This window comes from Corapipo altera, unplaced genomic scaffold, assembly GCF_003945725.1.
Source record: "Corapipo altera isolate COAL_440 unplaced genomic scaffold, ASM394572v1 61411, whole genome shotgun sequence".
Taxonomy (NCBI): domain Eukaryota; kingdom Metazoa; phylum Chordata; class Aves; order Passeriformes; family Pipridae; genus Corapipo; species Corapipo altera.
In genome coordinates this window covers 23,493,130-23,554,077 of record NW_020884875.1, presented here as the reverse complement: position 1 = coordinate 23,554,077, position 60,948 = coordinate 23,493,130, and the positions used below count along the sequence as shown (strand labels likewise).

General features: G+C 41.5%; 2 protein-coding genes, 1 long non-coding RNA gene and 1 other non-coding gene across 6 annotated transcripts; all 4 read left to right on the top strand.

Moving 5' to 3' along the window:
* Positions 1-7,662: 7,662 nt before the first annotated feature.
* PLIN2 (perilipin 2) lies at positions 7,663-22,043 on the top strand. Of its 3 annotated transcripts, none has more exons than XM_027634785.1 (9): positions 7,663-7,781; positions 9,800-9,856; positions 9,933-10,128; positions 10,787-10,869; positions 11,390-11,675; positions 11,990-12,174; positions 12,921-13,055; positions 13,739-14,029; positions 20,799-22,043. In XM_027634785.1, exons 2-9 carry the CDS (start codon positions 9,827-9,829, stop codon positions 20,931-20,933), a joined length of 1,341 nt encoding a protein of 446 aa, XP_027490586.1. In that variant the 5' UTR covers positions 7,663-7,781; positions 9,800-9,826; the 3' UTR covers positions 20,934-22,043. The 3 variants fall into 3 exon arrangements, with proteins under 3 accessions (XP_027490586.1, XP_027490588.1, XP_027490587.1); XM_027634786.1 differs by lacking the exon at positions 7,663-7,781 and adding an exon at positions 8,018-8,135; XM_027634787.1 differs by lacking the exon at positions 20,799-22,043 and having other exon boundaries at positions 13,739-15,056.
* Positions 22,044-22,255: 212 nt separating this feature from the next.
* Positions 22,256-34,877, top strand: LOC113943178 (HAUS augmin-like complex subunit 6). The gene is made up of 12 exons (XM_027634589.1): positions 22,256-22,415; positions 23,505-23,600; positions 24,320-24,392; positions 25,385-25,517; positions 26,082-26,229; positions 29,628-29,693; positions 29,813-29,864; positions 30,067-30,234; positions 30,802-30,983; positions 32,308-32,437; positions 32,968-33,061; positions 34,777-34,877. Exons 1-12 carry the CDS (start codon positions 22,321-22,323, stop codon positions 34,875-34,877), a joined length of 1,338 nt encoding a protein of 445 aa, XP_027490390.1. The 5' UTR covers positions 22,256-22,320.
* Positions 34,878-37,337: 2,460 nt separating this feature from the next.
* Positions 37,338-37,468, top strand: LOC113943538. The gene has a single exon (XR_003526374.1).
* A 6,128-nt stretch (positions 37,469-43,596) lies between these two features.
* Positions 43,597-46,766, top strand: LOC113943478. The gene is made up of 2 exons (XR_003526337.1): positions 43,597-43,787; positions 46,164-46,766. It is a non-coding gene; the product is annotated as an uncharacterized LOC113943478 (long non-coding RNA).
* Positions 46,767-60,948: the final 14,182 nt, after the last annotated feature.

Below are 60,948 nucleotides of genomic sequence, written 5' to 3'. Positions count from 1 at the left end.
TTCTCCTCTACTAAGATAAGAGTTACAAGAGTTTCAGATCTAGAAACTGAGTTTCTTGTGTGAATTATTCATTCATTATCCCTCACTGTTTAAACTATCTGAAATAACCGAGTTTAATTTGATGGACATGGGTTGGGGAGTATTACACAATTGTCTCCTTTGGTAGATCTGAGAGGGTGTTGACACCTCCCCAAGCACAGAGCAGTAGATAGCTGGGAGTATATTAGAGTAGCAATTTCTTCTCAATTTCTTTGTATGATTTTGTCTTTGCATTTAATCTGTGGAGGCATCAGAGAAATATGAACTTAGTGGTTTCGTTGACTAAAATGCCTTTCAGTTCCTCTTCAGCGAACTTTGTACAGGCTTCAGAATACTGTGTCATCATACCCTGAAACAAATGTGGTTTCTCCCCTCCATAACAAATGAGGGATTAATATCCCTTAATTGTGAACCTGATACAAGTGGATACATTTAGATGGGTAATTGCTGAGCTATCCAAGGTAATTCTGATGGTTCATGCCTGATGGACTCCTGCCCTGGTGGGCATATGAGAAAGAAGACTAGATTCTTTAAACTTTTGGAATATACTTAACAAAATATAGTGTAAGTGCTGAACTTCTTTCACTTTCAGAAATTCAACTAAGGCTAATAGTATCTGGAGATACTCCTTTTTGTTCTTCTGCAAGTGCTTTTCTTCTCCTTCTGGACTCCATTTTGGTGGCTGTTACAGATTTGGACTGTCATGGACTTACTGATGTCTGTACTCCTGTTGTTTTAAGTGGAAACAGGAGCAGGCAAAGAAAAACCTTCAGTGTCTGTCTGTTTTACTAGCTTTCCTTGAACTTGGGAGGATAAAACATTGAGAAACATCCTCCCACGTCCTCATGTGAGTTGCTTGTTTTCTGCCTTGAACCTGTCTAAGCGAGCTGATCTCGCAAGAAGTAAATTAAGAAACTCTCCCAAGAAGTCATTTGCCAGTAGATCTAAGGACAAAGTAACTTCGCGCAGCAAAAGGAAGAAAAACAGCTTGCGAAAGTAACCTTTTCCACATGAAGTGGTGGAAAGTCTCTCAGCCTGCTCTTAAAAAAAAAAAATCTTAAATTAGCCCTCTGAATGTACAATCAGTGAAGGTTTAGGTTTCACACAAGCTTACAGAATAAATACCAGGCTTCCTACACTATCCCACTGATACAAAACCTACGAACACTTTTCCTTCATTAGGATTTTTAGTTAGTTCAGATGAAGAATACTTTCTTACTCAGATTAAGAAAACTTTTCCCCTTCCTGTATTAAGACAAAGCTGTGAGTGCTAGATTAGATACAGATCATAAAACCACAGAATCATAGAATGGTTTGGGTCGGAAGGGATCTTAAAGATCACTTAGTTTGAACCTCCGTACCGTGGGCAGACATCTTTTACTAGACTAGGTTGCTCAAAGCTCCATCCAATCTGGCCCTGAAGACCTCCAGGGACTGGGCATTCCCACTTTCTCTGGACAACCTGTTCTGGTGCCTCACCACCCTCAAAGTAAAGAATTTCTTCCTAATTTAGGAAGAATTACCAGGTTTCAGTATGAAGCCATTCCCCCTTGTCCTATCACTACATGTCTATGTAATAAGTCTCCAGCTCTCTTATAGCCCCCTTTAGGTACTGGAAGGTGCTATAACATCTCTCCAGAGCCTTCTCTTCTCCAGACTGAACAGCTCAAACTCTCCTCAGCCTTTCCTCATAGTAGAGGTGCTCCAGCCATCTGATAATCTTCATGGCCCTCCTCTGGATTACCTTCAATAAGTCTGTGTTCTTTTTATGTTCAGGACCCCAGAGCTGGACACAGAACTTAAGGTGGAGTCTCACAAGACCAGAGTAGAGGGCCGCTAGTCCTGCCTCTTTTGATGCAGCCCAGGATGCTGTTTGCTCTCTGGGCAGTTCATGTCAATCTTCTCGTCCACCAACATCCCCAAGTCCTTCCAGGCAGGGTTACTCTCAATTCGTTCTTCTACCAGCCTGTACTTGTACTTGGGATTGCCCTGATCCAGGTGCAGGACCTTGCCCTCAGCCTTGTTGAATGTCATGAGGTTCACACAGGCCCATCTTTCAAGCCTGTCAAAGATGACATACCTTCCCTTCAGCGTGTTTACCACACCACTCAGCTTGGTGTCATCAGCAAACTTGCTGAGAGTACACTTGATACCACTGTTCATCTTGAATTTGAATGTCTGACTTGGATATGCCTTTCAGACGCACTGAGTATGTGGAAACTCCAGTTAGAGCTGAGGAGAAGTTTGCCCTTGTGCAAAGCCACATTAGCTACCTACCTGGACTTGCTGATTTGAAAGAAAATGCTACTACATTATAAAGCACAGTAAGATATTAATCTGAAACCAGATTATTATTAGCATTATTGGTTTATTAAGTTGAATTTACTGCTGTTTCTGAGAACTGTGGGTGAGTGGCTCTGTTTCTGAACATGGGAAAAGCATTCAGAAGCAAACAAGCAATTAAACCTCACAGCATCCCTGTGAAGTATTTTTAGAGAAAATATGGAGAAATGACGTAACTAATTCCAAATTCTGTAAGTTGGGGTAGGTCAACACGGATAAACTCCAGTTTCCCAGCCTTATGCTCCAGTCTGACTGGAAGACAAATATATGCAGTCTGGAAGCTCTGCATCATTATCAATAAAAGGGGATACCTAGACTCCACCTCTCATTGTAGCTGGTGAATTTGAAAGGAATGGCATGCTAACACAGCAATAAAAGCTTCTGATTCACCAGTTTTGTGCTTAGCCAGTATGAATTCTAGGGCAGACCCTCTGCTTTATCAGTGGATTTTGAACCTTGATCTGCTGATTTTCATTCCCCTGTATCACTGACCAGAATACGTAATCCTGTGTACACGTGGAATAATTCTGGCATCTTATGCCTGCATTGCTCAGTACAGTTAAGAAACGATCTAATAGTCTGATTTAAAAGTAGTGTTTGATTTAGCAGGTTGGTGAACTCTGCATTGCAATAAAAGATTAGTCATTTTTATAGACTGGGAAAGCAGCCAAGTGGAGTTTAACCAGAGTTTGTTAACACTTCATGCATTAGTTGCATATCAGTAGTACATATTCAAAGCAAGTATCTTGTCAAGAGGGCAATTTCCAGTGCTATCCATGGACTCTAAAATGCTTCTAAGAGAAAGAAATTTAGCCTTGTTCAAGAAAAAAAGCCACAAAGGTGGGCAACTTTCAGAAAACTCAGAGTATCAGGGAAGGACAAATGTGGAAGAGTAAGAGCAAGGCTGCCATGGAGGCCTCTTTGCATTCCAAAAGAAGAATGTCTTCCACACTGTCAGACTTGAGGCTTGATTCTGTCTCCAAAGGCTTTTGCAGCAAGATCTTTCGCAGCTGAGTCAGCATAGAACCCACGAAGTCAGTGATGTGAGAATGATTTCCAGTAGCTGTCTGCCTGTCCCTCTTTTCTCTTTTTGTATCAAGTAAAAGGAAATGTAAGTAGAGAAAGCCTGGATGTTTTGTAAGGCACACCTCTTAGATTTCTACGTAACATAAAAGAGTAAACACATTTCAGGTAAGGAACTGTTTTGAACTTAATAAAGGAAACTCTCAGACTAAGATGAAAAAGGAATAGTTAGTTGCTATTAAGTAGCTGGTTGCTAAAACATAAAAAAGAATATTGTTTAGGTGGAGAATTACATGAAGTATCTTAGATTTTCTGGTGGGAAGGTCTTATATGACAGCTATATTTTACTAGCTATATTAATAGTTCGAGAAGTACTCCCTAGTTCTAGAACAGGGCCTAGATATTTCTGTGCCGTGTTTGTGTTGTATCTACTATAACAAAATCTTCATCCATAGCTGCATCTCCTGGGTGTTAATACAATAAGATTAAACAATTACAGGATCGTGTTAGTATCAATACAATACTTGCTGTATTGCTTAACTGATGGTACCTAGATAATTGTCAAATACCTAGGACATTTTTCTTTCTGCTGGTATCTTATTATGAAGTAATTCGTCTTTTAAAATAGACTGTCTTATTGAAAACTTCTGTCATGGCCTCATCTGGTGTGTTTGACTATGTAAAGAGTGAAAACTAAAGGGCTACATGTAGGCTGATAGATGTTACATGTCACATGAGACATGAAGGCCTGTTGTTATCTTTCTGAAGGTGCAGCATAACAACAAGTTGCTGCCTAGCCTTCTGAGTGCATCTGGCAGGGTTATAGACAAAATATAGCCAAATGAAAAATAACTCCTGTACAGTATATAGATATGTGCCCCTTGATAGAGACTCTCTGCCTCTATCAAGCATGAGTTGATTCCGTTCCCTCTTCTTCTTTCTTGATTAAACATGTCATATCTGTTGTAGGGGTGGGTTCATATTCACTACCTGGGCTATAGTACCTGACTGCCTGTAACTGATGGTACTGTTGCTTGCCTTTGCCTTTCTTCGTGGAGAACTAGCTTTGACCCAGTTAGTCTCTTTTGAATCAAATGTCAGGTTAACTCAGTTACAGCTGAAGAGCTTTGGACAGCTAACTAAAGATAAGTCACATTGCCAGATAACTACATTCCAGAGAAAATAGAGAAAACCTGCAGATCTTGCTGCTCAGAAGCAAAGGGTGGGAGTGTTTTACTTTTGGGCAGAGCAGAATAAGGATGCTATTCTTTCTAAGTACAATTAGTGTGGACTTACAAAAGGAGGATCAGGCCTGAAAAATCTGATATCCTTTTCTGGAGAGGGGAAAACAAAGTGAGTCACAGCAGGGACACTATTGACATGACTATCCAAGATCAGGGAAAAGCTTTTCATACAGTAGCATAAAAAAGGCTTAATCCCAAAACCAAGGAGTGAGGTAGATAGACAGTTTAAGTGGATAAGAAGTTAGTTGCAAATCCAAAGACAAACTGGTACAAGGTAGAATTAAAAAGCCAAGAAATGGATTTCTGTGGGACTGGAAAGAAAAAGGAGCAGTGAGAGAGCTAAGGGAAGACTGCCTTTGATGATTGTGTTTTTTCACAGATAACAGTGTCAGGGTGTTCAACACAAGTCTATAGATTCCCAGTTCAAGAGAATCATTTGCATCTCTCATGACAAAGCAATATCTATAAACAAGTAAATTCAATATTAGGTATCTTTAAGGTCAGATGCACTGGTGTAACCAATTGAATTGATTATTTATGTTATGAGCCCCAAACCATCTATTCTTCACAGGTGAGAACACATTCTAAGGTTGGGGGTTCGATCCCTGTATGGGCAATTCACTTAAGAGTTGGACTTGATAGTATCTGGAGATACTATTGGTGGGTCCTTTCCAACTCAGAATATTCTGTGATTCTGTGATTCTTTTCCTTTGTGTCCCTGTGGCAATCCTGATTGCTGAGAACTACTTCAGTGGTAGTTTGCTGCTAAGACCTTGAAGCACAGAAGGCATGTCAGAGTTTTCCTGTGCTTCTACTCCCTACAGTCAGACTCGAACTGTGGCTAGAGGCGGTCCTTTAAAGCCTGCCGGCTTCCTAAGGCTGTGTCTAGACATATTTTGTTGGCAACTCCAGGTGGCCACCCTTCTGTGCTCTCTGTTTTGCAGGACAAGGGCATGGATAGTTTCTCATATGAGTTATGAGTTATGAGTATGTCACCACTTCACTGCTTTGAATATTCATCTTAGAGGCTGAGTAAAGACTCTGGTTAGCTATCTTGACGTACAAGCATGACTACTTTTTAGTAAAGTAGCTTTAATCTGTTGTGAGAGCTCTCACTGCCCCATTTTTGAGTTCCCAGGGTATCACTCCATCTACCAGCTGTGAGGCCAAGTGAAGATCCCTGTATCAGATCTGGGTAATACACTAGCACTCTGTCAGTCAGCCCTAGCTCAGCATATTAAACTATATCCGTTCCTAAAGGAATAGTAGCAGACTACTCAGCACCCTACAGACTTACTCCCCTTTGGCCTTTCTGTCACTTGTTGGGGAACAGCGGATAACCTGGTCTCGTGAGGTTCACAGCTGAAGTGAAAATACCTGTCTCCAGCTGGAACTGTTGGCCAGGCCTTGATGGCACTAACAGAGCTTACTGGCCCTGCCCAGCCTTCCCCAGACCCTCCTGCATCCTGCCACATCAGCTCCGCAGGACTGCCAGCCCCTGCCCCAGTGAGGCCACAGCAAGGTCATGCTCTGGCTCCCCTCAACCCTGCTGAGCCCTGGGGTTGTTGTCCCAGCAACTCCTCCATTTGGGTGTACTAAAGTTGTAAGAAAAGCTGAAGGACCCATATTCTATCTATCACTGCTATCTCTGGCAGAACTGTGCTACAGAGCTTGTGAGGCTCAAATCCTCCTTATCACGGAGGATATTATAATGAGTTTAAAAGAGATGCACTGGAGGATAGACAAGTTCATTGTCTTATCCATTATCTCATATCTTTTAATTATTTTTTTTCTGAGGTTAAGGATAGGTAGGTTGACTTATGTTCTACAATAGTAATTGTAGAATTGAAGGAATGAAAATTCTTTCATTAGATGTATTACATGACTGTAAACATCTCCCTTTGCCTCACGGAGAAGAAGAGTAGGGTCTACTATTATTGCCTTCCTCCTTTAGCAAGGGCTGGTGCTGCATGTTTTTGCATTATCTGTTACTACTGCTTTACTTGATGCTGTCGAGCCTTCCTCTTCTTCAGTCTTGGCTGGGACCACACCTACTTCTGTTCTAAGATATTTGAGGAATTTGGTCCATCCAAGGGGTAACATCATCCTCTTTCTCCCCCAGCTTTCCCCTCAGCCATAACTCAGGCCATGATCTCAAGAACCAAGTTCCTAGATTTCGAGGAATTCGGATAAGCCTCTCTGAGTTCATCAAATACAGAAGGACACCTAGTTGTGAAGAAAAACATGTCCAGAATATAAATACTTAGCCTGCCAAGGACTGTTGAGGAGTTGATACTGTCTCTAATTACTACATTCTGGCAGAGTGTGTCCCTGGGCTATGGAAGTTGCAGGTGTTCCTGTACTGCAAATAGAGGTGATATACATTAGTAAATAAATCCCTGGAATACTCAAGAATTCTCAATAGAGACACTTCTGAGAAAAGGGGTTAATTTATTCTGTGGTTGTCATGGGTACACTGAGAAGCCACATGACTGTGACTGAGAATCAAAGGGAAGTCTCAGATGACAACAATGGAATCAAAGGAGTGAGGTGCCTGTAAATGTTTGGTGTGTATCCTAGCAGAAGTGTAATAAATCAGTTCAGAGAAGTGAAAATTTCTGTTTTATTCCAGTTACTCTGCTCTGCATGAAGTTGTGCCAGGGAGGGTTTAGGTTAGATATTAGAAAAATGGTTGGGCACTGGAACAAGCTCCCCATGGAAGTGGTCACACTACCAAGCCTGACAGAGTCCAAGATGCATTTAAACAATGCTGTCATGTTGTGACTCTTGGGGCTGTCCTGCGCAAGGCCAGGAGCTGGACTCGATGACCTTTGTGAGTCCCTTCCAGCTCAGCATATTCTGTGATTCCGTGACGTGTCCTTCTGCAAGCCCAGTCGCACAGGACTCTCCTCTCTGGGACTCCGCAGCAGTGCCCTCCCGCTGACCGCCGCGGGGTCACTACGTGTGGGCCCCGCCCCGCGACGGCGGTGACGCGCGACGGCGGTAACGCCCCAGAAATAGCGGGGCGAGGCCGGGGTTCCCCAGTCGGCGGCAGCGGCGCCCGTGACCCTGACCCTGCCCGTGCTCCAGGCGGCAGTGGCGGCGGCGGCGGCTCCTCCTTCCTCCTCCCGGGTGAGTACGGCAGCCCCGGTGCTCCGGCCCGGCTCTCGCCGGCCACAAGAGCCATCGGCGCCCGCCCGCCCCGCGGCGCTAACTCCGCAATATGGTGGAGCCTCGGGCGGAGCGGGCGGGGGCTGCGGCTCCGGGTGCGGCGCTCGCCATGGGGCCGCCCCTGCTGCCTCCGCCCTCGCGGGCCCCTCGCCCCGCGTCCCAGTGGGTTTTGGTAGGCTGGCAGAAGTTCTTTCGGGACCAGAAAGTGTCGAGATCCTCAAGCGCCCTCGAGAGTGGCGTTGAAAAGCCTCGTCCCGGAAGCGGCCCGTGGTGGCACTTGGGAAACTGGGGTGCCTTCCTGCCTGGGGTAGAGCGGTGAGCCGGGGCGGGCGCCGTGGCGGTTCTGCATGGCTGTCGTGCTGCTTGCTGGTCTTTCACTTCTTCCCATAGCGAGGGGAGAAAGTAGAAATTAAATTTGTGACGTAGCTCAGTGTGCTTTCCTGTTTAGAATCTTTCGCTGTCTCTGAAATATGCTTGGACTTCGATTCCAGGCATCTTACCTGCTCCAGAGAAGCGGATCTGACTTTTGCCAGGGCTAAACATCTTCAAGGGATCTCTGAAACCGTGCAAGATCCTAGTTATCTTCATCTTCTTTAAGAGCAGGAATAATTTCAGGGGCTAACTGTTATGGTTTAGTGACTAGTGTGTGGACGGATCTTGTGGGACACATTGCAGATATTGAGTAATCTTTTAAGTAAGGGCCCTTCCTCATTCTCCATTCCAGATTCTGTGCTGCTAACCTCTTCTGTTATGCAGCATGCTTTGCACTTCATAGTGCAATTCAGTTGTACTCCAGGCAATCTGACTTGTAATGCTGTGTGAGAAACAGAACATGTTTTTGGGGTATTTCAGTTCTTGATAGATAAATGGAAGGAAAACTTCTCTGTTACTGCTGTAACCCTTGTCTGTCACCTCCTTGTGTGTTCCATGTACAGTGGTTAATCTCATTACAGGCATTACTGTATGGCACATATATGTTAATATGTGCAAATATACCTATAAAATATTAACAGCATGCCTTTGTCCTTGTTCCCCATTATGTAATGGGGAAAAGTTTTACTTTACCTCAGGGGGAATATTAACCCACTCCTTTTGATGCTGTCATATGTATGAGACAGAAAACTGCTGTTGGCTCTTTGACAAACCTAGCAGAAGGCCTTGTAAACCACCGTCCTTTTGAGAATGGCCTCTTAGTTTGCCTTTTTGTTGCCTTCATTTATACAGGTTCTTCTGGAACCTAAATGTCATGTGAAATTGTCAATGCAAAAAGTGCTTCTTGCACATTTAGTTCACCCTACATGTGTATGATGTACACATGACAATGTGCTTCTGTGTTCTCTTGTTATGTGGTACTGCAATACCACTTCTTTTGTAGGGTTCATGTGGGGAAAGCTGTTAGTATTTTCTCCATGGGAATACATGTTGAGTAATGTAGACTTGCTGAATAACCAATGTTTGCAACCTGCTTCAGTGGGGGATGGGTAATATTTTAGCCTAATTTAGCATGCTCTGTGGGTTATAGGAATGCTAACGTTTAAGCAAGCTGAACAAGTGTGAGCCCTAGGTGGGCTCCCTACAGAAGATGTAATCTGATTAAAGATGTTGCTAGTGGATACTTTGTCTGACTTGGACATTTTAAACTAGATTTTAGTGCCTTGTGGCCTGGCTCAACAGATAAACCCAGTTGTATCTTAATTCTTCTAGAAAAATAAAGGAATCCACCAGCTGGTAACTCCGGTTATTCAGCAATGAACTGCTGTATCTCAGAGCCTGTCTTGTGTATGTGCCATGATTGTGTTGCCTAAACCAAGTTTTGGATTTCTAAATTGTTACAATAAAATCTAATTCCTGTATGCAAGAAGTGAACATTCTGATCCCATTAAATGGAGTGGATCACAAGAAGGTTGTTGGTTTCAAAGTTTGGTGCTTAGATAAAGCGGATATGAGAACACTATGTCTCGAATATGCTTCTTTCACAGACTGTGTAAAGTTCAAGACCTGAAAAAATGGCATTGGCAGCAATTGATCCGCAGCAGGTATGTCTTAGTCCCGTATTTTTTTTGTCTAGATCAGAAAAATAGGAGTCAGCTAACGCCTTTCTCTTTTAAACAGAATATTGTATTGAGGGTTGTCAACCTTCCTTTGGTGAGCTCCACCTATGATATGGTCTCTACAGCTTACATCACCACTAAGGATAACCATCCTTATTTGAAGTCAGTATGTGAGGTAGCAGAGAAAGGAGTGAAGACAATTACATCGGTAGCTGTGACAAGTGCTATGCCTATCGTCCAGAAGCTGGAACCGCAAAGTAAGGCAAAGATGAAGCTGTTGATAACTTCAGTTCAGCTGATTGTTTTATATATGCAGATGCACTTATATTTTAACATGGTCATGCAGGTCTGGAGTGCTGTCTCGGGGGTAGCTGACTAAACCTGTTGCCTAGCCTAAGTATAACTGATTATAGATGAGTATTAAAAACAAAAATAGTGCAGAGCGAAAGCAGATTCCATCTTTTGTAGTACTAAACTGATTGACTCCTTTTGTTACACAGGTTGATTAAGTAATCTCTTGCTCAACACCTTTCTTGCCTTTCACCTAGTTTCAAATGCTACCGTTTCACTTCCTCACACTGAGGACTGGTTACTTTGGAAACTGTGTCACAAGGCTGTCCTAACCCGGAGCCTGGTTTCATGATATGGCAATGGGCAAGGTGTTTCAGCTTTTTCTATAGTTGCTTGTAAATTATCGAATGGATTTTCTCTGCCTACAAGTGATTTTTTTTTTTTTTTATGGCACTGTAAATCTGCCTTGTTCTTGGGCTTTGTTGCCTCAAATCTCACTGAAGGGGGAAGGAAACTACTTTTAAGACTGTTGCATGAGTTCTGTTTCAAGGGGAATTTTCAATTTGAGTTATTTATACCAGGGGAAAAAACAATTAAAGCCAACTCTTGTAATTTCTTTTATAGTTGTAGTTGCCAACAACTATGCGTGTATAGGTCTAGACAAAATTGAAGAGAGGCTGCCTATACTGAATCAACCCACTGATAAGGTAAGTCCTTTCCATGTAAATATGCTAAGGTGAAGAACCATACACCTTTCTTTTTTCTATCACTGAAAACCAGGGAGACAGATTTCAAAAAGCCATGCTTGAGCCACAGCTTTAAAGCAATGAGGAAGTCACAGGTGTAGCTGTCAAACTGTTTGATGCCTTTGTGAGGCCATTAAGCATTTTTTACTTTAAATTTTTCCATCGTTTGACACCTCTGTCTATAGATGCAGTTCACTGGCGGGTGTAATTTTTTTACACTCAGGTCTTTGTCTCTTTCCTGCTCAGTGTGAATAAAATAGTGATTGGATTACAATCCCTGAAGTGTTTTGAGCTGAAGGCTGCCTGGCAGTCATATCTTGTTGTGTCTTGTACATATGTTTTCAGGACGTATGTTTTCAGGGCAGAATTTTTCCTAGATAACCTATGCTTTTACAAACTTTAACATAAATTTATTATTTCCTGGATTATGTAGCTCTCACCAATAAATATTTTTAGTCAATCAATGTATTTCCTACGGCAGGTTGTTGCCAATGCCAAGGATGTAGTTGTTGGAGCCAGAGAAGCTGTAACAACCACTGTGACTGGTGCCAAGGAAACTGTTGCTCACACGATCACTGGAGTTGTGGGCAAGACTAAAGAAGCAATGCAAGACAGCTTAGAAATGACAAAGTCAGTTGTGAATGGGAGCATTAACGCTGTCCTGAGAAGTCGTGTGGTGCAAATGGTGAGCAGTGGAGTGGACAGTGCTCTCACTAAATCAGAGACCCTTGTAGACCAGTATTTCCCACTTACAGAAGCGGAACTAGGTAAGACCAATTGAAGCTTTGATTTTGTTGGAATGCTTGTATTAGTGAGAAAGAAGCAATCATCCATTTATTGCTTATTTACAGTGGGGAGGGAGCATGTGCTTCCTAAGCTGCCTTTTGCCTTGCTGGGTGTAATGACATCTTTACAGGGGAAACATAATGAAAGTAAGGATTTCCATGTAAGATGATCTATCTTGTTGCTAAAGGACTACTCAGCAACTTTAGTATTCAGCTGTTACTAGGCAGATAAAATTGTCTCAGACTTCTTTAAGTTTTCCTCCAGTGATCAATTTGCTTCCTTTCAACATACGTAGAGAAAGAAGCTGCAAACGTTGAAGGTTTTGAAGTTGGAGTTCAAAAGCCAAGCTACTATGTTAGATTAGGATCCCTGTCTTCAAAACTCCGCACACGTGCCTACCAACAAGCCTTAAACAAAGTTAAAGATGCTAAACAGAAAAGCCAGGAGACAATCTCTCAGCTCCACCACACTGTTAGTCTGGTAAGTTTTGAGCTTTCACTTGAGGTATAAAAAGCAAATTTTGGCATAGTTTTAGAGTGAAGAAAACAGCCAAAAGAGCAATAGGAAGACTGGAATTGCTGCCTCACACTAAATGCATTTTCTAAATACAAAGCATATGCCATTAAGAGATTTTCATCACAATTCAGGAGATGTCCTAAATCAGGCTGAGTTGCGATTTTGCAGCTGCTTGTAACTGTAAGCACTGCAGAAATAAAAGTGACATATTTAAAATTGTATTCATGTTTTTTAGTTCTGGGTTTGACACTTGATTCAGTGACAAAAGTGTTTTGCAGTTTAGACACACTTCAGTTCTTTAGGTCCTTTATGTTAACAAAATGTCAGATTCCTTTGGGGTTTGTTGCTCTTGCTGGTTCTGTCTCTGGGCATTTCTGGGTACTTCAGTAATCTTATCCTAACAATGTACCTCTATGTACAGGACAAACAGCACATAGTCATGGCCACCTGTACACTTTCAGTTCCTTCTGTAGGATGCCAGTGGGAGACGCAGAAATGGTTGAGGCAGAGGGGAACACTACATAACGTCTCAAAACTGCTCCCAGTGTTCAATTCTTTGAAGACAAGAAACACATTCTTATTCTCCCAAAGTCCTTTATACTGAACTTCTGATGTATTTAAAAAGAAGATTACAAAACAGTCAAGGTAGGGTAGCCTTAAAGGAACTGCTTGGACTCTTTGCTCTACTTCCTTATTTGGCTGTCTTTCAGATCGAGTATGCCAGAAAGAACATGAATAGTGCCAATAAGAAACTTCTTGGTGCTCAGGAAAAGCTTTATCAATCCTGGGTAGAATGGAAGAAAAATACAGGCCAAAATGACGGTGGTGAACTGCGTAGTGCTGAGGTAAACAGATGTAAATGTACACTAGAGATAAATGGATTGTATACTGTGAAGGTAATGGAAAACTAACAGTCCGTGAAGTGTGCATCAGAGAAGCTTATGTGCAAACATGAAATCGGGATGCTGAAGCTCAGGGCAGTTGACTAGTGAAAGGTAGGGGACCCAAGCTCTTAAATGAGCCTACTTCCTGCAAACATTCTAGGGTTCATTCTCCTCTCATGAGAATGCTCATCCTGTTTGGTATGTGAACCCGTGTTGGGATGTCCATATGTAAATCAGCTAGAACTCACTTATCTGATGTGTCCAGACCAGAAATAACAATTTGTCAGCATAAAGCAATCTTAGGCACAGGCTCAGGTAGTCCTACATGTAGCTTTAAACAGTGGTTCATTGATTAGAATATACTTACCTGCTGTGACTTGTTATCCAGAGCTGAAACAAGAGTCTGCTTGTCTGTCACTGGGCAGAAGCCATCAATGTTTCTGTTCACAAAGTACTTGAGTGCTGAAGAGATATCAAGAACTTTTAAGTCTCTGACTCTTCAGACTTAAGGCCCATTTTATTATCTGCTATAGCGTTATTTCACTTATATCCCCTTTACTTTGCTTCTTCATGTATCTTGAGCAACATAAAGTTGCTACAGTCATAAAACGACACTAATACGCTGTTATACTTTTTCTTTCTAGTACATTGAGTCAAGAACTCTAGCTATTGCACAGAGCCTCACTCAGCAACTTCAGACCACTTGCCTCACACTGGTCTCAAGCCTACAGGGGCTACCGCAGAATGTGCAGGATCAGGTTTACAGTGTTGGGTCAATGGCAGGTGATGTCTACCAGAGCTTTCGGTCTGCATCCTCCTTCCAAGAATTATCAGACAGCTTTCTTACAGCTAGTAAAGGACAGCTGAAGAAAATGAAGGAGTCTCTGGATGATGTGATGGATTATCTTGTTAACAACACGCCTCTCAACTTGCTGGTAGGTCCCTTTTACCCACAATTGCCTGGCATTCAGCATGCTGAGAGCAAAGGTGAAGGGGAGAAAAATTCCAGCCAGAAAGACAAACAGCCTGAACACACTACTGAATAAACTGCATAGCATGCATGTACTCTGCTGACTACAAAATGAGTGGCCTTACCAAGTGTCAAAAAGCCTTGGTGAAAAATCCATAAATATAGGAGTAGGGGAATCTACAGACACAGGACACACTTACATATAAGCTGTGTATTGTCCTGTGTAGTTAAGCCACTCTAAAAACTCAAACTGTCTCAAGTGCCTAAGTATTGTCAGCTTACAGTTGTCAAGATGCCTTGTTTGTCTGTCGAGAAACCTCACTATGCTTATCTGTGGTATTAATACCATTAGTATAAATGAAACCTACCCTAGCTAAAAGCTTTCGTTTTGTTCCTTGATCTCTACCAGAAGGCTATAAAAGCCTTAATACTATGAAATGCATTTAAAAGCCCTGCAGTCTAGATACGCTTTCAGTCTATGTTTGCTGCAGATCACACTTTTGATAATTATGGATCTGTCTCAGACTCTATTCCTTCACAATTCATGACAAAAGTTCTGTGAGCACAGGATGCCAAAGCTGAAAGTGGGGTTTCTGAACGGGTCAGTTGGAGTTAAATGCTGTGACAGTGTTAACATTAATATAAACCTAACTATTGTTTAACACAGTAACTTGACCACAGAATCATAGAATATGTCAAGCTGGAAGGGACCCATAAGCATCATCAAGTCCAACCTCCTGCTCCTCGCAGGATTACCTAAAACTAAACCATATGATTAAGAGTGTCGTCCAGATGCTCCTTGAATGTTTCCTTGGGGACCCTGCTCCAGTGATGGACCAAATAATTATCAATACATTTTTTTTCATATGCAGTATAAAGGTATTCATTCATGCTGTTTGTACCCAGATGCCTGCTGTTGTCCATGTGTGTTTTTTGTAGGCATCCTTTTGTAATTCATGTTGTATGTTAGTAATAAATGCTTTAGTAGCCAATGTCTGTCTCCATTTCAGTGGTGTTTTAAAATAGAGTAACTTGCTCTTCTGTGACTCCTTCAAACCAGGTCTAGCAGAAAGCAAGCTTGACATGCAAATGAGATAGATGTGCATTGAAAATGTGTTTGTGTATCTATAGATAGATAAGATATTGCTGCAGCATTTCCTTCCTCCCTTAGAGTCTGTGTGCATCCCTCCACTGAATCTTAGCTTTACTGCTGCTTTTTTTGGTCCTTACTGTTATCCACCTTTAATGATGACCTAAGCTGTGGGCTACTGGATGTTTTAATATTGAAAAAAGAGGGATATGCACGAAAGAACCCTCTCCTCCCTTCACAGTAGGTGTTTGGTGTGCATGAAACTGCTGGCTGTCTGTTGGCTCCCTATAAACAGTATACACTTCTCAGCTGCAAAATCAGTTTAAACTTGTTTAACTTTATCTAACCTCCTTTGAACTTGAGTGACAAATGTACATTAACACTCAGCTACTTGGGTACAGTTTTTCCTGAGTAAATACTGTGAATCCCTCCACTGGAAAAGAATTACTGTCACTAGGAAATAAGCTTTCTTGGTTTGGGGCTGTCCAGGTAAGTTGTATCTGTGTTCCTAGTGCATACCCTGTACAACTTTTGAGTTGCAATCATTTAGCGTAGCAATGCTGGCCACCATTTTCAAAGAGGTCACCAAATAGTGTGAAGGAAGTGGAGTTCAAAGGAAGCTTATCACATAGTGGCACATTGCTTCATGGAACAATACCTCCGTCTGGCACAATGTGGGCACTAAAGCAAATTACCTGTTATCTAGCCATCTACTGTGAGAGGGATTGCTTAGCTGTTAAGTCAGGTTTGGCCTAGAAGTGTGAAGAAGGCGTTTTAAGCACAATATTAAACAAATAGTAACAACATAATTAAAGAAGTGTTATCTATAATCCTCCCTGCTTTAAATATTTACTTTATACAGGGGAGTTGTTTAGCATAGAATTAACATGAGAGGATGAGATACTCTCTTCCAATTAGTGCCTGAGTTAAGACTTCTGGAGTGCTTTCAAAAATTAACTTCTTTTAAAGTTTACTTTAACTATTGCATGAGCCAACCAGAGACTATCCTTCTTTATCTCCATTTATAATAAAATTTTAGAGTGCATCCACTGTTGTAGATGTGTTCAGCAACAGAATGGAACTAATTAGGTCTGGGAGCAGCTGGCTGTTTAAAGAAGGGAATTCCCATTCTTCTATACATTTTAAAATCTAATTGCTCTGGGACTTCATCTTGAGCTGATCAATCAAATAAAATTCCGGAACTTTTCACTGTTTTTTTTTAAGGATTGAGAAATAAACACCATCATCTGCTATTAGTGAACAAGCAGTACATCTCTGTTCTGCCTCAGGTTGTGCTACTGGTTCGTACCCTTACATGGCTGTCCAGCTTTACTAAGCCTCAGCAAGCAGATGAAATAGAAAGCAAGGGAAACTGATACCAGCCTAGTGAGCATGGTGAGGCGCTTCTCCCTCACCATGCGCTATTGTGTTGCTTCTGTGTAAAGTTCATTGACTTCTGACAGCTGACCTATGACTGGTGGCTGCAAACAGCAGTGCCTGGTTAAATGCTGGGCTTATAGGCTGTTAGTCTAAAATGCTATATGTAGGTTCCTGTGCTGTGCTATTGTGATAAGTGGTAGTTTTGTTGGATGCTGCCCAGCCACTGAGTGCTTTAAGTTTTATCCACCCCCCATCCCCTAAATAGAATTAGGAACCCTTTCCTAGTGGAAGAAAGGACTGACTAACAGCAAATAAGTATATTCCTGATTCATTATATAGAATAAAGTTCTCTGGATTGAGATTATTATACTCTGCTAATACAGACAGCACTGAATGTTTAAATTGAATTGCAGCTGGAGCTTGTGTGGGTATCTTCTTGCAGGTAATTTAGCACAGCATATCCCCACACTCTAGTCTTACTGCAGCTGTACAGACAGAACTTATTTTTCTCTAGTGCAGCAAGAGAGAGCAACTATTAAAATGCCCACTGGAGGCAAGAATGATGCAGACACCTTCCAAAGTCATCTTTCTCTTTTTGCCACTGTTGTTTTTGACTGAAGCTGAGGTGCTTCCTTTCAAATAAAGGAAGGAAACCAGAGCAGAGTTTGCTCATGAATTTTCCTGCCATTCTACCTGTTTCTCTGTAATTGCATGTATGAAACAATTCAGGTGCACTGCACAGAAACTTGCAGTGATCCAAAATCACTTTTGAGGATATAACTTGGGCTAGAAAGCTGTGAAGTTTCTCTAAGATGTGAAGTTACCTTCTAAAAAAGGTAAGACCATATATGTTGAAAATGATAGGAAATAAGTTCAACTCTTTGCAGCAAGGCAGATAAACCAGATGAAATGGAAACGTGTCAAAGGCTGATAGCCATACAAAACCTGGGAAGATAAAGGTTAAAATAGTAACATAATAGTAACCTAGGCTATTTAGTGTTTATTTAGAATTCAGATACTGTTTCTCTTTAAGAGATCACTCAAAAATTGTTCATGCTAGTTGACACTTTCTCCTTTTAGGTGCAGTCAACAGAGAACTGTTATTCTATCATTGCAAATAATCCTTTTCTACAAGAGCTCTAAATATAAGCATTTGTAAATAGCTCCGTATGGTATGCAGGTTTTGCAAACGTCATATTTATAACAGTGGCCAAAGCCAAATTACAAGATTTATATAAGAACTGGAGTTGCAGCTGGTTTGTCTCAAACTAAAAAAAGGTGGAAAACTTTTGAAATGTCATCTGTTCTTCAAGATTAATTTTTTTGCATTAGTATTTTCCGGAATTCAAGTTAGAATAATATTTTATAGTTAGTAAAATAGGTGAAAGGGTTTGGGAACAACTGATGAATTATTTTTTTTTATTTTAAAAAAACACATAACTACCAAGGAAAAACTTACTTAAACCATCTAATTAAAAAGAGGAAACAGAACTAAACATTTTAAAGCATGATCTGTTAGTAATTTGCATGATCAGAAAGTTTTACATGCCACAGCTTGCTGGAGGTGTTGCATAGTGTTTTGTTAAATTTATTTGTGTTCATATTAAGGTGGCAATTTCACTTCTTTTGGATAATACAGTCTCTGATGGCTAAAAATAGGTGCTTTGTTTTGAAAATGCACAAAATGGGAGTGATCTGTGGCTCAGTTCTGAAAACATATTTAGCAAGAAAAAATTGATCAAAGTTGTTAGTATTGATGTTACTGTTTGTGTATGAAGACAGCAAAACACTGAAGTATGTTCTGTACTATTCCATGTAAGGTTTTTGCAAGTTTTGCACTTTTCTGTATAAATTATTTAACTGCATCTTATGGAGAAATAGCATGAAGAAGGGTTGTATCTTATCCTTCTTGCAAGAATTGATAGGAAGTTGAAACAAAGCAGTAAGTCAACTGTGAAAAGTGATATGGGAGTGAAGGTCCTTTACCTAAGCAATCCCATAATGCCAAGAGCTTTGCATTGATTTAGTTAAGACTGGTGCAGATGTTAGAATGTGCAATTCTAATACAATTTAGCATGTTCAAAACTGACATAAATCATACTGACATCCACTCTGTTTTACTCTGATGCTGACATACACTTCAATATGAAATTCTTTCATGGCTATGAAAATCTTACTGTTACATTAAAGGAGTCAGGTGCTTTTACTGCATGCATTAAGAAGATGAGGAAAGCACAAACTTAAATTTCAGTGATTATTCTGTTATCAGTAAGAACAACGCGGATAAGAGTAAAAGCCTCTTAAATGTAGGATATGGTAAAAATTTTCACTGGTCAGACACAGTTACTGAACATGATTATGTGTCCTGCTCAGTGTAAATAAAGAATAAACCAACTCATTTAAACAATTCATTTGGGCACATTTTTAAATGGTTTTGTGTATGGACTACTTAGCCTTAGTCTTGTTAAGATACCCTGATTTATACTACAGTATGGAATACAGGGTCATATACTGATAGTGGGAAAACTTGTTGATTTCTCTAAGTTCAGTAATTAGAGTTTTAGGTAAATTGCCGTAAGCAGAAAGATGCAAGATAATTGTTCCTGGTAGAAAGATGTGTTTCCCTCATTCTTAGTGCCTTTTGATTTTGATTTTTTTGAGACAAAAATTACAGATCTCATTTTGATCAAGCTTAGGTTGTCAACAGTTGTGCCTGGAAAGTCACACACTGCTTAAGTTCTTCTAAAACTGAGTTTTAATTAATAATTAATATTTCTAAGTCCCTGGTGCCCTATGACTACCAACTCTGTAAGAAACTGAGTGATTCGCATGCAGCGATTCCGTGCTGTGTACAGCCTGGTAGCTGAAACAGTAATCCCCTTATAATTTGATATATTCTCTGCCCTTCTGACATGTCTTCAAAGCAGGCACAGCATAGCTTTTTTCTTGCCTACTGTCTTTCATAAAAGTAAGTCATAAGGTGTTTTGCAGTTAGGGAATGGATTAAAACTGCTTCTCCAGTCAGCACTGAGATTAAGTTACAGAAATGCATAGAAACCTCTGCAAACTGTTGCTGCTTTTAACATGCAGAACCGAAGTCATTTCAGCATGCAACAGTTGTTATTTGCTGATACTGTATCTGGCTCCAAGTATGTCTCATCACCAACATTAAAAGTAACTACTAGTCAAACTACAGATGTAAGCATTTTTCACTTGGTGTAAAAAATTTATGGTTATGAGTAAATTGCTTAATTATATCCCATTTTTCAGAAGTGCCTAAGTAATCTAAGTCCTACTAAAGGGACTTAAGGGTTGGGACTTAAGCTCCTAAGTGTCTTAGCCAACATTTTTAGAAGTCTGTAACATCCATGTATCCACTAATGTCTCTAGCAATTCCTGAAACCTAGCGCTGCTTAACAGTACAGAATACTACACATGTAGTTAAAACAGAGACAAAAGTGAGATTGCAGTTCCAGATATTTGTTTCCTCAGGAAAGGTTTAATTCAGTAGGCAGGCAGGGCAGTATGGAGCAATCCGTATCAATCTCCTCAGGGCAGATTACTTAATATAGTCCATTGCCTTTATGGAAAGAAGAAAGGCAAAGTAATTTTAAAATCCTCGTTTCTTAATTTTCCAGTCACCACTTTTACCAGTTTCACCAAATTTAGTCCACTGAGTTTATCCCTGTTCCATCTCTAATGTGAGGGTCAAAATCACACAGGTACCCCCAAAATACCAGACAGTGGAAGGATTTAGGAGAATTTATTTTCGGAGTCAAGAACACTTAACATATCAGCACAAAACTGCACCAGGCCTAGGAAAAGAAGATATGCCTGCTGTTCTTGGGGCTTTTATCGTCCCAGGCCCTCCTGGCCTTCAAACATGTCCATAGGAACTTATCTTTTCTCATGCCAGGAAGAGCTTCTCTGGAATGAGAAAATATCTAAAACTGTCTCTGGCCAAAGAGGAAAGCTTTCTTAAGTGAAAATCCCTAATCACCTCACAGTAAAATCTTCCGGAAGGGCCTTCTACACTTATATCTACTATAAAATCCTGTCTTCTAACCAACTGATCTATATCTTGCATAGTATTTGGTCTGTCTTAATGCTATGTGTTTCATATGTGACTGAGCATATTTCACTCTGTATTCAGTATATTGGGTCTGATTTCTAGAGATGCTATGCATCTTTGTGTCATGACTTCAGAAGGGAGTACTGCACAAATTTGTTTAGTTAAATTGATTGAAATTTCATTCTGACACAGGTTCCAGATTTCACTATTACAGACCTGTCTTCAGAGTCAGATGATATCCCAGACATTTTGGATTTGGATGAAGAGGATCAACAAGACTTTTCACGCACAAATGGCCCTTACACTACAGGGCAAAGAGCTGAATAGAGAAGGATAAAAATCTATTTTGATACAATTTACCTTTGCCATGTTTAATTTAGATTTCTCCTTTTTAAAGGTGAACCTGCCTAGTTTAGGGATTATGGGGATATTTTTTTAAAAATCACTGCTGTTTCATTTAGCTGCATCAAAAATCTGGGTTTTTTTTCTACATAAGGAATGCACACTACATTAATTCATTAGCATAGGTGTCAAGCTCCCATTCTATAAGACAGGCATAGCCTATCCAACTGATCTGATCTTTGTTAATGATTTGTTCTCCTGCTGATAGCGGCCATGAGAACAACCCAGTGCTTTGCATAAAGGGCTGCCAACAAAAGGAGTTGATGAGGATTTGCCCACAAAATTTCCCCTTTCAGTCTACCTGAAAAGCAGTTCTGTATCTACCTCTGCTGCTGGAAGGGGTAAGAGACTTCGTCTATCTCAGATTTTCTCAAGTTCTTTTTGTTAGGCTCTGCACCTACAGAGCTTAGAAGCTTAGAGCTTTCCTTTGGCAAGAGTGCTTTATGCACAGAAGGACTCCCTTTCTTTCCACATACCTTCTGTGTGCAAATATTTTGGCCATTGTGATGCTATCAGTTGTGGCGCCTAAGACTAGAAGAGGGTAAATGCTTAAAAATTAAAGTTTTCCAGGAATAAGGGTAGCAGTTAGAAAAGGTAAGAGACTGTAAGAAGAGAGGGAAAAGGGAGGATGAAGAGATACAGATGTGGGACAAAAGAAAATTGAAAAGAAAAAAAGAGGGAATTGAACGTGAGGATACTTCTGGTAACAGTGTGGGGACTTTTTCTGTTTAAATAAAATGTCGGTTACTTTTTGAGGAATGTTGAGGCCGCGTTTGCTTGCACACAGTAAGTTCTGTAGGAGCTGGGGGGAGTGAGAACGGGGCTGGAGGCGGGCTTGTTAACTTCTGTTTTTAAGGACCAGACCGAGCTGCTTCGCCGGGGCGATGCAGCCCGTCGGGAGCCGTGTTACAGCGCTGATCCGTCCAGCGCCGCCCGCACCGCATCGCCCTACTGCGCGGCACCCTGGGAGACTCTGCTTGTGAGCACTTGCAAGTCTAGTCACTGAAATGCCTTGAAATAAAAATTTGAACCGCACAGCCCGCTTGCCGGTGTGGTTGTGGTGTGGGTTTTTTTTCAGTTTGTTTGTTTATTCCGTGTTAAATTTCGCCGTCCGATCACAAACCCATTTCAACGGGAAGGCCCCGCTGGCGGTTTCCTCGGCCCCCGGACTACACCTCCCGTGAGGCAGCGCGGCCGCCCCGCCTCGCTTTGGGGAGAGCGGTCTCGCGAGGGCGGGCCGGTGCGGGGCTGTTTTTGGCGGGCTGCGGCGCGAGGCGCGGGTGCCCGCGCGGTCCGAGCGCCCGGGGCAGCCATGACCCACGTCTGGGAGAAGGATCACCTCTGGCTCTACTTGCTGGCCCTGGGCTTCGACCCGAACAAATGCCCCAAGGACGTGAACGTGGGACGGTCAGTGCGAAGGAACACCGGGGGAGGGCGAGGCGGGGGGGGGGGGGGGGGGGGGGGGGGGGGGGGGGGTGGGGAGCGGTGGCTCTTCCACCCGGGAGCGCTCGGCTGGAGCGGAGCGGGGGCGTTTCGCCGTAGCCACCGAGGGTCCCGATGCCCCTGGTAATATGTAGCGCAGGGTAAAAGCCCGCAGTGCCACCGCGGTCCGTGTTACCTCTGTCCGAAGAAATGAACTCCAGGAATGATAAGAGCTGCTCCCCGGCACAGTCCCGTAGGGAAGGCGAGGCGAGCGGCTCCCTAGCGCGTGTTTTCAAAACTGGCCTTGAAAGATAACGCTCTCACCGGAATTATTTCATAGAATAATAGCACGTCAAGGAGTTGGAAGATCACCCCCTCGCTCACGGACAGGGGGACACCTCCCAGTAGACCAGATTGTTCAAGGCCTTGAACGCCGCCGGGGATGGGGCATCCACAGCCTCCCTGGGCCACCTGCTCTGGTGCCTCACCACCCACACAATAAAGAATTTCTTTTTAATATTGTACATAAATTTCCTCTCTTTCAAGTTTTACCCGTTACTCCTTGTCCTGCTACTGCAGTTCCTTATGAAGAGTCCCTCTCTGGCTTTCCCGTAGGACCGCTCCAGATACTGTAAGGTTGCTGTGAGATCTCCACAGAACCTCCTCTTCTCCAGGCTGAACAGCCCAACTCTCTCTGCCTTCATAGGGGAAGTGCTCCGGTTCCCTTATCAACTTCATGGCCCTAGTCTGGACTTGTTCCAACAGTTCCGTGTCCTTCTTATGTTGGGGGCAGCAAAATTGAATGCAGTACTCCAGGTGGAGTCTCAGAAGAGCAAAGGAGGAGAATCACCTCCTTCGGCTTGCTGGCCATGCTTTTGATGCAGCCTTGGATTTCACCTGTGTTAAATGGGCTGGACGATGTATACTTTTACACACAAGTAACAAAGTATTCAATGTATACTTTGTAATGCTTTAATATAACCTAATGTTTTGTAATCTTTAGTGGCCAGTAAAAATGCTCTCTTAATTTGTCACCATAACTACTTCTGATGGTGCTGTTTATTTGTGTACTAGGAACATGTTTGATAAACCAAACCCCAAAGCATTTGCTGTCGTTGCCCTCTTCTTGTTTACTAAGCTGGATAAGGACCGTGCACAAGAAACTTTTCGGTAAGTGTTTGGCTTGTGCGGTTATTTACTACTCTGCCCTTAATTAAGAATATGTCTATACACCTGCTGGAGGGAGGGAAGTGGTCACTTGGGGAATACTGTGGAAGAAGAGCATAGAGTCAGAATATTTGTTTCCTTTTCATTGCTACTCTGTATCACAACATCAGAATAATTAAAGTTGTGTCTGATAGTATCTGTAACTTGGTGACAAAGTTTATAACTTTGATATAAACTTAATAGCTGCAAAGTAATCTATCTTTTCCATTCATATTGCTGACCAAACAAAGAGTAACATTTCCCATTTATGGATTGCTGCCAGGATCTTCAGCATTATGTTCATTAAATGGTTTTCCTCTTATAGCTGAGCTGTTTTAGCTTATGCATCTGAAGACATGGCAGGAGGAAGACTAGTGATATGAAAGTGGTCAGTTATGACCCCTTTTTTGTTCTTCTTCTTCCCTTATCCTAAGTTAGAAAGAGCTGCAGACAAATCTGTCTCTGAAAGAGTCTGTAGTTAACTTATGGAAAGAAAACATTGTCATTTAACAAACTTTTAGCTATCCTTGGATATATGTCCCTCATTTGCTGGCTCCTCCAGTAGGCATAAAAAGAAATCTTTGTCTTAGTCTTGTTTTTATAGTGGTTAATTAGGTATCTGGATATTTGAACATGTTTTGAATTTTTTTTCTTTTTTTCACTCATCCTTTTTAAATGGAAAGGAATTATGTGTTGGGAATGGAAGCCAATCTTCAATTTAGGAAGCAGTGCTGTAACTGGCTAGGAGAAATTTCAGTAAGTATCATGAAGAGTGGAAGTTGATGTTATGCTGGTTTCTGTGACCTATTTTTTTTTTTTTGAGAAAACTCCTTTAAATCAGAGTTTTAAATAAGGATTTTTATAAAATAATTCAGTTTTACTTTGTGTGTTCTTTCATATAGTTTATTTTGGACTTCTTTGAAGAAAAGACTGTGGCATTGTGGAATTTAGATGACAGGGACCTAATCTTAGGTGTTAAAGCTTCTGTGGCTTGCTTCTGGGTAATGGTATTTAATTAAACATAAGTCTAGAGAGTTCCTTAGCTCTGGGTGAGAATAACTTCCTTCAGCTTGAGAGGTGTTTGTTTAAGTTGCCTGGGAATGTGTTTATCGTTGTGAAAGCTGTTTCACATGCATGAAAAACTTTAATATTAGTCTTTCCTTGTATATAGGAAAAGGGACTAAAATTTAAGGCAAGCTTTTTAAAAAGATAAATCAAAACTGATTGCTTCAGGTATCATTGGTTATTATGTTACCTTCTTATGCTGCCTTTGTTTTAATAATTGTTCTAGAAATTACATCTTTATATACTGCAAAACTTTTGATTTTTTAGTAATAATGGACAAAGCGTAAGCCAGCAATGCAGTATCTTTGAATATGGTAAAACTGCATTAATTAATTACTTGAGTGGAAAATACAAAAGAAAACTTTATTGTATTTTCAAAGATAGGGATTACCAATCAGGAAGACACCGATTTCTCACATTTATCCAACACTAATTTCAGTCTTTGCATCGAAGCTGTCTTGTGTACGGAACTAGGGGTGGTGGTAGGAATATTGAAAAAAGCTTTGTTCTCTTCTGCTGACTAGAGAAAGTGTCAGCTGTGGTAGCAAAGTCATTTAGCTTTGGATCAGGCTTGCTAGCAAGTAGTCTGTAGTGTTTTGGTACTCAGCTACGTGTTTGATAGCTGTTGTTTATGCTTTATTTCTTAGATTACATCTGTGTTTAAAACAATTTAACTTTTCTAGCATCCAGGGCAAAGCCGTCTTCCAAAGATTACGCCTTCATCACTGCTTTCTCCTGCTGGTCCTAAATTTGTTCACTTAGTCTACTCGTTTGCAAGATATGTGATGATTGAGGACGTGAAAAAGTTCTCTGTAGGTAAGTTGTAATGAAAGAATAAAAATGCTTTGTTTGTTGTTTGCACATCTGTCGGTCTTTAATGTATGACAAGAGCTGTAAGTAGTTCTGAGTTGGCTGCTCAGTTCAGTCTTTCACAGCGTCCTGTGCACTTGTGTAGAGCTACTGCTGATAGAACAATGCTGATTGCTTTGCTCTCTGTTGTTTTATGGGTCTTGTTCCAAGGCTCATCTATGCAATGCTCTACACCACTGGCTACACAAGCAATGATTTGGTCCAAAAGTATTGGCTCGCTATACCATGTTCTTCCTCAGAACTTGATGAATTCTGAAGCATCAGACCTGTCTATTCTAGGCATCTTGTATTGTTTTGATAACCTAAAGAAAAAAGAAAGAGAACGAGGGAATGAAGATATATACAACAGAAAAAAAGATGGCAAAAAAGGCAGTACATTGCATGCTCTATTTCAGTCCAGGTAAAACAAGCATCTTGATTTGTGAACATTTCAGTTCAAACTAGGTAGATTAAGAAGCTATCCGTTTGCTAAAAGTGAATGATGTCATCCAAACATTAACTTCTGTTTAGGCACTTGTATACCTTTTGCTGAAGCTGTAACGTTGAGACCTGAGGACATGTACATTGCAAAAGCAAGACATAGAGTTGGATATAATAAACTGCTGCAAATTCTTCAAAAGGAAGACATTGTTATTCGAGAATATGGGAAAAAAGCACAGTAAGTAATGAATTTAAAGAAATTTAGTCTTTTCATAAAAGCTGACTTATGCATGTGTGTTTCTGAAGGGATTTGAGGAGGCTACATCTGCTTTACCTCACAAGTTCTGCCATATTTTCTCCCTTCACATCTTCTAATTGACAGCTCTACTGTTTGTAGATCTTTTGTGAAGTATAGTAGTCTAAAAGAAATTAGTTCTTCATTTAGGAGATGCTGTGTTTTGGAAGATACGAATAGTAGGGTATTAAAATTATCAGGGAATTCTGCATGTATAGCACACTATGATTTCTTAACTTTTGAAGGGTCATATCTTTAAAATATAACTGTCTCAGGATGAAACATTTGGCTTTGCTTAGTCATTGTGAGACATATTTTGTTTACAGGAACCTTAATTATTTCACCAAAAGTATGCTATTTATTACTCTTTTTTTATGGAAGACCTGGAACTTTCTGTGCAGGCACAGACTTAAGTATCAGTGGAATTTAAAGGATCCGTGTGGGATAGTTTGTGACTGGAGCACTGTCATGGACAGTTGCGAGCTGTTCAGTAAGTGGCAGCAAAGGGTGATGAGCTGCACTATAGGTAAAAGAGCAGTGACAGTGCATGTAGCATAGCTCCACATAAGAGGACTAATCATGTTTCATGGCTTTGGATCAAGACCTGAGGGTTTAGCATCCAGGCAGACCTCATGGTGGGTATCAGCTGGCCTTGATTCTTACAGAGGACTTCAGCTTACCCTGGTAATGCTGGGAAAGCATTTCAGTGATGCATTAGCAATGTGCAAAGTGGGAGTGCCTAGAGGATGACTTTGTAATGCAATCAAAGTGTTCCATGTAGGATTGGTGCTCTTATGAACCCACTGCATATAAGTAAGAGAAACTTCTCTGGAGACATTACAGGACTTTTATGGTTACTGTAGCTAAGACTGTAGAACTTAAGATCCTAAGGAAAGTGAGGAAGTTGAGTGGAAAACTAATAACAATGGATTTATAATTTGAGTGAATTTCCACTAGCCCAGGGAACTGCTAGAAGGCATCTTGTGGAAAGCAGAAAGGCTCAAGAGTGATATTTTCAGAGATCCTTGATGAAGTATACGCGTGGTCCCTCACCTTAAGTAGAAAAAGAAGCAGGTGTAACAAGGAACCAATCAGATTAGGGCAGTGAGCCTGTGATAGAGTTCAGAAACCAGAGTAGCAGGATATGGAATATAGAAAAGGGAACTGACTCCCAGACACGAATACGGAGGTATTTCTCAAGTGTGCAGTGAGGTACCTATGAGAGCCAAAGTTCACCTAAAGCTTCAAGAACCCGATAAAAGCCTGAAAAAAGAATCATGTAGGTATGTTATTAGGAATTGGAAGTATATGGTGGATTTAGGTCTGCCTCTGAACGAAATGATAAGTTAAAAGTTTTACAGGCTAAAATAGTGTGTGCTTTACCTCGGTGTGCATGGCTAAGGTCAGTAGCCCAGTTTCTATTCCAAGAAGCAATGGTGAAAGAAGCAACGAAACACTGATAGAAGAAGAGGATGCAGCGAAGGTTTCACTGCTACCTGATGGAATGCATCCAAGCGTGCAGGGATACTTACCTGGCATCATTTCAGAACAGCTAAAGGCATGAGCCCAAAGGGTGATAGTGCCTCAAAGTTGTAACTGGTGTAGCTGTCCTTGAGTGGAGTTCTTCTATGGCTAATACTGTGTCTTCCTAAGGGATATGGATGACAAGATTGAATGCAAACTGGTCAAACTTGCAGAAGGTGCCAAACTGTGAGAAAAGGAGATACATTGCAATGAGGAGGCATTACATAGAGAGACTTTGCTGCGTTTGTAGACCTGCACAACAGAAATTGTGCAGAGATTTAACAGAGGCTAGTGTGACCTCCTGCACCTGGGATGAAGCAGTTCCCAACAGCAGCACAGGCTTGTGGATGATTGTCTGGGAAGTAGCTCTGCTAAGAAGAGCTGGAGGTGAGAGTAGTGTGGGGCCATAAGTTGAGCATGAGTCAGCAGAGTGCCCTGGTTAGCCAAGAAGATCAGCAGCGTGCTATGTTGTATGGAAAAGAGCACTGGTCAGGACGTGGTGAAAATTGTATTGTGCATCACTTGTTTTTCTTGTTTTATTCCTCTCTCTCTTTCTGCTTTACATCTCTGTTGTTACAATATTTTACTTTATTTCAGTTATTAAACTGTTCTTAGCTCACAAGTTTTACCATTTTTTAGATGCTCCTTATCCTGCTGGGACTGGGGAAGTGGGGAGGGAGTGAGCAGCTGTGTGATAACTAGTTGCTGGCTGGAGTTGGCAATTCTAACGCCACACCTGGAATACTATGTTGAGTTTTGATTGCCCGATTGAGGGGAGAGTGAAAGATGGGAGAGATACTAGCAGAGGACCACAGTGTTTAGAGGGTTGGAGAACTTGACACGAGTAAAAGCTGCAGAAGCTTGGTTTGTTTAGCCTGAAAAAGGCAATGCTCAAGGAGATTAATCACAATTTCAGTATCTAAAAAATAGTTGTAAAGAAGATGGAGGTACTCTCTTAACAAGGATGTATGGTGACAGGACAAGGCAACAGGCACAAGGTACACAGGGGAAAACTCCATCTGGATTTAAAAAAAGTCTCATATGAGAACAATTAAACATTGAAAAAAGTTGCCCAGAGAAATGGAATCTCCATTCCTGGAAATATTCAAGACTTGGCTTGACAAGACCATAAGTAACATAACTAAAGACTCTGCTTTTAATGGAAGGGTCAGCAGTACAATTTCCAGAGGTCAAACTCTCATGAACTTGTCTGATTTCTATAATTCTGTATTTCCTGCGACCTTGCTTAGGAAACATTACTGCTATTGCATAATGATATCCTTCAAAAATGCAGTTCTCTATAGTTCATTCTTGGCAAGGGATCACAACTCTGAAGATCCTTGCGAATTCAGCATGATTAGGCACCCAATGTTTCTGAAAATCAGACCACTGTTTTTCCATGCTTAAAAAGTCGATAAAAGCGCTTCAGCAAAAGAACTTAAGTGGTCCAGCTGCTTGTACTTCCATATTCTGTTCTCTGGTCTTGAAACTGAGGTATGTGGTACAGCTGATGAATATGTTTGGAGGTTTATGTTGATAATGTACATTTCTAGTAATTTCATTATCGTTGTTGGGTCTAATAGAAACCATTCTATTGAGACAGCTTGATTGTTTAATTTATATATATCTTAGTGGCTTTCCTGACACTAATTCTACACGAAGTCATGGTAAGGAAGTTTTATTAACCTTTTCTGGTTTTTTTTTTTACATTATTCCACAACTATCTCAGTATGCAGATTTTGAAAGAATGAGCAAGATTAGTTAGTGGCTGCAAGTAATTCTGATAAACCTGAGGTAACTGTTAACTTTTTTCCTAGGGTTTTAGTTAAAGAAATAGAAGAGACAGAGTCTGAATATGCAGTTATGCAGATACAGTCTTTGAGGTAAATATTTTTCCTTGTAAGTTAGGATATATAAAATTGTTTAGTTGCTCAGTTTTATGAAATAGGAACTGTAATTTCATTACGGTCCACTTGAACTTTTGTTTTGCATGTGCATATAGGGTGAAACAAAATGACCAAAACAAAAGTGACACAGTTGAGAGAATTGAAAAGGTGAGGATTTTGTTTCTGCTGTGACTGTGTATTGTATTTCTTCTAATGTTTCTGCAACACCTGCTCTCAGATACTTTTATTTCCCCTTGTCTACTTCTGATTATGCTGGCCCCTTCATCTGCCTTTAAGCTGTTTTGATACTCTGTCATTATAGATATTATGGCAAACATTTTAACATAGCATTTTTGTGTTGCCCATTAAGGTCCGCAGTATGTGGACACTTATAATGGAAATGCTTACATCTCTGGAAAAGGATAAGGAAGTTGTGGATTCTATACTTGAAAATTGTGCGCATCAGTGTATTTTAGATGGAACTGATGTTGTTTTGAGCATTCCAGGGTTGCTGGCTCGCAGAATTGAAAGTGATGAAGTAAGTAGTTTTTGTTCTTCTTGCTAAATTTCTAGTCCCCAGGGGTGCAATTAGATACCTTAAAAAATAAATACTTCATGGATTATAAGAGATGATTGCTAAAGGATGCTTAAAATACATAGTCTGTATGCAAAAACTTGTTAGGATTATAATGCTCTTTTGTATTTGTTATGGTTAACCCATTAACTTTTTTGGTTCAGTAACTACATTGATAAGTAGTACTTGACTTGGTTAGTACTTGACTATTTTGTTGTTTAGACATTAAAACTAGGTTGACTGGTTTAACTATTGCTTTAACTTTTGCTTTTGTTTCCAGTGTGTAGTATATGGTATTGTTCAGTTACGTCATTGGTGTTGTTTGTGTCACAGCTTTTATGATAGTGGTTAAACGGAATACCTCATTGTTGAAGTTGAAGTTTCCTTGGTTCATATTGGTTTAATGTAGAATGCATTATTTGATAAATGAAACAATCAGGAACTGAATCAATCTGTTCTTAGTGCAGAAGACATAACTTTCTGATATTGGTACTGTTCATTAATTTTTTTTCTTGCTTGCTAAACTTCAAGAGTTTTACAGAAAATGTATATGAAGATGGAAAATTGAAGTTCTTAGCAGTCATGCACGTGTTAAATGAAACCTTGAGGATGCTGAGAAATGAACACTGTCAGTCTGAATTAAAAGAACTTCACAGGATTGAGAACATGGTTAAATCTTGCAATAAATTATTACAGAATTTGAACACAAAGAGGTAATTGTTGGCAAATTTTCTCTGGTCCCGTTCTTAAATCTTAGGATCATGTCTAACTACCATGGAGACTTTTCTAGAAAAATGTTACTTATAGGAAAGACATTTGGTTGAGTCATTTTCCTTTGCCTCTGGGAAATTAATGTTTGTCTTGATTATTTATATAAGTTTTAATTGAGACTCTTCTCTAAGTAACTTCAGCTTTCTGTCTTGGCTTCCTTAATATTCTAGGCTTTGTTCCTGGGAACCTCATTTGCTAGCTGATCGGATTTTTACTTTTTTTTTTCTTGTTATGTTAATAGGTTCTGAGATTTTTAAAACTTCTACCTGAACCTACCTTAGGGAAGTTTAAAGAGTGTATCTCATTTGTGTATGTATTTAAATATAGTTCTTCTAATTCTGGTGCAAAAACATAAGGATACCTAACAGCCAGTTTTTTGGTTGTTGTGCTGGTTTAAAGGTAAACTGGCAGGAGAAATGAACTCAAAAGAGATTATAAGTCAAGAGTTACAATTTAATAACAATAATACAATTATACGGACAAACAATTGGTTTTAACCCACAAAACCCAGATGTATAAGCCAGCACCCTGGGGCACAGAGTGGTGTTTGTTGGCCCCTGTGCTGAGCCCCACGTGGTTCCCCTGAGTCCAAAGTAAGAGGGGAGGAAAACCTGTTGATGAGAGTGCTGGTTGCAGCCTGGTCAAGGGTGGTGGTCGCAGTCCAGTCGAGGTTCTGATCCTCTGGATCCAATGAGTAGGGCCCAGAAGTCCCACAACCCCAAGATGATATACACTCTGTTTTGAGTGGGAATGCCCAGTACCTCCCCCAGGGCAGGGAGTTCCACAGTGGGTGATTGTGAGTCGTGAGATATTTTTGGAATCCTTGGTGGCCCATTAGCAGACATGCTCACCCACCTCATTCCAGGTGTGGAGGTGCTAATGAGTCCCTGGAGGGGAGTCATTTCTGTGAGGATAGGAACATCCTCCTATCTCACAGGCTTCTTAACACTCAGCTTATAGCCTGAGGGGTCAGGTGTGCTCTGGGCAGCTGCTGCAAATGGTCTGTTGTTAACAGTTCTTGGGAAATGACATAGAGGGTGTAGAATACACAGTTTGGGTTACACCTAAACAGTGATGAACTGGCTGCTCTAACTAGGACTATTGTGAATTTCAGTTAGTTCTTAGTACAGGCACAAATGCATGAATAAGTTCATACATATGACAGGTTTTGCAGAATAAGGAGAGCACATAATACTGTACCTCTTTATGCAGAATTGTTATCTCCACAAACAGATGTGTTACCATTTTCATGCTTATATGTTACAGGCTAGAAAGAGAGCATCAACATTGTGTGTCAGTGTGTGAATCTATTTCTAGAAGAGAGGAAGACTGGGAAATGAAGTGGAAAACATTTCTTGGCCATCATCCTTTTAATTCAATCTTTAAAGAGGATCGAGTAAGTAGTGTTCGGTTTATCTGATTCTGGGGAAGAGAAGGTGAGGGAGGATGTACATCTACACTTAAGCTTTATATGTGAGGCTGGGGGCATTACATAGTGCAGAATAGCTGATTATGCTTTATGAAGTCTTTCCAAAAGAGAATACATTTGACTTTATGACAGCTGTGTCTTCATTTGAGATTTGGGAATGGAACCATCTTGTCAAGATAGTAGATCAGTGTAAGAGTGAAGTGATTGGTTTTGGTTTTGTCTCTGTTCATCCCCCTGTGGAAGTTGATCATTTGTGTGCTCTCAGTCTGAGTTCTGTTTTTCCCTTCTAGAGTGGTGTGCTTGATGAATGAACAAAAATTTCCATTCTGGCACTCGAAGGTTATACCCTTGCCTGGCTACCCAGCAGAGAGAGAAGCTTCATGTTGAGTCTGAGAGCTGATTTGCAAAAAAGCTGTTGTAAATAACTATCTGTTAATTGCTGTTGATAAGCAGATTTTTTCAGCCTCCTTGTGTAACCTTTTCCTTCGTTTTGAAAGGAACGTAGTTCAACAGCTTCACCACCCCAGTCTCCTAGTCTTCCAGAAGAAGATAAAGAGAGTGACCTTCATCAATATCTAGCATCAATTTCAGGTGGGTGACCAGGAGAAGCTTCTTTTTCTTCTCCCCCACTGCCACAATTGTTAAAAGTTACTTGGAGTCAAAAAGGCTCCCTGCCTGTGTTTGCAGATATTCTATAGTAGTCTGTGGTAATCTGGTTCTGAATGACTCTTCGTCACAATTTTTCAGCCTTGTCCTGTCTGGGAGATCCTCTGAAGTTTGGCAAAAACCCAGTGCTGAGCTGTTTGATATTTTGTTGGTCTTGTACAAATGATGTTGAGACAGATTTATGTGTACAAAGGTTCATGGGTTCTAGAAAATACATTCAGTAAAGATATTGGGTTGAAGGAGTAGTAAGAAAGACAGAAAGAAGATAAACCTTCCCCACTGGTCACATAGGAAAAGAAACTGAAGGTGTCCTTGCAGGTAAGTATCTTTCCCTAGTACATTGTGAAATAATTCCATAGTAACTGTGCCATTTGATTAGGACCTTATTTGATGCATCCAGTCATTAGGTTACCAGTGTTGATCAAAGCTCACTTTGATTATGGTTGTTGTACATGCTAATCAGCTGATAGGCTGATTATATTTTACTGGGTAATGCTTATTGACAAAGTGCTGATGTCCCTAGTGGAGTTAGAAGCTACAAAGCAAGGGGGAAGACTGCTCGAGTCGTGTCACTTGCAGTCCCTCCTAGGAAAAATGGCATAGCAGAGGCATATTGGAATTTCAAGATGCAAAACAATAGCAAGAAGGTCCTTTTGGTTACAAAGATGAAAGTGCTTCTCCAGCAGTCTGAGGCTACGTGGGTATAAGGCTAGAAGCCGCAAAGCAAAGGCCACAGATCTGCAAATGGAAGGAAGGTAGTTTGCCTTAAAAATTTTAAAAGATTGTGCAATGATGCTGTGAGCTGGTAGTATCCAAAAGCTTGAAACAGACTGTGTCTGTGACATTCTCTCTACTCTGTGGTTAAGATGCTTAATTGGAGAATCCAGCCATTAAGAAAACTTAACCTTCTGCCTGTTGATATAGTAAGCTCTAAAAATTAACCTCACCTAACTACCTGATGTGAGCTTGGATTTTGAATGTGTTGTTGAGGTGAAGGCAACAGGAAATGCCATTTGTCTTTGCAGAAGCTGAAATTTAGGGTTAGTAGAGAACTAGTGAGATTAAACTTCAGCTTTTCATTAAAGATGTGCCAAAATTAGTATTTATTATTCTAGAGGGTCCTTAGCTGAGGTATGTGTACCTCTGATAATGTGCAAAACATTTACTTATAGTGTGCTTTGCCTTGCTTAAACTAAGGCAGCAAAAAGGATGAGAGATATTAATAAATGCAGTTGGGGTAAACATGAGTGGAATTGTGCTTTGTGTAGTTGATGTGCCACACAACTGATGCATTTATGGAGAGGTGAGGCCAATAATGATGTGGCTGGGATTGTAGTTTGGAAGAAGGTGGAACATGTGATTGATAATGTAGGGCAGCAGATGGTACCATTCTTCTTGAACATGTGTTCAGGAACAACACAAAGACCTGGCTACTAGTGGCATCTGTGGCTACAGGTGGTACCTGAGCAAAAGGATTGATAACATTGTCCTGCTTGCATATTAATTTATTTTTCTTGAAGAGTTTCAGAAAGTCCATTCTGTGAGTAGTCTACAGAAGTGGTCTGAGTCAGTCATGTCACCTGGAAAGCCTGAGCAAAGAAAACGGAAGCAATAATAAAACTTTCTGCTTGCTTTTCTAGGTATTTTTGACTCTCTTAATAAAGAACGTTGTGAGAAAGATGAGGGAGGTTTGGAAACTATGATGGATAAGTCATCATCACCACCAAAATGGTATGCTTAATGAGAAAATGATAAAAAAGCAATGGGAAAAAAAAAAGAAATTTATTTGCTGGACTTGAATATTTTGCATGTCTTGAACCTTAGTGGAATATTTCAGTAGCCCATTTCTTACATGTCACCACCACCTAATTTAGCAAGATAGACCTAAAGTAACTGCTGCTTTCTCTGGCTGGTGACTGATTGATCAACTAGTTGCTGCTGAATAGGATGCGTAGCAGCCAAGTTGCAAGGTTTTTACCTCACTTTTTAAATATATTGTTCCAAGCTTTAAGAAGTGGGTGGAGAGAAAAGAAAATTTTGTTTCTTAGGCTAAACCTCCTCAACAAGACTTTTTTCATGACTCTTCTTGAGAGTTACAATTATGTTGTTCTGTAACTACTCTATATTACCAGCGAAGGATAGAACACAGAAAAATGATATTCTAAAATTTTTTGCCCGTTTGTCATTTGCTTAGTCCAGGAATGTTTCATGACATTTTGAATAATTCTGTATTTCATAATATGAATCCTACACATACTTGAAAGTTTCCTACTAGGAGAGAAAGGGAGTGTCGTGGGTTGAGGTGGCTGGGTTTTTGGTAGTGGAGGGGGGCTACATAGGGTGGCTTCGGTTAGAAGCTGCTAGAAGTTTTCCCCCCAGTGAAGCCAGTGATAGCTGGCTACAGGAGGGACTTCCTGCTGCTGGCCAAGGGAGAACCAATAATTGTGCTTCTGTGATAACATATTTAAGAATAATTAAGAACAATGCACAGAAGAATTCCGGCCAGGGGAGAGCTGACTGAAGCTCCTAGGTGGCCCTGCTGCCTCCCCCACTGTGGGGGTGGAGGGGTGGGCAGCAGCAGCCCGGCCTGGGCCTCTCAGCACCTAGCCCAGAGCAAGCAGTGGTGCCCCAGCTGAGCCGCCTGTGCTGCTCTTGGCAGTGCTGGCCGAGCTGAACAGCAGCCCCTGTGGAGGGGTGGATGGGGCTGGGGCAGCACACTGTGGTGCAGCCGAGCCCATGCTGGAGCAGATGGATGCATGGAAGAAGGCTGTTACCCCCCATGGAAGGCCCAGGATGGAGCAGAGTCCTTCAAGAGACTTGTGGCCCATGAAGAGGAAAATCCACACCACAGCAGGTTGTTTCCAGGTAGGACTCATGGCCCTGTGGGGAATCCACATCGGTACAGCTCACCCTGGGGGACCCCTGGTGGTCTAGTGGTTAGGATGCAGCACTCTCACCGCTGTGACCTGGGTTTGATTCCCGGTTAGGGAAACTCCCCCGGGGCAAATGGAGCTCATCAGCCCTGTAAGGCCATCCATCTAAGAGAAGGTCACTCTAAACAAACCTACATCCTGAGGACCTCACTGCCACCGTCCAAGCTCGCTGGGCTCTGGCAGATGAGCCTTAGGATTAAAGGGTGGGCTCAGTTCAGCGCACACTGTGTCTCACCTAAAAAATCCACTGTGCAGGCTCGAAGGGTAAAGACCTTTCCCAAATCTTCGTTCGTGAAGACTGGCCATACAGCTCAACCTATGAAGGACTGCATCCTATGAAGGACCATTGGAGTGCAGAGGCCCCCCTGCACCCCATGGAGAAGTGACTCTCGGGACGGTAGGTATGGAAGAACTACTGCCTGAGGAGTGGACGCACCTTGGAGAGGTCCATCAGAGACTATTACCTGTGGGAGGGACTCCACGGAGTAGGGGAATGACTCAGTGCCCCCCATGTAACCTGTGGTGAGGACCATGGTGAAGCAGGCTGTTCTCCTGCAGCCCATGGAAGAGTGACCTATGAGACAGCAGATTTGGAAGAACTGTTGTCCGAGGGGTGGACTTGTCCCCCTGCACTGCTGCGGGGGGAGGAGGCAGAACATGGAAGGAAGGAGGGGTGAGTGGAAAGTGTGTTTAAGACTGTTTTATATCTTGCTCTTTAGATCTTGTCCTGTTAGTCATAAACTTTAGTATTAACCCCACCTTGAGTCTATTTTGCCTGTGTGGCCTCTCCCAGCTCAGAGTGACTTCAGTGGGTACCTAGAATCTGGCCAAGGTCAACCCACCACAGGAGTTAGCAAAGGAAGCTTGTCCTTTATTGGACATATGATTCTTAGACATATGTCTAAGAATACTAAGATACTTAGCAGAAGTAATTGAAGATTTTAAGGTGTGCTTTTCCTAACAAGTGAGGACTGCATTTTTGAGAGCTATGAAATTAGCACTAAACTCCCTAGAAGTGTTAAGGCTGAAGTCTTTGGTAGCCAGGGGATTGTTAAATATCAACAAGTTTGTGTAGGAACAGACCTGTGCATGCTGGAAGTGATTCAGACAAAGAATACAATATCTAGGAGAAAGAATGATGTCAAGTCTGCAGAAGATTTTTCAGTTATCTTTGATTGCAGAATGCCGAAAACTTGTTTACAAAAGTATCGCAAAATCCCCCTTTTCTGTGTAGTAATCAAGGGCAAAGTTTATTAAATTATTAATTTTGGGAGGCTGATACACAAGTAGGGCTAAATCTGCCCTAATTGTCACATTGTTCTCCCTATAGTAAAATTGCTTTCTGATGACCGGGACGAATTGAGGGAAATCGTAACGGACAGATACGGAGCATACAATATGTAAGAGCCTTTTAAGATGCCAGGCACCCACTGAAGCTGCTCTCTCACTCTCCCCTCTGCAACCAGACAGAGGAGAGAGAAAAAAAAACAGCTAAGGATTCATGAGTTGAGATAAAAGCTGGGAGAGGTCAGTTATTGATTACCTTCATGGGCAAAACAGACTCAAAGTGAGGATAGTACTTAAAATTAGTACTAACAGGATAAGAGCAAAAGAGTGAGAAATAAAACGATCTTAAAAAACACCTTCCCCTCACCCCTCCTTCCTTCCATGTTCTCCCTTCTCCCCCCCAGCAGTGCAGGAGGACAGGAATGGGGGTTGCTGTTTCTGCCGCTGCTCAGGGAGAGGAGTCCTTCCCCTGCTCCCATGGTGTCCCTCCCATGGGAGACAGTCCTTGATGGACCTCTCCAACATGAGTCCATCCCTCGGGCAGCACTTCTTCCCAAACTGCTGTCCCATGGATCACGCCTCCATGGGGTGCAGTGCTTCATGGATGAGCTGTACCGATGTGGGTCCCCCACAGGGGCCACAAGTCCTACCCGTGTAAAACCTGCTCCAGCATGGGCTTCCCTCTCCACAGACTGCAGGTCTCTGGCAGGATCCTGCTCCATCCTGGGCCTCCTCCCACGGGGTCACAGCCTCCTTCATGCATCCACCTGCTCCAGCATGGGTTTCTCCATGGGCTTCAGGTGGGTCTCTGCACCCCAATGGCTCTCCATGGGCTGCAGGGGCACAGCTGCTCCACCATGCTCTGCACCATGGGCCACAGGGGCCTCAGCTCTGGCGCCTGGAGCACCTCCTGCCCCTCCTTCTGCTCTGACCTTGGTGTCCACCTTGTTATTCCCATGTTCTCACTCCGCTCTTCCCTGTCTGGAATTCCTTCTGCGCAACAATCTTCTGTTCTTAAATATGTTATCACAGAGGCATTACTATCATTCCTGATTGGCTCGGCCGTGGCCAGCAGCAGGAAGCCCATCCTGGAGGCGTCTGGCATTGGCTCCACCGGACAGGGGAAGGTTCTAGCAGCTTCTAACAGAAGCCACCCCTGTAGCCTTCCACTGCTATCAAACAAACCTAGCCACAGAAACGCATTAGCAGGCTTTCATGTGGCATTGATGCTGTTTCCTCCAGTTGTTCAGAGGGTATCAGCAAACATGACAGGGAGTATTTTCTTTCATTAGATTTTGGCAATGGTGTCTTAATAAATTCTTCATTCAAGGAGAATACTACTACAGGACTGCAAAATTCATGTTTCTTTCTTTCTTCTGGTGCAGGACTGATCTACCGCTTTCAGACTCACCTCCATTATCCTCTTCTGTTTCAGATGCAGTCTTTTTAGTGCTTTATGTCAGTTGGACAGGGACTGTAGGGGTAGGTATGATTTTTCAATATCCCCATTATTTTCTGAATTACTTGTTACATTTGATATCAAAATCAGATTCTAAGCCTGGAGACAAGCTGAGATCCATGCTATCATATTCTGGAAGTGTCTCATCCAATACTCCCATGTAGCCAGTTTCACTTCATTTTGCAAAGCCTGCTTCAGATCTTCTACAGAAGCAGTACAATCTAGTTCCTGTGCTTCAGTTCTCTCAGTCTCTTGTATTCCAGATGTATTTGACTCTGAAGATTCAAACCCATGACTTATTCTCACCTGCTTTTAAGGACTAGATTCCAGAGAACTTAACCTGGGACTTTTTTTCTGACTGTAAATAAGATTCTACAGAGGAAAACAAAATCTCTTGAATCGAATTCACAGTATTCATATCTTATTAGGCCTACTGCATTGTGTTACAGAGTGAACCATTCAGGTAACTTGCAGCTTTACTGAAATAATTCACTTTTTTTTCCTGTGCAATATGTCAACAAACTAATCACTTTTCTAATCAAGGAGCCTTATAAGAACAGTTTCAAACTTACGCAGATTTTCTGGAGTTCGGGGAATTTCTCTCCTTGTTATAAATGGGTTAAAACACAGTGAGCTAATGAGATCATCTAATGGCATTCCTTTTTCTTCATCACTGTCAGGTGACTCAGACATCACAGTCTTTGCAATCTGTAGGATATTAGAGAAGGGTAAATTCTGAGAAAGCAAAACTGAAACCTCTTTATTTCTATCAGGTATGGTTCAAAATAAATCCCACTCTCCAAATCATCTGGAGAATTTGAAATATCTCAACTTTTCCATAATTTATTATTTAGGTTCACAATGACCATAGTGTCCCACAAAATGAAAAGAGGGGACTGAAATCAGAATTCAACTCTAAGTTCTCTCATCATCTATGAATCTGTCTTTCAAATAAGAAAGTGGGCTCAGAATATATTTAAGACATTAGTCAAGAACTGCATAAACATGAAGACTAGAGCTATATTTACATAAGTAAAACACTTTAGCAGATGAAATGTAACTAGTGAAAATTTTTAGTGAAAAATGCTATTTATTTTCCATTTATGACCGTTTATTTAAAAACAAACAAATTACTTCCTAACCTCTTCTGCCAGTTCATCTCTGGCTTTCTCAAGAAGGTCTTCTTTTTCCACAGGAGTCATTGGCAGGGTAACATCTTGACCTGAATTCTCTTGCATTTCTGAAATGAGGAACTCTTCCTTTCCATTTTTTAGGATTTGCGGAGGCACAGGTTTTTTATTTCCCCCAAAAGTTTCCGTATGCAAATTCTAGAGGAAGATTCAGGAATTATTAGCAGTTGTAAACTCAAGTGCTAGAATATTAGCATGAACAAATTGCTGTATGAATTCCAAAAAGCAATGGCCCAAATATTTAGTCAATAAAAATATTTCAGTCTTGAACTCTAACTAAAGACAAAATATTTTTACAACTGTATTCAAAGTAGGACATAAGTAGTGACCAGGACAGGTTGTTATACACGACACAGACGATTTACAACTCATTTGCAACTACCTCCAACACAGTACAGTGAACAATTGTGCAATGGACAGCTGTACATGCAAGTTGATTTTACAGCACTTTTTAACCCTCAAGTTTATACACACTTAAAGAAACGAAGTCTGACCACAGCTCACACCAAAAAGAATGTTTCAGCAAGCAGGGAATCAGTCACACACTGTATGTTACCCTGGAAGTCAGGTACAGTGCACCTCTTTCCTCCTGCCCTATTTACGGTTTTACAGGACTGACTCAGATGGGTAAGAATACTGCTAAAAAACAAAAACAAACAACACACAAAACCAAGCCAACCAAACACATAACCGCAGTAAAAAAAACCCAAAATCCCACAACCCTCTCCCACAAAGTCTAGGTTTTGATCAATATAAAAAGTACATGTCCTAAGTTTAACTTATTGACAGGTAGAAAATTACATTTTTGATCAACAGGTCTCTGTTTTCAGGTGCTTCCAACAACTTCGACGGCACTGAAGAGATCCTTGAGGGGGAGAGAAAGAGAGTGTAAAAAAAGAAAAAAACCCACACCAAAAATTTTAGAGACAAATTAAACTTGCGGAATGCTGTAGTGCGTTTCTGTTGCTGGGTTTTGGTAGCAGGGGGGGCTACAGGGGTGGCTTCTGTTAGAAGCTGCTAGAACCTTCCCCTGTCCGGTGGAGCCAATGCCAGACGCCTCCAGGATGGGCTTCCTGCTGCTGGCCACGGCCGAGCCAATCAGGAATGATAGTAATGCCTCTGTGATAACATATTTAAGAACAGAAGATTGTTGCGCAGAAGGAATTCCAGACAGGGAAGAGCGGAGTGAGAACATGGGAATAACAAGGTGGACACCAAGGTCAGAGCAGAAGGCGGGGCAGGAGGTGCTCCAGGCGCCAGAGCTGAGGCCCCTGTGGCCCATGGTGCAGAGCATGGTGGAGCAGCTGTGCCCCTGCAGCCCATGGAGAGCCATTGGGGTGCAGAGACCCACCTGAAGCCCATGGAGAAACCCATGCTGGAGCAGGTGGATGCATGAAGGAGGCTGTGACCCCGTGGGAGGAGGCCCAGGATGGAGCAGGATCCTGCCAGAGACCTGCAGTCTGTGGAGAGGGAAGCCCATGCTGGAGCAGGTTTTACACGGGTAGGACTTGTGGCCCCTGTGGGGGACCCACATCGGTACAGCTCATCCATGAAGCACTGCACCCCATGGAGGCGTGATCCATGGGACAGCAGTTTGGGAAGAAGTGCTGCCCGAGGGATGGACTCATGTTGGAGAGGTCCATCAAGGACTGTCTCCCATGGGAGGGACACCATGGGAGCAGGGGAAGGACTCCTCTCCCTGAGCAGCGGCAGAAACAGCAACCCCCATTCCTGTCCTCCTGCACTGCTGGGGGGGAGAAGGGAGAACATGGAAGGAAGGAGGGGTGAGGGGAAGGTGTTTTTTAAGATCGTTTTATTTCTCACTCTTTTGCTCTTATCCTGTTAGTACTAATTTTAAGTACTATCCTCACTTTGAGTCTGTTTTGCCCATGAAGGTAATCAATAACTGACCTCTCCCAGCTTTTATCTCAACTCATGAATCCTTAGCTGTTTTTTTTTCTCTCTCCTCTGTCTGGTTGCAGAGGGGAGAGTGAGAAGAGTGGCTTTAGTGGGTACATGGCAGGGTCAACTCGCTGCAACCTACTACATAAATTGAATAGTAAGTGTCCATGTTATTATTTCGTCCATTCTGTCACTAGTTATACTACCATGAATAGTTGAACCCTGCTATGGAAGTGGAGGGAGGTAGATTATTTGCGTGATTATTCCTTGTGGAAGATGAGACATAAAAGCAAAGTAAACATGCTAGCTTTAGTTCTTTCAACATCTTGCAAGTATGAGGAAAAATGCTCATCTGACTTTATGAGGTAATCTGCAGCTATTGAAGAAAAAGCCTTAGGGTGCATTAGCAATGGAGTAATCTGAAGTTAGATTTTGAGAATTCACAAAGTTAGTTGAAAATTGTGTATTTACTCTGAACAAATATGGCTGTTTAGAAATGTGTTGTAGGTTGTTGAAACTTTTGTGAATTCATTAAGGTGTTAGTAGTCTGAACTATGCTGCATTCCAGCCTACCTGTCTCCTTATCCTATTTCCAACAGAAGTGTCAAGTCTGTTTAACCAGTAGTGCAGTGTTTAGTAGTTACATGTGAGGTCAATTTTTGAAATGCATTAATAAAAATGAAATGGTAATAATGATACAAAAGACTTCCATGAAAACAGATGGTGTGCAGAAATGTGATAAGGGGCCCCCATGGAACTGAGTTTAGCAAGGGATAACAACGGCTACAAGTACCTTAGCAGCAAAAGGAAGATTAAGGGAAATGTGGGGCTGCTACTGAATCAGATGCGTAACCTTGTGGTGGAAGACAAAGAAAAGGTGGAATTACTGAATGCCTTCTTTGCCTCAGTCTTTACTGCTGAGGCCAGCCCTCAGTAAACCCAGATGCTGGAGGTAAGAGAAGAATGCTAGAGAAGGGAAGACTTCCCCTTGGTTGCAGAGGGCTGGGTTAGAGATTGGTGAGGCAGATTTAACACCATAAATCCACGGGCCCTGATGGGATGCACCCATGGGTGCTGAGGGAGCTGGCAGATGTTGTTGCTAAACCACTCTCCATTATCTTTGAAGAATCATGGAGAACAGGAGAGGTGCCTGAGGAGAAAAGCCAACATTACTTCCCATTCAAAAAGAGCAAAAAGGAGGACCCGGGAAACTACTGGCCAGTCAGCCTCACCTCAGTCCCCAGAAAGGTGATGGAACAGGTCATTCTGGAGGTCATCACCAAGCAAGCAGAAGAAAAGAGAGTCATGGAGAGTAGTCAGGATGGATTCACGAAGGGGAAATCCTGATTGACCAATCTGATAGCCTTCTATGATGGCATGGCAGGACAGGTTGATAATAGGAGAGCAGTGGATGTTGTCTACTGTTAAGGAAACTTCTCAGTCTGACCATTCATGTGACTTTCTGGCAGTCACACTCACAATGCCAGAGACTTTCGCTGTTGGGACTGAAGCCCCTTCACAGCGGATGGCTCAGTGAGCCCACGAGTGCTGCACTTGACTCCCCCCCCACACCACACTCACACAGTCAGACAAGGTTTCCTTACAGGTTTGACCCCATGTTTCCCTTAGCAGCATCTCAGATGTCTCATTCCCTAAATGAGACATTTAGGGAATGTCTCATTTCCTAAAGTCATTTATTCCCAGCATAGTAATAGAAACAACTCAAGCTGGGTACCTCCAAGGAGGACCCCTAATAAAGGTACACCCTGGACTTTTATACCCTCACAGTGTCCCTACATGTGAGTCTTGCTCTTCTTCATGTCCCTGTGTTCATCCACCTTCCTGTGTCACCAGTCTTCATGTCTTTTATTATCCAAAAGGTCAGCAGTTTCCAGCTCCTGCTGTGTCTCAGTGTCTGCTCACCTGGCTGGCTGTCACCTATGCTCATGGCCTTTTTTATCCTGAAGTTCAGCAGTTCGTGACCTCTTGTCACAGATTCTCGTGCAGAGCTCAATCTGCATCTCTGCGGTTTGCTAGTCCAGCTACCTGGACCATATGTATTCCTCAGAACTACCTCGACTTCTGCAAGGCTTTTGACCTTGTCTCCCATAACATCCTTGTAGGTAAGCTAAGGAAATGTGGATTAGATGAATGGGCAGGGAGGTGGATGAATAACTGGCTGAATGGCAAAGCTCAAAGGGTTGTAATCAGTGGAGCAGAATCCAGCTGGAGGCCTATAGCCAGTGGTGTTCCCCAGATACTGGGGAAGTTGATACTGGGTCCAGTCTTATTCAACTTATTTATCAATGACCTTCATGAAGGGATGGAATGGACTCTCAGCAAGTTTTCAGATGATAGAAAGCTGAGGGGAGTTATGACCTGCCCCTGAAGGTGAGAGTAACTCAAGTTCTTGTTAATAGACCCCTTGGGGTGGATTAGAGTGAAAGACACTGAATGATCAGTGTGGTGTTTGTAGATATATATGTAGGGTTTATTTAGAACAATTTAGTTGCAATGGAAAGCAAGTATGTAGCAGTTCTGGTTATTATCTATAGTAATAGGGCAATATGAAAGCACTTAGAAAATGTGTAAGAGAAAAGGAAAGGAAGGAAGAGAAAGAAAGGATAAGAGTAGAAAGATTCATAATCACCATGCATGAATCTACGATGAGACTTGATTGTTGCACTGTTGGTCGAAGTCACGGTCTTGATCCATGGAGGGTGGGGGAAGAAGCCCATGAAACACAAAGTCCTATGGGTTAATATACATTCAGATTAGGTGGAAACGCCTGGTACCTCTTCTGGGGTGGGGGGGTGGTTTCAGTCCTCTCATGGAGTCCTCAGAAATGAGTCTGGGGGTGCTTTGGGGGTCTTTGATGGTTTATGGCCCCTTCTAAGACATGACAGCTGCCTCTCACATCAGTGTGGTTAAGCCACTTATGCTCCATCAGACCTTCCCTGAGGTGGGACGGGGAAGTTTTACAGCTGAGCAGAGTTGGGTAAGGTATAATAATTACCGTGATAGAAGGCACCATCTAACCTTGCAGGGTTTGCCTCTTACTGGCCTCAAAGCCCAGCTTCAGCATAGCACTTCGGCGCCTCCACAGTTGTTTTAAGTCATTAACCATTAACAGTCCAGTCTCTCACACTGTTACACCTGAAGGCTGTGCTGCCATTCAGTGAGACCTTTATAGGCTGGAGAGTCAGGCAAAGTGAAACCTAATGAGGTTCAACGAGGCCAAGTGTACGGTCCTTCACCTGGGGAGGAATAACCCCAAGTACCAGTGCAGCTGGGGACTGACCAGTCCCAGAGCAGCTCTGCAGAGAAGGACCTGTGAGTCTTGGTGGATGACAAGTTGACTGTGAGCCAGCAGTGAGCCCTTACAGCCAGGAAGGCCAATGGTATCCTGGGGTGCACTGGGAAGAGTGTGGCCAGCAGGCTGAGGGAAGTGATCCTCCTCCTCCTCTACTTGGCCCTGGTGAGGCCACATCTGGAGTGCTGTGTCCAGTTCTGGGCTTCTCAGTACCAGAGAGACATGGAGGTACTGTAGAGGGTCCAGTGGAGGGCTACAATGATGATCAGGGGTCTGGAACATCTCTCTGATGAGGAGAGACTGTGGGAGCCGGGCCTGTTTAGTCTGGAGAAGAGAAGACTGAGAGGGAATCTCATCAATACGTACAAATCTCTCAAAGGTGGATGTTAAGAAGATGGTGCCAGACTCATTTCAGTGGTGCCCAGTGACAGGACATGGAGCAGTGGCCATAAACTAAAACACAAGAAGTTCCACTGTAACGTGAGGAAGAATTTGTTTACACTGAGGGTGGCAGAGCACTGGAACAGGCTGCCCAGGGAGGCTGTGGAGTCTCTCTCTTTGGAGACATTCAAAACCCACCTGGATGTGTTCCTGTGTCACCTGCTCTAGGTGATCCTGCCTTGGCAGTGATGTTGGACTAGATGATCTCTGGAGGTCCCTTCCAACCCTAACAATCATGTGATGGTGTGATTTAATGGAGTACTAGAAATTTAACACAAGCTAGTCTCAAGGAGTAGGGCGATTTATACTTTGTGCAAAGGCTTGCTGCAGTTTAGCTGTAACTTAACATTTGGCTGTATTGATAGCAACTGATTGATAGCAACCAAAATTAAAGTACTGTTTCAAATATGTCTTTTTAATATATCTAGAACACTTTCAGAGCAGTATATCTGTCTAGTAATTAAATATTACAGAGTGCAAACTAATATGCTTTGTCTTTCAGATAAGAAGAGTTGAATAAGAAGCTGGGCACAAAGGAACCGTCATCAGGATACAATTTGTAAAGCAGAAGCATAACTATAGTAGCACAATTATGATTCACTTGACCAAGTATCCTCTCCAGTCATTGCCTGGATGGGGGAAGTTGCACTGCTTTCTTTTTTTGGAGACTGTATTACAGCCTCCTTGTTTAAGAGTGTCAGTTGCCTGCTCTGGTTCTGCTAGTTTCATGTCATCCATGGTGACATTGTATATACCCACATCTTTTTACAGAACTGTCTTTTCTTTTTTAAGCATATTAAAAATAGCAAATACTAAGTGGCAAAATCCTAGAAAATGGAAAAATGAAATCTCAGATGAGAAACAGTGAATTCTGCGGTGTTTCTATTTTGCTCCTAATGCACACCCCGTAGCCCCCCAGCCCTCAAAACCAACAACTTCAAATTTAACTTGATGCTCTACATTCTATTACATTCATCTCTCTTCCTGAGAGTTCTGGTCTATATTGCCACAAATTCTGCCTGTTCTCTTCTTCTAAACTTCCACTGGAGTGTTTATTTCTTAAAGTGTATTACTGAATAAATGCTTTACACTAATGTTACAAAAATTTATGACTTGTGATAATGTTAATGCAATTTTATTTTAACATCATCATGGCCAGGCTTCGTGAACGAAGATTTGGGGAGGGCTCTACCCACATTTGTTACAAGCGTGCTGGTGGCTAAAAAGGCCAATACAAGATAGACAAGTCCAGTTGCAAAAGGCACAGCAGAAGGACTCCTTAGGTGGAATATTCTGCAAGACATGATTCTTTCTGCTTTACTTTAACAACTCACATATATATATGTTACATTGTGATGTGAGTAACTGATAGTAGAGCAATGAGGTGATGAGGTGAGAATGTAAAAGCTGAGGTTCGAGCAGGTAAACTTCTTATTGTAAAAGTACTAACTCCTACCCTGATATGTTTAGTGCTTGGAAGCATTGTTAAATAAAGTTGTTTTTCTTTTCCAATATGTCTTTCTTCCCAAGCAGTTGCATTAGGTTTTACGAAGAATGTCCACCTGTATTTGCCATCTTCCTTATAAGGCAGAAGTTGACAAGCTTTATGAAAAGACGTATAGGTGGTTGAGGAAGCTATTATGTGTATAATGTGGCTGTGTACATGTTAACAGATAAGAGGGAAGTGCTGCTTAATAGCCTATTGACATGTTGATCATGGTCAGACAGTGAATTTGCTGGTCTGCAGATCTGACAATTGACAGGTGGGGGTCAGTCTCTTCTCCCAGGTAACAAGTGACAGGATGAGAGGAAATGGCTTCAGGTTGCACCAGGGAAGGTTTAGGTGTTAGAAAAAAATTCTTAATGGTAAGGGTTGTAAAGTATCGGGACAGGCTTCCCAGGGAAGTGGTGAGGTCACTATCCCTGAAAGAGTTCAAAGAGCGTAAGAATATGGCACTCGAGTACATGATTTAATGGCGGACATAGTATTGGTGCGAGGTTGTTTGTTGGACTTGGTCTTTTCCAACCTTAATGATTCTGTGATACTGTTATGACCTTAGCTGTTGGCTGTCTGGAACAGGCCCAGCTGTGTTTTGTGCAGACCTAGGCTCTAGAGCTTGGTGCTGGTGACTTCATAAACGTTGCCCAGGTGGCTAGATGAGTTAGTAGGATAGCTGCATGTAAGGATGTGGATAATACCTTGACCATGGCCTGTCTTAAGAAAAATCAAACTGTAATTTGGGTTGCTACTACATTGACAATTCAGGATTAAAAAGTGGCAGCTAAGAATTTGAGTTTCCTGTGGACAACTGACCTTGACATTCCAAGTTTTAGGTGTGAAAGTAGAATCTTTACTCCTTGCAGCTAAGTGCAACACTCTGGTCTTTGTGTTATAAGTAGTAGCTCACCTGTTCGCTAGTTTGTGTTGGATACTTAGGTAATTTTTGGTTAGGCTTATGTCAGAAGGCCATCATAATTGGATTGAAATTCTGGATTAAATTATCTTGTAGAGCAATGATCTACTGATTAGCAAGGGGCAGTTGAGAACATCAGGGTGTTACTAGCAGCCACAAATACAACTCTGTATGCATTTCTGTGACTTCTTTAAACCTGGGTGTTTGCTGAAGATGAATACAGTGTTCCTAATGTACAGTGTTAAATGTCTTAAGATACCTGTCAAGAAATACCATTCAGGAGTTCTTGCCCATTAAACACTGGAAAGCTAAGTTTCTCATGAACCTCCTAATCTAAAGACTCTTCCATTTAACTTCCTGATAGTATGTAATTTGGGCTTCTGAAGTTAGGTGCACTGAATTATCATTAGCTGAAAACACAGTGCAAGTACCTTGCTTTCCTCTCCAGAGGACAATATGCCATAATTTTGTGCAGCGCTGCAGAGCAATCATTGTTTCACAGTTCAGGTTTGCCCATCCTTGCCAGGTAAATTCCAAACGGACAGGTTTATGAACTTGTATACTCCTTGGTCTCTTTTTTTACCTTGGAAGATTATACTAACGTTTTCTTGCCAAAGCTTATAGGCATTGCTCATAAAGGTTTGATGAAGTATCTGGAATATCTTTCTCCAAGTACAATGATATTTATTATATCATGAGCAACACGGTAGGCTGAGAGAGTTGGGCCTGTTCAGCCTCAAGAAGAGAAAACTGAGACAGGACTCCATCAATGTGTTCAAGCACCTGAAGAGAAGGTGTCAGGAGGGTGGAGCCAGGCTCTTTTCAGTGGTGCTGAGCAACAGAACAACGATGGCAACAGACAGAAACTGGTGCACAGGAAGTTCCACCTGAACAAATGGAAGAACTTTATTGTGTGGGTGATCATGCACTGGAGCAGATGGTGCAGAGATGATATGGAATCTCTCTCACTGGTGATGATTCATGAACCGTCTGGATGTGATTCTGTGCCATGTGCTCTAGGATGACCCTGCTTGAGCAGGGAAGTTGGACCAGATGTCCCACTGTGGTCCCTTCCAACCTGACTCATTCTGTGATAGTGTCAAGTACTATGATGTTTGGTAGTACTGTATCCCATAATCTGTGGTTATGAAAAACCACAGATTGTGCTACAATTACATACAATTACAGCACTTAACTTTGCAATCTGTCCTGTGCTGAACATACATCAGTCTATTTTTTTTGAGAAGTAAATCTAAAAGGACATATTTGAAAGTCTCTAGTTCGCTGAGCATTGAAAAATGCAAGTACAGTTCAGTCAGTGTATTTCTGCACGTAATGGGAGAGAATCAGGAGGGTAAATCTAGAAAACTAGTGGGTTGAGCCCATACTGGCCACCGTCAAGAAAATCAACTCTACCCCTGGCAAAACCAGCACATCATGAAACCTTTTTTTTTTTTTTTTAGTAGAGACTGGGAGAAGATGGAATGAGTAGGGACTTGAAGTATGAGTGCTCAGATTGAGTTCAGCCAGAATCCTTTAGCAAGCCTGAGTTATATTAATGGCTTGATAGTTCTGGCTCAGTCTTCTGTGCTGCATCATTTGGAAAAACTTTGACAGAAATTACTGTATGGGTAGCTATGGCAGAACATTGCATGAGAGCTCTGTCTTAGCCCCTGCAATGCTTAACATCATCCCCCTTAAGTGGGGCACCATTTGGAGGTAGCTCTTCTGCATGAAGACCGTCCTACCTGGTAATACTTACCTGCACTCCAGTGTGTGTGAAACTGTTCACCTGTGTCTGATGGATTGTGCATGGGGAATTCTGTGTTCAATTGGCAAAAAGCACAGTTGCAGAGAGTGAGTATCTTTGTCTCTATTCTGGACATTTTATCACTTCTAAATAATATATCACATTTGATAGTGTTTTTCTGTGGCACCAATAGTGGTTCCTGATTCATTTACATGTAGGCAATCATCCCAAGAAGTGAATTTAATCCACAATCAGTCTATCTCTTACAACTGCATGCATTTTACTACTTTGCACTTAGAACTACCAGTCAGGAAAAGCTGCAGGAGAGTTTCTCATGTTTATCATAAAGTACTGCAGGAGCCAGGGACATAATAACCTCATTTGTGTTTGGACATTATTAGTTGTTTAAAGAGTTTATTTACAGAGTTTATTTTTTTCTTTTAAAATAGTTGAGTAATGACACAAGTAGAAGCAGTCCTTGTTCCAAGAGGCTTTCAGACTAAAAAATATTGAGCTAAGAAGCCTAATTAGAGGTGAGAAAGATGAATGTTTTTAGTCAAATAGGATAGGTGGTGTGTATGATCTAGCTGCTGTAAGAGAATATGTGTATGAAGAGAAATGAAGAATAGGACACAACTGGCACCTGTTGCAAACCAAGAAAATGACAAGTAAGGTAGCCTGTGTGCTGCTAATGTCATTCTTTGGCATACAGGAGAAAATAGGATGTGTATGCAGGAACAGTGCTGCACAGATCACCAAAGACTATGAAATAAATTGTGAGAAATGTCAGATTCTCCTGTGCTTGGAACAGGTTTACTGTAGCTATCCTGCTTTCCTCTTATGCAGTGCTTATGTTGCATTCCATACTGTCCTACAGGGTGGAAGTTGTTTGCCTGTAAGGCAGTTCATAGCAATTGAAAGATCAACAATTCTTGACAGTAACTGGTATGAAAGGTGCTTGATCTGAATTTTGTAGTACATGTCATCTTGGAGAAATGTTCTTTCAATATGGGATTCACCAATGTTGTCTGTACTCCTAGCAGACAAGTGTTTGATACCCAGTGGTGTTTTCTTTGAATTTTTGGGTGGTTCTTTCATTTCATGTCATTGGGGCTAAAATTTTTGCCAGTGGCTGTTTACCATTTTAAAAATTCAGATATTTTATTTTTTTTATATTAAATGGTTGGGAGCATAGACTCTCATGCAAAACTTTGTTGATAACATAAAAAGGGAATTTTCTTAGTGGGAGTGGTGTAAAAAAAAAAGTCCAAACAGACTGAATATGTATTTAATTACATAATTCTGCGTAGTTAGACATCTATGGAAAAAATACTGGTGCTTTTAACAAGCCATTTTTAGCAAATTTTTTTTTCAACACTAAATTTTTGCACCTAACACTTTGTTATGCCAATTCTAGACACTTGGGTGCACCTTTTCCCTGATAAAGATAGTGTTTATGTTACTGAGTCATGTTATCTCCTAGTACAAGGGAAGCTTTACATTTTACTGATGGCAATTTTTGCTTAGAAAGTAAGTTGGCTACTGGAATGTGACTTTCCAATTTTTATGTTTTAATAAAGTGGATATGTTTACAGTGTTGCATTCTGCTCCTCTCCATTCTAATATCCTAAAGTCCCTTTCTGAAGATGTTTGAAAATGGTTTTTGCTACTGCCTGTTGTAGTTCTTAGGAGTTTTTTTTGGTGATAGAGTGGAATAAAACACTGTTGTGGTTTAAACCCTGCCAGCAACTAAGTACCACACAGCTACTTGCTCACACCCCTACATACTTGCTTGGGTGAAGAGGACTGGAAGAGGATTGGAACTGTAAAAGTGAGAAAACTCATGAGTTAAGAACAGAGTAACAATTGAAATTAAATAAAATAGTAATAGTGGATTGTACTGAAAATAACAGAGACGTAAAAATAAAACTCACAAAAGACAATTGATGTAAATGAAAGCACTTGCTCACCACTAACTGACTGATGCACTGCCTACCCCCAAGCAGCAGCCCCTTGGCCAACCTTCCCCCAACTCTACATGCTGAGCATGACACGATAAGGTCTGGGATATCTCTTGAGTCAGCTAGGGTCAGCTGTCCTGGCTGTGTTCCCTCCCAACTCCTTGTGAACCCCCACCCCACTCACTGGTGGGGTACTGTGAGAAGAAAAGACCTTGATGCTGTGTTAGCACTGCTGAGCAGTGATGCAAATATCCCTGAGTTATCAACACTATTTCCAGCACAAATTCAAAACATGGCCTCATTTTTTTCGCATTCATCTGGAGAAAATTAACTCTGTCCAAGTCTCAAGCCTCTATCCCAGCAAAGACACTTAGATGTTGAGTGGCTGCAGTGACAACTAGTTTCAGCGAGAGTTACTAAGATGATTTTGCCCCAGAACTGGTTTAAGAACTTGAAAGAATGTCTGTCAGAATGGGACCCATCTTCAAAGCACAGCTGTAAATGAAGTACATTACTATAAAAAGCACTGAAATGTCAGTACCTTGACTCAGGAGAGTGAAAATAAGATGTCAAACTGTGGAAGTCTCCTGAGATGGGGTGTCCTACTCAGCACTTGAGGGATCCCTTTTCAGTTTGTGATGTTGTTTTCACTGTGTGGAGTGTTAGTTTTCACAGAGACCAAATGTTGCAAACTCAAGGAAAAGTGAACAAGACCTGAGTCAAATTCTTTCAGTAGATCTCAGTTTCTTTTATTAGTTTTAAGAAATTCTGAGTTTAAGTGTAAGCCAACTTTATATAAACTGAGTGATAATTCTTCTAGCATATTTTAAAGATGCTTAATTGTTCATAATCTTTTGCTGTATTGAAAATACTTTGTTCATGAACTGGCAAATGCATTTCTAAAAAGCGCTCTAGCCAAGGGTAAAGGTCAAAGTTGGATTCAATTCACGTAAAATGGTTCTCAAGCCTAACAGAAAACTTTGTTTACTCAAAAAGAAGAACCAAATTGATTCTACAAATAAATACATAAATGCAAAGTCTGTGCTGAAGAACCTAAATCCTTTGATTTTGGTTCTGTCAATCCTGATAGTGACATGCAATTTCCTACCTCTTGCTTTCACACTACCTATTACCAGTTCAATCCACCGTTATTACGCATGAGTAGTGTAACATAATTAAAACCCTATTATGGACATTACAGTTCTCTAGCATTGCAAGAACAGAGGTCCTTTGCTTTTTCAAGAAATATTTTTAACCCTTCCTTTCTGTTCCCTTTCCTTTTCATGCACTATTCATAGAAAATGTGATTTTTTTTTTTTTATTATTAAATGCTTTTGGTTGTGAAAATGTAGCATTTGGCTTGATCTCACCTCCAAAGTGCAGGAAGATCATGGCATTACTGCATGAGGTCTTTACAATACTGTGTAAGTTGATGTAACTCCACTATGTGATGTATCTCCAATGACTGTATGCCATTGACTCCAATACTGAGTCTATATAAACATTTAAATGGTTGTAGGGGGTAAGTGGGGAATCAAAAGCAAAGTTTAGAAGTATTCTCTAGATTTCTGTGGTGTTCTTAATCGCAGCAAATGTTTAATGTATACTTCATATTGTCTACTCTTTTATATGGATCTGAATCATGGGTCATCTACTGCCACCACCTGCGACTCCCAGAACGCTTCCATCAACGTTGTCTCTGTACAGTCCTAAACATCCACTGGTCAGATTATGTGACCAATACATCTGTTCTAGAACAAGCAGTAGTCACAAGTATTGAGGCCATGTTGCTGAGAACACAGCTGCGCTGGGCAGGGCACATCTCAAGGATGAAGGACCACCGCCTCCCTAAGATCTTGCTTTATGGTGAACTTGCCACCGGCTGCCGCAAGAGAGGAGCCCCGAAGAGAAGATACAAGGACTCCCTGAAACAACATCTCAGCCTTGGCCATACTGATCAACATAACTGGTTTACTCTGGCCTCCAATCAGGAGGCCTGGAGACACACCATCTATAACGCTGCTGATGCTTTTGAGAACGCACGCAGGATCACCCTTGATGAGAAAAGACAACGCAGAAAGATTTGTGTCTTGCAGAATATACCATCTAAGGAGTCTTTCTGCTGTGCCTTTTGCAGTCGGATATGCCTATCTCGTATTTGCCTTTTTAGCCACCAGCGTGCCTGCAACAAATGTGGGTAAAGCCCTCTCCAAATCTTCATTCGCGAAGCCTAGCCATGACTGATACTTCATATTAAGTAGTCAAAGGACACATTTTAAGGGCAGAAAAAATTAATCGGTTCATATGCTTAGTTCTCACTGGGCTCCTGCAGAATGGTTCTCATTCTTTTATGAAACAACTTCCCTCAGCTTACAGATTGTAAAGTGATTGCTTCTTCTAGATGTTGTGATAGATATAGTATTATTCTTCTGGCTGTGGCTTGAAGAATGAAAAGATCAAGGAGATATGGGCCAGTTAAGGGTAGCTACAAACCCCGTTGTATCTAATGGGAGATGCAGACACTAAGCACTGCCTAAAAACTCAGACCTCAGACTGCTCAGTCCTTGTCTTTAGTACAGCATAATTATTCGGAAAAGGCATAAAACCAGCAAAATCACATGTAACTTCCCTGCTTAACTTCTGGTTTTTTATCAGTACAAAAAAAGAGGAGAGTGAAAGGAATCAATATGTAGAATAAAGAAGTCACCATGGAGGATGGATTCTACCTGTACTTTTGTCAGGTTGTGATGTGGCAAGGGTTGTTTTGGATTACTTATTACCCACATCTGTAGATGTGTAGACCTACACATTCCTCTTCAAATGCAGGACTTTGCATTTCCCTTTGTTGAATTTCATGGCATTCTGTTGACCCATTTATTCATCCTGTTGAGGTCTCTTTTAATGGCAACACACACAATGGGTCTATCAACCACTTCTCCCAGTTTTGTATCATTTGCAAACCTGCTGGTGGTGCACTCTCTCCCATTATACAGATAATTTATAAAGATATTTAATAGATTTTACTCCATTATCCAGTCATCAGGAACACAGCTTGTGACTGTCTTCTGGCTGGACTTTGTGTCACTAACCACAACTCTTTGAGTTCAGCAGCTCAGTCCTTATGTAGTTTACATCATGATCCACTTACCTGGCCCATACTTTCATCAGTTTGTTGATGGGGTTGTTATGGGAGACAGTGTCAAAAGCCTTACCAAATATCTACTGCTTTGTCCTGCACCCTACAGAAGACTGTACCAAGCCAGCCTTCTCATTGTAGGAGGCTTTCAGTTTCGTTTAAGCATGATTTCCCCTTCTTAAATCCAAGCTTACCGCGCCAAATGACCTCCTCTAGCTGATTTGACTGCCCATGCCTGGAATCAGTTTTCCAGATTATTTACTTGATAATCTTCACAAGAGATTGGTATAGTCCTTCTTGCCTTTCTTGAAGACAGGAGTGATGTTTATTTTTTCCCAGTCATAAGGAACCTCTCCTGGTCATCTCTACCTTTTAATGATTAAGAGAATTGCCTCAAAATGACGTGGACAAAATCCCTTGGTGCTTGTGGGTGCTCCGTGGACCTGAGCATGCCATTTATTTAAGCATTTCCTAGCCTGTTCCTCCTCCACCAAGGGTAATGTTCCTTGACTCAGATTTTCCAACTGATCTCAGGGACTTGTGATTGCTGAAAGCTGGTCATACCAGTAAAGGTCAGGGCTGAGACTGAGATTCAGAGGTCACACCCTCACTCTCCAATGTAATTTAAGTGCTTGGGAAGAATGAACAGGCAGTTCTTGCAAATCAGAGCTGTCGATCTTGAAGAAAGATGCAAACCATTGGTGTGAGCCAAGAATAATTTCCTGGGGCTTGACAGCTGTGTTGGTTTTCATTTTAGGCAGATTTTCTGCAATAGGAGGAACAATCTCTGTAGTAATGCTGGTCAGGTGAGTAATCCTTACACAGCATTTGTCTCTGAGGCCTATCCCTGCTGCTTCGCAGGTTTAGATTTGGAAGTCAGTAATAATCAACAGTTATTATTTCTTGCAACCATTGTTCCGTTACTGGGGAGTGCTAATCGAACTGACTAAAAACCTTGATTTTATTAAAGTCTTACAGTTTAATGATCTGGTGGTATTTTCTCACAATATTGCATAAGTAAGAGGGTTAAATTAATATATATATATATATATATTTACACGTCATTTCAAAATAGAAATTTTGAAAAAGTTTACTGAGTAGAAAAATAGAAACATACTAAATTGTAATGCAAGTGGATTGAGAAGGAAGTTTTTGTAGTCTCAGATGTTCTGACGTAGCATAAACATGGCACTGTAGAAGCATAAAATGCCAAAACATGGAATAGAATATTAAAACCTTAAACTATTATTTGAGGATAGACGAACACTTTAAAAGCACACTTGCTTTTAAAGTCAAAGAAAAATAGACTCATTAAGTTCTCAGAAAATCAACTTATTTTCAAGGATTATTTCCATCAGTACCTTCTGATAAGCAGCTGTCAAAAATTACTGTTTCTTTCTATTACAACTTGGGTCAGTGTTATGATGGTACAGATAGTTGCTCTTGGCAGAGTTTTGAAGATAGGTATAGATGGTATAGATGTTGTGGTTTCTGAAGTCAGATGTGATCGATCAATTTTTTTTTGCTTTTCAGGAAGTGGTGAAGCTTATGTTTGAGTGCACCAGAAGGTCTGTATTTCCTATTCTCTAAGGAAAGGAGTGGCTGTACTGCATATGAATACTGTATTATTTTTTTCAGCCTTGTAAAGCATCCTGGAAATTATGCATCTGAGATTTTTGTTGCTTGGTCTGTCAGAGGAATTTTCATGTTTTATCCCTAGTAATGTTCAATGCTCTGTTGACTTATGGCAGCACTGCCTTCTGAGTAATCTTGCTGCAAGCATGTTCATGTAAATGTTTGAAATGGTGGCACTCTAAATAATAGTTTTTCATTTTAGTCAACTTCAGTTAATCAAAAGCTAGTTATGGTTGGATTAAATGGTTTAAGGGACTGCAAATTGCCATCATTTTTCTGCTGGATATTCCAGGCATCAAAACTAAAACCGCAGCGCACTTAAGATAATTTTCTCCTCTGTGTTCCTTATCCTTACCTTGGATAAGTTGGCTGAAGAATTTCCTGCTCGTCATTGCAAATACTTGAAGTGGTAACTTGGGCATGTGAATCCTGTATCTCCTCTTATAATTATCATGTGCTGGTTTCTCATGTCCCAGGATATATAATGTTCCTTTGCGAGGAACATTTCCCAGCTGCATATGCTTTGGGCAAAGAGTAGGCAAGTGTGAAGAGTAGCTGGTAGGAGAAATGAGTGGAGTGGCATCTGTTTATAACATAACCTGATTTTGCCTATTCAGTAGCAAATTCTGCCTTTCCTGACTTTACTGTTGTTTTTGTCTCTTCTATTTACAGTGCATACACATAGATGGCTTCTGAAGTGTATTTTATTGTTGTTGGATTGGTGTATTTTTCCAAGTAAAATAATAATTACTACTTAATGCTGAAGACACTTTATCCTTCTGACAGTCACTGTCCAGATTATTGCACATATGGTGAAGGGTCACTTCAAGAGGATTTATGAAGAGGATCCTTAATCCCTGTGAGATCACTAACCTGCTTGTTTCTCTCTAAGTAATTACTGCACCAGTAAAATCACATTGCCTTCCTGTGGGATAAAATTCAAAGATAAGGGGAACAATTGTATTTGCGATTGTTTAATGTCCTAACTTTTCACCAGAAGATGGCAGCAGGCTGATGTTAGTCACAGATATTTCAACTGCTTACTGTTGGATAAACGTGGAGGTAGTGGGCTAAACACTTGGAACTGAATTTACCATAGTTTGCGGCGAGAAACCTGGCATTGCAAAGCATTGCATGTCAAGCTGTTTTGTGGGTTTGTAGGTCTGGCTGGCTGCTGGCCTGCAAGTCCCCTGGAAGTCCTGGATGTTGTTCTTCAGTGATGTCCTTTCACCCGACATTTTTTCAAGAGCATTTGTTTTGGAAGAAAAATCAAAGCAGGTAGAGCTGTTGCTTAAAGAAGCTTGAATTATTACATATTGCATTTCAGTTCAAGAAAATGTTTTATTCTGTTCCTAGAATTAATTTTCTTGGCAATAAACATCAGTTAAACTGAATGCATGTTTTCTGTGACAGACAGCAAAAGTGGATAATGGACTGGAATTGATACTGGATGGTGCAGATAGAATTCAAGTTTTCAATGAAAAGCCTATGTAAATATTGACAAAAATTGTGGAATTCAGCAGCTTTTGCAGATGTTTTGTGTTATCGTTAGCGGAAAATGAGCTGTGTTAGCCAGAGAAACAAAGATGTTTTTTACTCTCCAGCCAAAAATTAATCTTCACCATAGTATATGTTTAGCATGGTAAGAACCCAAAATGCAGAGTTAGATACAATTATGAATTTTCTATTTTCAATGCATTCACATATTGCAGAATAACTTCACCACTGGCAAACCCCTTCTTTTAAAGAATGTAAGGAGAGGAAAATACAGGTCTTTTTCTTTGATTAGAAGTAAAACACCAAATCCAGCCAGTGTGATCCACTGCACCATGAGTTGATAAGACTTAATGCCAGACTTTCATATTTCCCTGTGTACCTGAAGCTGAGTTCCTTTAATGAGTTTAATATGGACAGACACATAAGAGAAGGTAATGCAGTCTAAGATCACTTGGTCTTGCCCAGACCCATATGTCAGCTAACACGTTACAGATTGAGTCCAAGATGCCACAGTCTAAATATTCATGCTGTTGTCATTTATTCCTACATGTTGATTCCTAATCCACAATCAAAGCAGTTATATGCCTGCAGCTGTTTTTAGTGACCTCTTTACAGCAAAACATGCTAATGCTGTGGAAAAACCCAAGCAAAAGTGAAAGATCCAATTCTTTGAAACTGTGGCTCTCAAATAAGTCTTCACCTGGGGAAAATCTGGCATTTGAAAATGGAACAATTAAAATTCCCATTAGTAGCGCATGCCAGCAATTTCAAAAGTTTGACAGATGCACATAGAAATAAAAAAGAACACAAAACTGTATGACCATTTTAACACAAAGGGCGGGGAGCTTCGCTTCACCTGTGTAGGTACAATTCAGTTGACTCGCAAGTTTTATGTAAAATCACTGGTAATTTCTGGTAAAGGCAGCTGTAGTGGGAGAATTGGATAGGTTGGCTGCCAGTCCAGTCAACTGCTTCCCCAGTCCCCATTCTACTGTCCACTCACTTGAGAGGTATGGGAAGAGAGGTAGCCATTGAAGACTGAGGCAAAAAAGTTGTTGAGTGTATCAGCTTTCTCTTCATCTACTGTTATCAGTTTACCAACATTGTTTATCAGTGGGGATACACCTTTTTTGACCTTTCTTTTCTGATTAACGTACCTGTAGAAGCCCTTCTTGTGATTCTTTGCTTCCTTTGCCAGGTTTAGTTCCAGCTTCACCTTGCCCTTCCTCACCCCATCCCTACACAATCAAACTTCATCTCGATACTCTTCCCAGGTTATCTGTCCTCATTTCCACTGTCTGTGCACTTGCTTATTTCTCTTTATTTTGACCAGCAGTTCCCTACTCAGCCATGCTGTCTCTTGCCTTCCTTGCCTGAATTCTTGCTCCTGGGAATTGCTAGCTCTTGCACTCTATGGAAGACTTCCTTAAAGATCTGCCGGCTCTGTTCCACTCTCTTGTCCCTGAGCGCAGTCTCACAAGGGAGAGACATGATATTGACTATCTTCTAGAAGAGCTGAAAGTTTGCTTTCCTAAAATTCAGGGGCCTAACTTTACTCCTTACCTGACCCATATGCTTCAGGACTGAGGACTCCACTAATGTATGATCACTGCAGCCCAGACTGCCTCCAATCTTGATGTCCCTGACAAGCTCACTTAATGTTTGTAACCCTCAAGTCCATTGTTGCATTCCCTTTGGTAGGGCTGCTTAATACCTGGCTCAAGACGTTACCATCTATGCATTCCAGGAGTCTTCTGGATTGCCTGCAGCTTGCTGTGCTACTTTTCCAGCATATGCCGGGGTGGTTGAAGTCCCAGCAGGACAAGAGCCTGTGAACACGATGCCTTTTGTAGCTGAAGCAACAAGGCTTCATCAATAGGCTTCCTTTGATCAGGGGCCTGTAGTAGACACCAACCACAAGGTTTCCTTTGTTGCCTCAGTCTCTGAATCTTACCAACAGGCTTTCAACCTGTTCATTGCTGTTCATCAGAGGCAACTCTTCACACTCAGTCCACCTCTTCCTCCCCTGTCTCTTCTGAATAGCCTTGGTAGGTCAGTGCTGTTCTCCTTTTGCTCACTTGTCTACACAAATGAGCTCAATATATGGGCAAACTTGCTTAATAAAGTTATGAGAAATGGACTAAAAAGGATGTTAAGCAGACTTTATAGTCTAGCACAATATGGTGCCCCTGCCTGTATCTCAGATTGACTTGCTTTTTCTTCATCTAGGTGAACTTGGTTTTCTTAGGCTATTTGTGCTGGCTTCATAGACTTTTTTAACTGCAGGCAGTAGTAGTACAGAGAAGTAACCCTTTCTCTGTGCAGGTTATGCTTTTGCACTTTAAATAATCAAGACTGTAGCACCCGTTGCAACGCTGTCTTAGTATTTTGTAGTTGCAATCACAAAATGGTTTGAGTTTAGGAAGGCTTAGTCAGCGAGGCAAGATGGTGGAGTTGCTCTTTATGTGAGAGAGCAATTGGAATATAATGAGCTATATCCAGGGGCAGACAAATGAGTTGAGAGCTTATGGGTAAGAATTAAGGGACAGGCTAATATGAGTTACACTTTTGTGGGTGTTTACTACAGGCCACCTAATCAGGAGGAGGAAGTTGATGAAGCTTTCTATGGGCAGCTGGAAATAGCCTCATGATCACAGGCCCTGGTTCTCCTGGGGGACTTCAACCACCCTGATGTTTGTTGGAGGGACAACATGGCTCGGTACACGCTGTCCAGGAAGTTCCCACAGATTATTGAAGATAACTTTTTGACACAAGTGGCGGAAAAGTCAACAAGGAAAGGTGTGTTACTGGACCTGGTACTAAACAAACCAGGAGGAACTGTTTGAAGATGTGATGGCTGGGGGCAGCCTTGGCTGCAGTGACCATGAAATGGT

Bases quoted from the DNA above. Each gene is read 5' to 3' on its own strand.
- LOC113943178 (XM_027634589.1), top strand. From the start codon at position 22,321: ATGACCCACGTCTGGGAGAAGGATCACCTCTGGCTCTACTTGCTGGCC. The intron at 30,984-32,307 runs GTAATTGTTGGC...TATATGTTACAG, and splicing joins CAGAATTTGAACACAAAGAG to GCTAGAAAGAGAGCATCAAC. The intron at 32,438-32,967 runs GTAAGTAGTGTT...TCGTTTTGAAAG, and splicing joins CAATCTTTAAAGAGGATCGA to GAACGTAGTTCAACAGCTTC.
- PLIN2 (XM_027634785.1), top strand. From the start codon at position 9,827: ATGGCATTGGCAGCAATTGATCCGCAGCAG. The intron at 10,129-10,786 runs GTAAGGCAAAGA...TTTCTTTTATAG, and splicing joins CCAGAAGCTGGAACCGCAAA to TTGTAGTTGCCAACAACTAT. The intron at 10,870-11,389 runs GTAAGTCCTTTC...TTCCTACGGCAG, and splicing joins TGAATCAACCCACTGATAAG to GTTGTTGCCAATGCCAAGGA.